Source organism: Rhinoraja longicauda, chromosome 34, assembly GCF_053455715.1.
Source record: "Rhinoraja longicauda isolate Sanriku21f chromosome 34, sRhiLon1.1, whole genome shotgun sequence".
NCBI classification, from domain to species: domain Eukaryota; kingdom Metazoa; phylum Chordata; class Chondrichthyes; order Rajiformes; family Arhynchobatidae; genus Rhinoraja; species Rhinoraja longicauda.
In genome coordinates this window covers 13435723-13507811 of record NC_135986.1, presented here as the reverse complement: position 1 = coordinate 13507811, position 72089 = coordinate 13435723, and the positions used below count along the sequence as shown (strand labels likewise).

The 72089-nt window shown below is 47.3% G+C and overlaps 2 protein-coding genes across 4 annotated transcripts; one reads left to right on the top strand and one right to left on the bottom strand.

The window, feature by feature from the left end:
- The first annotated feature begins 19577 nt into the window (after window positions 1-19577).
- Window positions 19578-58322, top strand: LOC144609472 (histone H2B 1/2-like). Of its 3 annotated transcripts, XM_078427952.1 has the most exons (6): window positions 19578-19705; window positions 19798-19882; window positions 40118-40289; window positions 40973-41024; window positions 50988-51155; window positions 57913-58322. In XM_078427952.1, the coding sequence occupies exon 6, from the start codon at window positions 57926-57928 to the stop codon at window positions 58295-58297; it is 372 nt and encodes a 123-aa protein (XP_078284078.1). In that variant the 5' UTR covers window positions 19578-19705; window positions 19798-19882; window positions 40118-40289; window positions 40973-41024; window positions 50988-51155; window positions 57913-57925; the 3' UTR covers window positions 58298-58322. The 3 variants fall into 3 exon arrangements, with proteins under 3 accessions (XP_078284078.1, XP_078284079.1, XP_078284080.1); XM_078427953.1 differs by lacking the exon at window positions 40118-40289; XM_078427954.1 differs by lacking the exons at window positions 19578-19705; window positions 19798-19882; window positions 40118-40289; window positions 40973-41024; window positions 50988-51155 and adding an exon at window positions 56024-56148.
- Window positions 58323-59503: 1181 nt separating this feature from the next.
- Window positions 59504-59890, bottom strand: LOC144609649 (histone H2AX-like). Its single transcript, XM_078428150.1, has one exon. The coding sequence runs from the start codon at window positions 59888-59890 to the stop codon at window positions 59504-59506; it is 387 nt and encodes a 128-aa protein (XP_078284276.1).
- Window positions 59891-72089: the final 12199 nt, after the last annotated feature.

Genomic DNA, 72089 nt, shown 5'->3' with positions numbered 1-72089 from the left:
ACTATCAACGCTCCTGCATCTAAGTCCAGTGTCTAGAACCGTAGGGGGTGAGTGGGTCGAACCACTCACTGGGAACCAGTGTGCGCGGCCTGGTCAAGGGATCAGAGCAAGGCACGGGGACCTTAGGTCGGGCGAAAGCTCGGCGCAGAAACCCCTTACACCACCCCCTCCCATCGGGAACCTCAGCAGGGGTTCCACTGGGTCTCCCCCTTCCCCCTCTACCCAGGCGGTCCTAGCTACTCCCTACTTCGGTCCTCATGCCCCCCTCTGCTCTGTTAACCAACCAATCAGCCACCATACATCGCCTCCACCTCCGCCTGCTCCCCTGCCTTCATCCGACCCCAACCCGCACACTTGCCGGGTGTTCACCATCCCCTCTGACCTCCCCCTTTCCGGTATCGAAAGGTCTATCCTCAGCAGAGGCCTCACCTTTGTTCCCCTCCGCCCCCACATCAACGAGATCCGGGTCCGCCATGATGTGGAGCTCATCTTCCGTCGCCTCTGCCTCCGAGCCTTTTTCCATGGGAAGGAGTCCTCACCCGCCACTGATGACCCCTTCTCCTGTCTCCAGCGGACCCCTCCTCTTGGACCCCCCCCCCGGTTGGCCATGTACCCTCACTAGAACTTTTCATCTCCAACTGCCGGCGGGACATTAACTGCCTCAAATTCTCCACTCCCCTGACTCACTCTAACCACTCCCCTCCTGAACATTCAGCCCTCCACTCACTCTGCAACAACCCTGACTTAGTCATCAAACCCGCTGGCAAGGGAGGTGCGGTGGTAGTCTGGCATGCTGAACTCTGCGAGACGACAGCTGTCGGACACCTCCTCCTACTTACCCTTGGACAATGACCCCACCAACGAGCATCAGACCTTAATCATCAACACCATCACTGACCTCGCCAATTCCGACGCTCTACCCTCTAATGCCTCCAACCTTATCGTTCCCCAGCCCCGCACGACCCGATTTTACCTTCTACCTAAAATCCATAAACAGAACTGTCCTGGCAGACCTATTGTTTCTGCATGTTCATGTCCCACCAAACTTATTTTCACCTATCTAGACTCCATCCGCTCCCCCCGGTCAAATCCCTCCCCACCTACGTCCATGACACCTCACATGCTCTCCGTCTCCTCGATACCTTCTGGTTTCCAGGCCCCCACTCCCTCATCTTTACCATGGATGTCCATTCACTCTACACCTCCATCCCCCACAAGGATGGTCTTGAAGCCCTCCGTTTCTTCCTCACCGTAGAACCAGCCAATCCCCATCTACTAACACTCTCCTCCGCCTAGCAGAGCTGGTTCTTACCCTTAACAACTTTTCCTTTCACTCCTCCCACCTCCTCCAAACTAGAGGCGTAGCTATGGGCACTCGCATGGGCGCTAGCTATACCTGCCTCTTTGTCTGGTACGTTGAACAATCCCTGTTCCAGACGTACACCGGCCCCATCCCCGAACTCTACCTCCGCTACATTGACGACTGCATTAGTGCTACCTCTTGTACCCATGCAGAACTCACTGACTTCATACATTTCACCACCAATTTCCATCCTGCTCTTAAATATACTTGGACTATCTCCGACATCTCCCAATCATTTCTGGACCTCACCATCTCCATCACAGGAGACAGACTAGTGACTGACATCTACTACAAACCCACCGATTCCCACAGCTATCTGGACTACACCTCTTCCCACCCTGACTCGTGCAAAAAGCTTTTCCCCCTACTCCCAATTCCTCCGTCTACACCACATCTGCGCCCGGGATGTGATGTCCTCATTCTTCAGGAAATGGGACTTCCCCTCTCCCACTGAAGATGAGGTTCTCACATGGGCATCCTTTATATCCCGCAGCTCTGCTCTTGCTCCCCCTCCCCCCATTCGTAACAAGGATAGAATCCCCCTTGTCCTCACCTTCCACCCCATCAGCCAGCGTATCCAACAAATCAACCTCCAACATTTCCGACACCTCCAACAAGACACCACTACTGGCCACATCTTCCCATCTCCACCCCTTTCTGCGTTCCACAGAGACCGTTCCCTCCGTAACTCCCTGGTCCACTCGTCCTTTCCTACCCAAACCACCCCCTGCCCGGGCACTTTCCCCTACAACCGCAACACCTGTTACTTTACCTCCCCCCTCAACTCCATCCAAGGACCCAAACAGTCTTTCCAGGTGAGACAGAGGTTCACCTGCACCTCCTCCAACCTCACCTATTGTATCCTCTGCTCTAGATGTCAACTTCTCTACATCGGCGAGACCAAACGCAGGCTCGGCGATTGTTTCGCTCAATCCGCCTTAACCAACCTGATCTCCCGGTGGCTGAGCACTTCAACTCCCCTTCCTATTCCCAGTCTGACCTTTCTGTCATGGGCCTCCTCCTGAGCCATAGTGAGGCCCATCGGAAATTGCAGGAACAGCACCTTATATTTCGCTTGGGCAGCTTGCAGCCCAACGGTATGAACATTGACTTCTCCAACTTTAGATAGTTCCTCTTTTCCCCCCCTCCCCCCCACCCCCTTCTCAGTTCTCCCACTGTCTTCCTGTCCCCACCTATATCCTTTCTTTGTCCCGCCCCCTTGACACCAGTCTGTAGAAGGGTCTGACTGGAAACGTCACCCATTCCCTCTCTCCTCGATGCTGCCTGACCGGCTAAGTTACTCCAGCATTTTTTGATACCTTCGAATTGTACCAGCATCTGCAGTTATTTTCCTACACTACTTGCCGCTCCACTGCGATTTCTCCTCAAGGTATGTATACTTTGAAGAAGTTCTCCTCCTCTCTTCGACGAGAGTTTAGCAACATGCTCTCTCGCTGCTCCCCCTCTGTGATTTCTCCTGCCTCCTACTCTACGACCACTTTTTGACCCAGACTCGCTACCACAGCCACATCTGCTTTCTTGGGACTTGCCTGCGTCTCCATCTTCTGCCTCGGGGTTTCCAGCTCCGGTTGCAGACCTCCCAATTCGGACCCAATCCTGACTACAAGCTCCGACGATCTATCTGCTGCTTTTCCCTACAATTCTCCTTCCGTGCCCTGTGTTGTACACTGGCTGCGATGCTGCGGCACCAGCAGGTCCTCGCTCTGACTCTCCCGCAGCTCCGGGCCTCACTCACCCACACCTGCAACGCGCCCCAACTATACTTCATCCTAGGCCGGATCCGCGCCCTAAACACACGATTCCTCGCCTACCTGTACTCCACCAAGACTCGCAAACTCGCTCGCCTCCAGACCGCTGCCTCCACCGACACTCCTCGGCAGCAACTCAACCGCCCGCAGGCCCGGAGCTCCACTGCTGGTCCGCGCCGCCTGCCCGCACACCACGAGGCCGAGTCCCGCGACGCCATTGCTGCCACGAGAAGCAGCACCGATCCTCACCACCTCCCCGGCCGATCCCAAGCCCGGACCACCGAAGCTGGCGCCGCCGTCGTCCAACACCTCCCCGGGGCCGCCACTGCTGACATCCGAGGCATACCTGAGGCTACAACCGCCGCCACCACCTCCCCGGGGATACCATCGCCGCCACTGCCGACTTCCGAGGCCTACCTGAGGCTACAACTGCTGCCGCCGCCGCCGACCTCCACCGCCTCCCCGAGGACGCCGCCCTCTCAGACCTCTTCACCGCCACTGCCACCAAAGTCCAAGGCCTCTTCGCCGCCTACGTCCATGATGCTACAAACGCCGTTGTCGCCAACCCTCGCTTCCTCCCCGGCCATCCGCTGACGGGGCCGACCGCTGCTTACCCGGGCTCCAGTTCCCCGCGGGCATCCACCAGCGACTGTGCCGACCCGCGCCGCTCCACCGCCCAGCAGCAGACCGCAGCCGTCGCTGTACATGGCTCACAGACTCAGCAGCAGGTCGCAGCCGTGCCCGGCTCACAGACTCAGCGCTGGGCCCACAGTTCCCACGAGGCAGAGTCCCACAGCGCGTGGTCTGACTCCGCTGGGTCCTACTGCCCACCCCCTCCTACAGGGAACCTCAGTTGGGGTTCCACTGGGTCTCCCCCTTCCCCCTCTACCCAGGTGGCCCTCGCTACTCCCCACATCAGTCCTCATGCCCCATTCTGCTCTGTTAACCTACCACCCCTCCACCATACATCGCCTCAACCTTCGCCTATCCCCCTGCCTTTATCCGACCCTAACCCCCACCCTTGCCAGTTGTTCACCATCCCCTCTGACTCACTCTAACCACTCCCCTCCTGAACATTCAGCCCTCCACTCACTCTGCAACAACCCTGACTTAGTCATCAAACCCGCTGACAAGGGACGTGCTGTGGTAGTCTGGCGTGCTGACCACTACCGGACCGAGGCCAGACGACAACTCTCGGACCCCTCCTCCAACTTATCCTTGGACCATGACCACACCGACGAGCACCAGACCTTAATCATCAACACCATCAATGACATCACCAATTCCGGTGCTCTACCCTCTAATGCCTCCACCCTTATTGTTCCCCAGCCCCGCACGGCCCGATTTTACCTTCTACCTAAAATCCATAAACAGAACTGTCCTGGCAGACCCATTGTTTCTGCCTGTTCATGTCCCACCAAACTTGTTAGCACCTACCTCGACTCCATCCCCCAGGTCAAATCCTTCCCCACTTACGTCCAAGACACCTCACATGCTCTCCGTCTCCTCGATAACTTCCGGTTTCCAGGGCCCCACTCCCTCATCTTTACCATGGGTGTCCAGTCATTCTACACTTCCATCCCCCACAAGGATGGTCTTGAAGCCCTCCGTTTCTTCCTCGACCGTAGAACCAGCCAATCCCCATCTACTAACACTCTCCCCCGCCTAGCAGAGCTGGGTCTTACCCTTAACAACTTCTCCTTTCATTCCTCCCACTTCCTCCAAACCAGAGGCATAGCTATGGGTACTCGCATAGGCCCTATCTATGCCTGCCGCATTGTCGGGTAAGTCGAACAATCCCTGTTCGAGACGTACACCGGCCCCATCCCCGAACTCTGCATTGACGACTGCATTGGTGCTACATCTTGTACCCATGCAGACCTCAGTGACTTCATACATTTCACCACCAATTTCCATCCTGCTCTTAAATATACTTGGACTATCTCCGACATCTCCCTACCGTTTCTGGACCTCACCATCCCCATCACAGGAGATAGACTAGTGACTGACATCTACTACAAACCCACTGACTCCCACAGCTATCTGGACTACATCTCTTCCCACCCTGACTCCTGCAAAAAGCTTATCCCTATTCCTCCGTCTACTCCCCATCTGCGCCCGGGATGAGGTGTCCCACACTGGGGCATCAGAGATGTCCTCATTCTTCAGGAAACGGGGGCTTCCCATCTCCCATTATAGATGAGGCTCTCACTAGGGCATCCTCTATATCCCGCAGCTCTGCTCTTGCTCCCCCTCCCCCCATTCGTAACAAGGACAGAATCCCCTTTGTCCTCACCTTCCACCCCATCAACCAGGGTATCCAGAGATGTCCTCATTCTTCCAGAAACAGGACCTTCCCCTCTCCCATTATAGATGAGGCTCGCACTAGGGCATCCTCTATATCCCGCAGCTCCGCTCTTGCTCCCCCTCCCCCCATTCGTAACAAGGACAGAATCCCCTTTGTCCTCACCTTCCACCCCATCAGCCAGCATATCCAACAAATCATCCTCCAACATTTCCGTCACGTCCAACGGGACCTCACTCCTGGCCACATCTTCCCATCTCCTCCCCTTTCTGCGTTCCGCAGAGACCATTCCCTCCATAACTCCCTGGTCCACTCGTCCCTTCCTACCCAAACCAACCCCTACCCGGGCACTTTCCCCTGCAACTGCAGGAGATGCAACACCTGTTCCTTTACCTCCCCCCTCAACTCCCTCTAAGGGCCCAAACAGTCTTTCCAGGTGAGACAGAGGTTTACCTGCACCTCCTCCAACCTCATCTATTGTATCCGCTGCTCTAGATGTCAACTTCTCTACATCGGCGAGACCAAACGCAGGCTCGGCGATCGTTTCGCTCAACACCTTCGCTCAGTCCGCCTTAACCAACCTGATCTCCCGGTGGCTGAGCACTTCAATTCCCCCTCCCACTCCCAGTCTAACCTTTCTGTCATGGGCCTCCTCCAGTGCCATAGTGAGGTCCACCGGAAATTGGAGGAACAGCACCTTATATTTTGCTTGGGCAGCTTGCTTCCCAACGGAATGAACTTCTCCAACTTTAGATAGTTCCTCTGTCTCTCTCTTTTCCCCACCTCCCCCCTCCCAGTTCTCCCACTGTCTACCTGTCCCCACCTATATCCTTTCTTTGTCCCGCCCCCTCACATCAGTCTGAAGAAGGGTCTCGACCCGAAACGTCACCCATTAAGTCTCTCCTAGATGCTGCCTGACCTGCTGAGTTGCTCCAGCATTTTTTGATTCCTTCGATTTGTACCAGCATCTGCAGTTATTTTCCTACAGTCTGTGCAACTGGATGCTCGACTTCCACATCAACAGACCATAATCCTTGATCAGTATGAATTGGCAACAACACTTCCGTCTTGATAGCCATCAGGCAGGAGCACCCCAAGGCTGTGTGCTCAGTCCCCTACTCCACTCACACTATTCCTATGACTGTGTGGCCAGACACAGTTCCAATGCCATCTTTAAATTCCCCAATGACACCACCGTTGTAACGAGTAATGAGGAGTGAAAATATAGTGGGAGGGGGGATTGTGATTGGTTGATGCGAAGTAACAGGATCCATGATCTTGTATTCACCGGTGAGTTGGTGGTGGAGAGGGTCAATGGTTTCAGTTTCTTGGGCATGCACATCTCTGATGATCTATTCTGGGCCAGCACATTGATAGAATCATTATGAAAGCCATCCATGTCTCTATTTTCTGAAAAGATAGAAGAGATTTTGTGTGTGAAGGAATACTCTCTTAAACCTCTCCATGTGCATGGTAGAGAGCATATTGAACAATTACATCATGGATAGACATAAAAAGCTGGAGTAACTCAGTAGATGAGGTTGGAGGAGGTGGAAGTGAACCTGAAAGGGCTATCATGGTCCCTGGACCGAGTCAAGGGAAGAGGTGTAGGGACAGGTGTTGCTTCTCCTGGAGTTGCAGGGGAAAGTACCTGGGGATGGGATGGTTTGGGTGGGAAGGGAAGTGGTAACCAGGGTGTTGCGGAGGGAACAGTCTCTGCGGAAGGCAGAAAGGGGTGGAGAAGGGAAGATGTGACTTGTGTTGGGATCCCGTTGAAGGTGGCGAAAATGTTGGAGGATTATGTGTTGTATGCGTCAGCTGACAGGGTGAAAGGTAAGTACTATGATGGAGCTATGGGGTACCGAGGAGACACGAGTGAGAGCCTCATCTACGATGGGAGAGGGGAACTCCCGTTCCCTAAAGAATGAGGACATCTCGGATGTCCTGGTATGGAATACCTCATCTTGGGCGCAGATGCGACAGAGATAGAGGAATTGGGATTAGGAGAGAGAGTCCCTGCAGGAAGCAGGGTGGGAAGAAGTGTAGTTGTGATAGTTGTGGGAGTCAGTGGGTTTGTAATAGACATCAGTCAATAGTCTATCTCCTGTTATGGAGACTGTGAGATCAAGAAAGGGGAGGCAGGTGTCGGAGATGGTCCAAGTGAATTTGAGTGCAGGATGGGATTTGGTGGTGAAGTTAATTGAGTCCATGAGTTAGAATGGATGCTCGGTCTATCGCACGTCATGACCTCCCCACCATCAAAGTGATCTGCAGGAGGAACTGCCTCAAAACGGCAGCCAGTATTTCAAAGGCCCACACCAGCCGAGCCCCAACAAGGTCCCTGGATATCCAGACCACCGTGTGTCTGCTGGGGATCTGTCCAAGCACGCTGTGTCTGAAGGGACAAAGGTGGTGACCAAGCACACCAGCTCCAAGTAAAGATCCACACAGAGCTGACAAAATAAGCTGAAAATCCAACAGATATTTTAAGAGTCTCCCACAGTCCCACAGTGTTGTACTAATATTTTGACACAGCGTTGATGCAATTGTTTTGATACTTCCTTTTGGCTGATAACATATAACATATATAACATATAACAACTACAGCATGGAAACAGGCCTGTCCGGCCCTACCAGTCCACGCCGACCATTCTCCCTGACCTAGTCTCATCTACCTGCACTCAGACCATAACCCTCCAATCCCCTCCTATCCATATACCTATCCAATTTACTCTTAAATAATAAAATCGAGCCAGCCTCCACCACTTCCACCGGAAGCCCATTCCATACAGCCACAACCCTCTGAGTAAAGAAGTTCCCCCTCATGTTACCCCTAAACCTTTGTCCCTCAATTCTGAAGCTATGTCCCCTTGTTGGAATCTTCCCCACTCTCAAAGGGAAAAGCCTACCCACGTCAACTCTGTCCGTCCCTCTCAAAATTTAAAAAACCTCTATCAAGTCCCCCCTCAACCTTCTACGCTCCAAAGAATAAAGACCCAACCTGTTCAACCTCTCTCTGTAGCCTAAGTGCTGAAACCCAGGCAACATTCTAGTAAATCTCCTCTGTACCCTCTCCATTTTGTCGACATCCTTCCTATAATTTGGCGACCAGAACTGCACACCATACTCCAGATTCGGCCTCACCAATGCCCTGTACAATTTCAACATTACATCCCAACTTCTATACTCGATGCTCTGATTTATAAAGGCAAGCATACCAAACGCCTTCTTCACCACCCTATCCACATGAGATTCCACCTTCAGGGAACAATGCACAGTTATTCCCAGATCCCTCTGTTCCACTGCATTCCTCAATTCCCTACCATTTACCCTGTACGTCCTATTTTGATTTGTCCTACCAAAATGCAGCACCTCACACTTATCAGCATTAAACTCCATCTGCCATCTTTCAGCCCACCCTTCCAAAAGGCCCAAGTCTCCCTGTAGACTTTGAAAATCTACCTCACTATTAACTACTCCACCTATCTTAGTATCATCTGCATATTTACTAATCCAATTTGCCACACCATCATCCAGATCATTAATGTAAATGACAAACAACAGTGGACCCAACACAGATCCTTGGGGCACTCCACTAGACACTGGCCTCCAACCTGACATACAATTGTCAACCGTTACCCTCTGGTATCTCCCATTCAGCCATTGTTGAATCCATCTTGCAACCTCACTATTAATACCCAACGATTTAACCTTCTTAATCAACCTTCCATGTGGAACCTTGTCAAATGCCTTACTGAAGTCCATATAGACAACATCCACAGCCTTGCCCTTATCAATTTCCCTGGTAACCTCTTCAAAAAATTCAAGAAGATTAGTCAAACATGACCTTCCAGGCACAAATCCATGTTGACTGTTTCTAATCAGGCCTTGATTATCCAAATAATTATATATATTGTCCCTAAGTATCTTTTCCATTAATTTTCCCACCACAGACGTCAAACTAATAGGTCTATAATTGCTAGGTTTACTTTTAGAACCTTTTTTAAACAAAGGCACAACATGCGCAATGCGCCAATCTTCCGGCACCATCCCTGTTTCTAATGACGTTTGAAATATTTCCGTCATAGCCCCTGCTATTTCTGCACTAACTTCCCTCAATGTCCTAGGGAATATCCTATCAGGACCTGGAGACTTATCCACTTTTATATTCTTCAAAAGTGTCCGTACCTCCTCTTCTTTAATCCTCCTAATTTCCATCACTACTCTACTTGTTTCGCTTACCTCACATAATTCAATATCCTTCTCCTCGGTAAATACCGAAGAAAAGAAATTGTTTAATATCTCCCCCATTTCTTCCGGCTCAGCACATAGCTGTCCACTCTGACTCTCTAATGGACCAATTTTATCCCTCACTATCCTTTTGCTATTGACATATCTGTAGAACCCCTTGGGGTTTACTTTTACATTACTTGCCAAAGCAGCCTCATATCTTTTTTTCGCTTTTCTAATTTCCTTTTTAAGATTCCTTTTACATTCTTTATATTCCTCAAGAACCTCATTTACTCCCTGCCGCTTATATTTATTGTATATCTCCCTCTTTTTCCGAACCAAGTGTCCAATTTCCCTGGAAAACCACGGCTCTTTCAAATTATTATTCTTTCCTTTCCACCGAACAGGGACATAAAGACTCTGTACTCTCAAAATTTCACCTTTAAATATCCTCCATTTCTCTATTATATCCTTTTCATAAAACAACAATTTCCATTTCACTCCTTTTAAATCCTTTCTCATCTCCTCAAAATTAGCCTTTCTCCAATCCAAAATCTCAACCCTTGGTCCAGATTCTTATTCTTTATGTTGATCGTGATAAGCTGAATCAAAGCCCGGAATAAACCTGGTACGTGTTGGTGTACATCCCTTCTCACTGCATGGACACTTTATGCTCCCCTTCCCCATTTGTTTATCTAGGACTTATCTGGAGACCAAGCACAGAATAAGCGATCGTTTCGCTGAACACCTTCATTCAGTCCGCCTCGGCCTATGTGATGCTTCGGTTGCCAAACACTTTAACTCTACTTCCCATTCACATACTGACCTATCTGTCTTGGATCTCCTCCATTGTCAGGGGAGACCAAATGTAAATTGGAGGGACAGCATCTCATATTTAGCTTGGGCTGCGAACAACCCAGTACTATGATGATTTCTCTAACTTCAAGTAACCCTTGCATCCCATCTCTCTCTGTCCCTCATTGTGCTTGTTTCACTGTCATCCTGTTGAGTTCAGGAAGCAAAGAGTAGGAATTAACTGATCCTTTTCAGAATGCCAGGCAGTGACTAGTGGGGTGCCGCAAGGCTCAGTGCTGGGACCCCAGTTATTCACAATATATATTAACGATTTTGACCAAGGAATTAAATGTAACATCTCCAAGTTTGCGGATGACATAAAGCTGGGTGGCAGTGTGAGCTGCGAGGAAGATGCTATGAGGCTGCTGGGTGACTTGGATAGGTTGGGTTAGTGGGCAGATGCAGTATAATGTGGATAAATGTGAGGTTATCCACTTTGGTGGCAAGAACAAGAACGCAGATTATTATCTGAATGGTGTCAGATTAGGAAAGGTGGGGTGCAACAGGACCTGGATGTCCTTGTACATCAGTCACTAAAAGTAAGCATGCAGGTATGGCACGCAGTGAAGAAAGCAAATGGCATGTTGGCATTCAAAGTGAGAGGATTTGAGTATAGGTGCAAGGAGGTCCTACTGTAGTTGTACAGGACCCTGGTGAGACCGCACCTGGTGTATTGTGTGCAGTTTTGGTCTCCTCCTTTGAGGAACGACATTCCTGCTATTGAGGGAGTGCAGCATAGGTTCACCGGGTTAATTCGCAGGATGGCGGTACTGACATATGATGAAAGAATGGATGGACTGGTCAGATGCAGAAAATTGCATCTTCTCCCCGAAAACCTGCGTGGGTTTTCTCGGAAATTTCAAATCTCTGGATTTTCCATAATATATTCTGCCAGAGCTATCTGCTACCCTCTTTTTGCCCTCCTAATTTCTTAAGTATGCTCCTTACATCCAAAAACTCCTTCGGGGATACACTTGATCACAGGTGCCTACACCTGTCCAATGCCACCTCCTTTTTCCTGATAAGAGTCTGAATTTTCCTTGCCATCCAAGCGTCCTTATTGCAACCTGCCTTGCCCTTCACCCGAACAGGAACATGCATTCTCTGAACTCTTGACATCACATTTTTAAATGCATCCCACATTCCAGATGTTCTTTGGCCCACAAGCCTACCTCAATCAATGTTAGCAGGTTCCTGTCTAATACCATTGATGTAGGCCTTGCACCAATCCAGAATGTTAACTTGTGGGCACACACTCTTTATCCATAACCATTTCAAAGCTAATAAAACTGGTGTCACTAATCCCAAAAGGCTCACCCACTGACAGTCACTTACTGTTCCCAATTTCTGAAGAGTAGATCCATCTTTGCCCTCTACATATTGCCAGAAGAAACCATTCAGAACACATCTGACTTATTCCACTCCATCAAATCCCTTGGCACTATGACAGTCTGCCTACATCGGGAAAGTTATAATCCCCTAGCATGGCAACCTGATTAGTCTTACAGCTGCCTGCAATCTCCTGGCATATTTGTTCTTCTAAATCCTGTTAACTATTTGTAGGCCTCCGGTCAACTCCCAACATCAACACATTCACAGCACAGACGGTTGGCCCAATCCACAGTTCCCTGGGCAGGTTTTCCTGTCATAGAGTGATTCAGTGTGGAAACAGACCCTTCAGCCCAACTTGCCAACAATGTCCCAGTTGTCTGTGCTGAAGATTCTCAGGGTTACTAGTAGTTTCCCAGCTTAGTAACTGTTAAACTCTCTGATGTTGGGGCTCTTCACAGTCTTTCATCCCTGGATTCAGTTTCACTTCATCTCTTTCTTACATGAGCAACCCTTCCTTTTTAAAGAACATACTCCAGTTGGAGCACCCACAATGCATTGTGTATCTGAAGCATCATCTTTCTCACACCTCACTTTCGGCTGAAAGGTGTAGCTATGGGGACTCACATGGGCCCCAGCTCCCACCCTGTCTCATGCAAAGATGTTACCCCCCCCCCCCCCCCCCCCCCCACTTCAATTTCTCTGTCTCCACCAGTCGCTCCCAAAATGAGGCTTTCCATTCTTGGACATCTGAGATCCTCTCTTTCTTTCGTAAACATGGTTTCCTCCTACCCGCTGCCACAGATGGATCCCTCACCATCATATCCTCTGTTTCCTGTACTTATGGTCTCATTCCCACAACCCCACAGAAGGAACAATGATAGAGCTCCTCAAATCCTCACCTTTTCACCCCACGAGCCTCCGCATCCACCACATCATTCTCCGACATTTCCACCACCTTCAACGTGATCCCACCACCAGGCACAGCTTTCCATCCCCACCACTTTCTGCCATCTGAAGATAGACACAAAAAGCTGGAGGAACTCAGTGGGACAAGCAGCATTTCTGGAGAGAAGGAATGGGAGACGTTTTGAGTCAAGACCCTTCTTCAGTAACTCCTTGTTTCACTCATCCTAACCCACCCAAACCACTCCCTCCACAGCTACTTTCACTGCAACTCCTGGAGATATAACACCTGTCCCCATACCTCCTCCCTCACATCCATCCATGGACCCCAGTAGTCTTTCCAGGTGAGGGAGAGGTTCGCATGCACCTCTGTTAACATAATGTACTGTATATTGGCACACCCGATGTGGCCTCCTTTACTTCAGCGAGCCCAAGCATAGTCTCAATGACGTTTCGCCAAATGCTTGCGCTTGGTCCATCATGACCTGCTGGATCTCCCAGCCTCTGGCCTTTGTAACTCCCCTTCCCATAAAGACCATTCTATCTTGGGCCAGTTGCATTGCCAGAGTGAAGCCAAACTGCAGGAACAGCACCTCAGTGGATAGCTTACCACCTAATGGTATGAAAATTGAATTCTTCAATTGTAGGTATCACAAAATGCTGGAGTAACTCAGGTCAGGCAGCATGTAGGAGAGAGGGAATGGGTGACGTTTCAGGTCTCGACCCTTCTTCAGACTGAATCAGTCTGAAGAAGGGTCTCGACCCGAAACATCACCCATTCCCTCTCTCCTACATGCTGCCTGACCCGCTGAGTTACTCCAGCATTTTGTGATACCTTCGATTTGTACTAGTGTAGCGACCATAGAGAGCAGCCCTAGGTGTCGAACCCTCAGATTGGCCAGCAAGGTCACATGTGGGTGCGACCGTAAGGATTGGTCCAGGGAGTGAGACCACTGATTGGACAGTGTCGTCACGTGCGGTTTTGGCGCCGAAAAGAGTCAGTTGTAAGACTCCTTCGAAGTGAACAGTTAGTTTTAATGGTTGTCTGTAATCTCGTTAAAAAAACTTTGTGATCGAATATTGCTGTCGCAATAAACTTCTTCAACAAAGAACGAGCCTTCAGACTCGCCATATTGGTGAACCCGACGTGATCCAGCTGATCACCTACCATGAGTGAACAAGACGCCTCGTTTTTGGCTTCTATGCCCGGCACACCGGAGCTAAGCGCGGTCAGCATTCACCTTCCGTCGTTTTGGGCACATCAACCACAATCTTGGTTTGTCCATACCGAAGCCCAGTTTCACATAAGAAACATCTCAGCAGATGCGACAAAGTACTACTACCTCGTCAGCGCTCTACCGCCGGAGACGACCGCACGGGTGATGCGATTCATCGTCAACAGAAGACAAGTACGAGGCCATGAAGACACTGTTGTTACGAACCTTCGGATTCAGTAGGCATGACCGAGCTAAGAGGCTTATGCACCTACCGGATCTCGGAGATCGACTGCCGCCTGTACTCATGGCCGAAATGTTAGCGCTGGCAGGTGAACACACGGATTGCCTCATGTTCGAGCAGGCATTCCGAGAGAAGCTTCCCGAAGATGTCAAACTCATGCTCACGGATTGTTCTTTTAAGGACCCCGTGGCATGTGCAGAAAAAGCCGATGCGCTCATGGCGTCCAAATCGAAACGAAGCAGTTCGATCAACAAGGTCTCGGCATCAGCGGCCGCGCCACAGCGGCACCAAGATGGCGCCGCGTCTCCCGCCATTTCTCCAAAAGCCCGCCAAAAGGATCCGCACAAGTGCGGCTGGTGCTATTACCATCTACGATGGGGTGGAGAATCCCACAACTGCCGCTCACCTTGTACCTTCTCAGGAAATGCCTCGGCCGATTGTACATAGAGGCGGTTGCGATTGGCCAGAACCGACGCCTCTACGTCCGTGATTCACGGACAGAATTTTTGGTTGACACGGGAGCCATAGTCAGTATCGTACCGCCGACCGGCCTCGAGACCAGAGCGGGTAAGACAGGTCCTACCCTCATCGCGATTAACGGCAGCCCCATCCGCACGTATGGTACACGGACAATGTCCCTGGCTTTAGGCATCCGCACGTACGAATGGCCATTCATTATCGCGGACGTCAGCCAGGCAATCCTAGGCGCAGATTTCCTCTGGGCCTTTTCACTAGTCCCCGATATCTGTGGTAACGACCTTCGACCCTCCGCCAGCAGCGATGAGCCCGGCGCTCCTCCGGCCGCCACCCCACCCAGCCCGACTGTCCAGGCCGTCGTCGCGGCCCCCGACCCGTATGCTGAGGTCCTGGTGGAGTTTCCAGAGCTGCTCATTCAACGCTTCGACGCCCCTTCGGCCAGGCACGGCGTGGTCCAGTACATCCGCACCGAGGGCCCCCCGTTTTCGCTCGGGCCCGGAGGTTACCGCCCGACAAGCTGGTGGTGGCGCGGGCAGAATTCAGGAAGATGGAAGAAATGGGCATTGTCCGTCAGTCCGACAGCCCGTGGGCCTCGCCTTTGCATATGGTCTCCAAAGCATCTGAGGGGTGGAGACCATGCGGTGATTACCGGCGCCTCAATGCCGTCACCACGGCTGACCGCTACCCCATACCGCACCTCCAGGACTTCTCGTCTGGACTGGAAGGTGCCGTGGTGTTCTCCAAGATCGATTTGGTGCGGGGCTACCACCAGATCCCGGTGCGTCCGGAGGACATACCAAAAACTGCCATGATCACTCCGTTTGGGTTGTTCGAATGGTTGCGTATGCCTTTCGGTTTACAAAATGCGGCACAGGCCTTCCAGCGACTCATGGACCGTGTTGGTCGGGATTTGCCTTTTGTGTTCATTTATTTAGATGATATCCTGGTCTCCAGCCCCTCGGAGCAGGAACACCTGGCCCACTTGCGGACTGTATTCCAGCGGCTCCAAGATCACGGGCTCATCATCCAACCCTCCAAGTGTCAATTTGGCCTCCCTTCTCTCGATTTCTTAGGGCACAGAATCACCCCTGCCAGCGCCACCCCTTTGCCCGAGAAGGTGGAGGCAATCCGTGCATTCCCGCGGCCCACCACAGTGAAGGGTCTGCAAGAGTTCGTGGGCATGGTGAACTTCTACCATAGGTTCGTCCAGGCAGCAGCGCGGGTCATGCGCCTGCTCTTCCAGTGCCTCGCGGGTAAACCTGCAGAGTTGGTATGGTCCTCGGCCGCGGAGTCGACCTTTACAGCAGCTAAGGCGGCTTTGGCAGACGCCACCATGCTGGTCCACCCGAGCGCTGCCCCCACAGCCCTGACGGTTGATGCATCTGACGTGGCGGTGGGAGGGGTTTTGGAACAGCAGGTCGGCGGCCTTTTGCGGCCCTTGGCGTTTTTCAGCCATCAGCTGAGTCCGGCTGAACTGAAATATAGCGCTTTTGACAGAGAGCTTCTGGCTCTCTACTTAGCTGTCTGTCACTTTAGGTATTTCCTAGAAGGCCGCCCGTTTGTGACCTTTACGGACCATAAACCATTAACTTTTGCTTTTTCCAAATTGTCCGACCCATGGTCGGCCCGCCAGCAGCGGCACCTGACTGCCATCTCTGAGTTTACCACCGATGTCCGTCATGTCGCGGGTAAGCTTAATGCCATTGCTGACACCCTGTCTCGGCCTGCTGTTTCCCCCATTTCAGCGGTAGACTGCGAGGTGGATCCCCAGGAGCTTGCGGAGGCACAGCTCCTGGCGGACACCGCCTCGGCATACCAGTCCGCCACTTCAGGGTTGAAGTTGGCTCAGGTGGCCTGCGGGCCGGCAGGCACAAAAGTCTGGTGTGATGTTTCCCTTCCCCGTCACAGGCCGGTGGTGCCGCCCTCCCTTCAGCGCCGGGTGTTTGATGCCATTCACGGGCTGGCGCACCCGTCCATCCGCTTCACCTCTGCCTTAGTAGCCGCTTGGTTTATGTGGCATGGACTGCGAAAGCAGGTAGCTGCTTGGGCCCGTTCCTGCGTTCCCTGCCAGACCGCTAAAGTCCAACGCCATGTCCAGCCCCCGTACAAGAGTTTGCGGTCCCAGCAGTCCGTTTTTTCCATATTCACGTGGATTTAGTCGGACCTTTGCCTTCCTCCCGGGCCTACACACATCTGCTCACGGTGGTGGATCGGTTCACCCGGTGGCCGGAGGCTTTCCCATTGTCTGATACCTCCGCCGCCTCTTGTGCCAGGGCCCTGGCCCTCCATTGGGTGGCCCGTTTCGGGGTTCCGTCTGTTATTACCACCGACAGGGGGCCACAGTTCACCTCTAGCCTCTGAGCTGTACGGCTCCCGGTTGCAACACACCACGGCGTACCACCCTCAGGCTAATGGGCTCGTGGAGAGGTTCCACAGACAACTCAAGGCGGCCCGCAGTGCGAGGCTGAAGGCCCGGACTGGGTAGACCAACTTCCCTAGGTCCTTTTGGGCATCCGGACCACTCCTAAGCAGGATCTCGGTGCTTCGTCCGCGGAACTAGTATATGGCTCGCCACTTCGAGTACCCGGAGATTTGCTTCCGGAGTCCTCTGGTCAGCTGCCTCCAGTTCCGTCGGTTTTAGCAGCTCTCCGGGCACGGGTGGGTTCCCTGGTTCCGGTTCCGACTTCGCGTCATGGGTGTCTCATGGTGCATGAACCGCCTGCCTTGAAGGACTGTGAGTTTGTATTTCTGCGTAGGGATGCCCATCGTTCCCCGTTGTAGAGGGTCTATGAAGGGCCGTTCCGGGTTTGGCGTAAAGGGACGGCCACCTTCACCTTAGACGTGGGCAGTAGGAGTGAGCTCGTCTCGGTGTCCCGGCTTAAACCTGCGCACTTGGATCCGGACAGTCCTGTCCTGGTCGGCCAACCGCCTCGGCGGGGCCGTCCTCCTGCAATTCCACCCGGTTCGGGACCCGCCACTCCTGCAGTTCCACCCGGTCCAGGATCCCCCGCTCCTGTGGTTCCAGCTGCCCCTCTCCTTACTCGTTCTGGTCGCGAAATCCGGCTCCCTGCTAGGTTCCGTACCTCGGGTTCTGGGGGGGGGGGGTCATGTAGCGACCATAGAGAGCCGCCCTAGGTGTCGAACCCTCAGATTGGCCAGCAAGGTCACGTGTGGGTGCGACCGTAAGGATTGGTCCAGGGAGTGAGACCACTGATTGGACAGCGTCGTCACGTGCGGTTTTGGCGCCGAAAAGAGTCAGCTGTAAGACTCCTTCGAAGTGAACAGTTAGTTTTAATGGTTGTCTGTAATCTCGTTAAGAAAACTTTGTGATCGAATATTGCTGTCGCAATAAACTTCTTCAACAAAGAACGAGCCTTCAGACTCGCCATACTAGCATCTGCAGTTATTTTCCCACACCTCTCCAATTGTAGGTAATTGACCTATAAACAACCCCAAACACCACCCCTCCTACTTTTTCACCCCCCTCCCGGCTCGTCCCTATGCCCCACATGGACTCACACCCCATTCCTCCCCTTCCACCCGTAGGCATAACAATTTGTACCTCTTCTATCCTTATCTCACACTTTTTGTTTTTCATCTCTGGCCTTTGTCCAACCATTCACCTGTCCAACCATCCGCCCCTCACCAGTATCCACCTATCAATTGTGTACGAAGGAACTGCAGATGCTGGTTTAAACCAAAGATAGACACAAAATGCTGGAGTAATTCAGCAGGACAGGCAGCATCTCTGGAGAGAAGGAATGGGTGACGTTTCGGGTCTCGACATTTCAGTACAGTTAGGTCCTGTCGCACAGAACCTCTTCCAGTTACTCCCCACCAATGATGTCATGTTCATTGGCCTTTAGATCCCTGGCTGGCACTTGTGTACCTCGGCAAACCAAGTGTAGACTCGCCAAGCGTTTCACTGAATTTTTGCACTCGCTCCACCAAGGCCTACTACCTGTTCCCATTGCTAACCATTTTTAACTCTCTTTCCTTCCAAGATACTAGAGGAACAAGATAGACCACTCGACCCAAAAACCGTAGGAAGTCACGGCGCCATTTTAGTAGGCAGAGACTTGCAGAAACATTTTAAAAGAAAAATAACAAAAATCTGTGAATTGATAGATGAGATATATTCTGCATTTTAAAGGTATCATCACACATAATGTTCCCACAAAACATTGCTTGCATTGCGAGAGGCATAAGGGACGGCGGGGTTTGCCTACTAAAATGGCGGCTGTTCCGATCCGTTCCGTGCTACACTTCAGTGTAGGCGATTGAAACGGAGTGCTCCATCTTGTTCCTCTAGTATCTTTGCGTTCCTTCCCATACTGACCTTCCTATTCTGGGTCTGAAGAAGGGTCTCGACCCGAAACGTCACCCATTCCCTCTCTCCGAGATACTGCCTGACCTGCTGAGTTACCCATTTTGTGATCACTTCCTATTCTGGCCCTCTTCCATGACCAAAGTGTGCCAACCATCTGTCTCTCAAAACTCCCCTGGCGTGTGTCCACGCTTTGTGCTGCCTCTGTCTCCCAACTTTCTCTCTCTTCCTACAATCAAACTGCTAGAGGGTACCAGACCGAAAACATCACCTGGTCATGTTCTCCACAGATGCTGCCTGAACTGCTGAGTTGCTCCAGCACTTTGTGTCCTTTTTAATCTTGGCAGGAAGGAATACGATCTCATTACCTGCCAGCCACTCTCATTTGCATTCCATATTTATTTTTATTATTTTATGTAATTTTCCGTCAGTGCTAGGGGATTGACAGCTCCCTCTGCCCCTGGCTGCGGCCGTCCTTGTCACGTGAAGTGGGGGAACCTCACGGAGCGACGTGCGCCTGACGTCACAGAGGTCTCGCGCGTCAGTGACGTCGTTGCCTCGGCAACCGGCCGGTCCCGGCGCGGAGAGGCCCACGGAGGGGGAGCGGCCTGGGCCCGGGGATGGAGGTGAGGCTTCCTTCCCCCCGGCGGGGAGATGTTGGTGTGGCCGGAGGTATCGGCCAGGAGGTGAGGGGGTGAGGTCGCAAGACTGACTTGGAGAGATGGGGAAGGTGGCGATTGTATTAACTGAGCTGGTCCTTGCTCTTTGTCGTTCCCAGGTGGATCTGGGACCTGACTGGTTGAATCTTGTGCGTCTGACTGCTCCTCCACTGTGACATCTTCCTGCCTGCTGGGCAGTGAACAGTGAGTTTGTGTTCGTACCTTATCCACTGGTTCCTTGCATCAGTTTTAGCATTCTCATCTTCGTGGTCCAATTCTTCCTTGGTTCTGACTCACTCACTCTCTGTGTAACTCCCTCTGGTGCTGTGTCCATCCTCCATCTGTGTCCTCTTTAGCATCATTGCATTCCTTCCCATTTCAGACTGGAGGCTTCTGCCCAGTATGTTACTGGTTCCTCTGTTCTCTGTCATACATATGAGTCATTTTGTGAGAATGTACATGATATCGTTGGTAAGCTTGCAGGTGACACCACAATGATGGTACAGTGTACAGGGTAAAAGGTTGTTCATGTTGACAACAGGATTTAGATCAATTGAGAAAGTGGACAAGGAAATGACAGGTGGAATTTAACTCAGATAAGTGCAACTTGATGGATGTTTGGTAGTGTATCAGGGCAGATTTACAGTCAATGGATGGGTCTTGCAGAAGTGTTGCTGAGTAGATTGGCCTTGGGATACCAGTACACAGTCAAGTCCAGTCAAGTTAATTTGTCACATACAAGATGTGCAGTGAAATGAAAGGTCACCCACAGTCGAGCAATAGAGCAATAAAAATAAACAATTTCACACACAATCACAACCAACACAAAAAAAATTAAATAAACATCCATCACAATGAGTCTCCTCCAGTCACCTCCTCACTGTGATGGAAGGCCAGAATGTATTTTCTCTTCCCCTGCCGTCTTCTCCCGCGGTCAGGCTGTTGAAGTTGCCACATTCCAGGCCGCGCCGGACGGTGAAAAAGGCCAATAATAATAATAATAATAATGTATTTTATTTATATAGCGCTTTTCATATACTCAAAGACGTTTTACGGAGATTTAGAGAACATAGGGAAATGAATAAATAGATAAATAAGTAAATAAATAAACGAACAGAGAAAGGAGACAGAAGGTGAGGTGACCTTCAGTGGTTGAAGGCAGTACTGAACAGGTGAGACTTCAGCGATGTTTTGAATGTGGTGAGTGTGGAGGAGTCTCTAACGTTTTGGGGTAGAGAGTTCCATAGGGTGGGAGCAGCGATGGAGAAAGCCCTGTCCCCCCAGGATCTGAGTTTGGTCCGGATGTGGGGGGATAGGAGATTGGCAGCAGCAGAGCGGAGGGTGCAGGTGGGAGTGTGCCTGTGGAGGAGGTCGGTCAGGTAGGATGGGGCCAGGTTATGGAGGGCTTTGTAGGTTATGAGGAGGATTTTGTACTGGATTCTCTGGGGGATGGGGAGCCAGTGGAGTTTATAAAGGACGGGGGTGATATGGTCACGGATCGGGGTGTGGGTGAGTAGACGGGCAGCGGAGTTTTGAATGTGCATTCTTGCCTTCATCAGCTGAGTCTTTGAGTACAAGAGATGGACATCAGTTGCACAAACTGTTGATTAGAGAGTATTGAGAGTATTGCCTGGAGTTCTGGTTGACACACCACATGAAAGATTTGCTTAAGCCAGATAGTGTGCGGAAATTATTGCAAGAACTTTGCCTCGATTCGGTGGGCCTGCAGGTGAGATTGGGTAGCTGCTCTGTCAGGAGTGAGGAGGCTAGAGATGACATGTTAGGGGTGCATAACATTCTGAGTGGCATAGATGGGGGACAGCTAGAATCCGTTACCCATGGTAGGAGTGCTTAACTGGAGAGCATAGGTTTGAGGTGAGAGGGAACATAATTTAAGGTGAATTGAGGTGTAAGTGCTTCACACAGGGTCATTGATATCTGTAATGAGTTGCAAGAGGAGGTGGTGGGACAGAAACAAGATTGAAGACATACCTGGGCAGGTACTTGAATAAGCAGAGCACAAAGGGATATGGAATAATGCATGCAGGTGGGATTAGTATAGGGCATGATGATGGTGGTGTGGGGGGGATGGAGAGAATATACTCAGTGGCCCGAGGGCCTGATTCTACACTGTACAACTGTGTGACTGACACTCCACCACTGCCTGCACTGGCTTTGGCTGCCTGAGTCCTCAGCTCTGAGTATGCCTCACTGAACCAATTGTTCTTTCAGATGTTATTTGGACCGTCTATTAAAGAAAACTTTAAAACACACTACAGATAGGACAAGGCCATCAAGACTTTATTTAGGAGCGTCAAATGCAATGGCCATGTGATACAAAGATTCATGTCATCCTTACATATAGAACCATGACAGATTTCACAGACTCTTCAGCATTCCCCTGATATCAGATTGCTCTGACAACAGCTGTAAATCATGCACCTCCGACAAACACATCTCCGCTTGGATCTTCCTCAACCTCTCCCCATGGCAGCTCAACAAATGTCCTGTTACTCTTCTGACCTCATTTTACTTATGTTATTTTTACGATTGCCATTTGGCCTTTTCCAGCTTGATCAAGCTGTCAACCATCTCTCCCAGTGTTACCCACGGTGTTTCACCAATTTACATGCAGATGGTGTACATATGAATTTCAGCAAAACATTCAACAAGGTACCACATGGTAGGTTGCTCTGGAAGGTTAGATCATATGGGATCCAAGAAGAGATAGCTGAATGGATAGAAAATTGGCTTCATGGAGGGAAGCAGAGGGTGATGATGGAAGGCTGCTTCTTGGACTGGAGGCCTGCGACCAGTGGTGTGCCTCGGCTTGGTGCTGCGTCCATTACTGTTTGTCGCCTATATCAATGATTTGGATGAGAATATACGTGGCAAGATTAGCAAATTTGCAGGTGGTACAGAACTGGGTGCTATTGCAGATAGTGAAGATGGTTGTCAAAAACTGCAGGAGTGTCTTGATCGGTTGATCAAGTGGGCTGAGAAATGATTGATGGAATTTAAAACAGATATGTGAGGTGTTGCATTTTGGAAAGTCGAACATGGTAGGACAAACACAATGAATGGTAGGTCTCTGGGAAGTGTTATCGAACAGAGGGATCTAGGAGTGTAGGTTCATAGTTTCTAAAAAGTGGCATCACAGGTAGGTAAGGTAGTCAAAAAGGCTTTTGACATATTTGCCTTCATCAGTCAGTATTGAGTACATTGTCTCTTCTTTCTCCTATCCCTGACTCTCAATATGAAGTAGGGTCTCGACCCAAAACGGTCACCAATTCCTTTTCTCCAGAAATGCTGCCTGATCCGCTGACTTACTCCAGTTTTTTGTGTCTACCTGTTGAGCATAGAGGTTGGGAGGTCATGTTGCAGTTTTACAATACATTGGTTAGACCGCATTTAGAGTATTGTGTTCAGTTCTGGGCACTTTGTTACAGGAAAGATGTTGTCATTGGAAAGGGTACAGAGAAGGTTTACAGAAGTCAGAATGAAGAGGAGAAGAATTACAGAAGTCATGTTGCTAGGACTCAAGGGTCTGAACTATAGGCAGACGGTTCAGGCTGGGACTCTATTCCCTGGAGCACAGGAGGATGAGGGGTGATCTTCTAGAGGTGTATAAAATCTTAAGAAGAATTGCTTGGATAGACACACAGATTCTCTTGCCCATAACAGGGAAATCGAGAACCAGTCTGAAGAAGGGTCTCGACCCGAAACGTCACCCATTCCTTCTCTCCTGAGATGCTGCCTGACCTGCTGAGTTACTCCAGCATTTTGTGAATAAATACCTTCAATGAGAACCAGTGGACATAGCTTTAAGGTGAAGGGGGAAGGAAGTAATAGGGAATAATTTTTTCACAGAAAGGGTGGTGGGAGTATGGAACGAGCTGCCAGAGGAGATAGTTGAAACAGGGATTATTGCAATGTTTTCGAAATTATTGGAGAAGTGGATGGATAGGACAGGTTTGTAGGGATATAGGCCAAACGCAGGCAGGTTTGGACTCATGTAGATGGGACATGTTGGTTGATGTGGGGAAGTTGGGCTGAAGGGCCTGTTTCCACACTGTATTACTCTATTATCAGCACGTTTCGTAAATACCGGCTTCCACCACCCCCTCTGGCAGTGCATTCCAGATATTAACCATTGCCTAGATGAAAAAATAAATGATTCCTCATATCCCCTGAAACTTCTTTCTTTTCTCCTTAAACATGTGCCTATGACACCTCTTCCTGGGGGGAAGGTTTCTTATTATCTACCTGATCAGTGCCTCTCATAATCTTGTACATCTCTATCTGGTTAGCTTCAGTCTCTCCTGCACCATGAAAACATACACAGCCTGTCCTGCCTCCCTTCATAACTGAAACATTCCACCCCAGGCAACATTGTGGTGAATCTCCTCTCCAATGTAATCACATCTTTCCTACATGGCCGGCAGGGTGGCGCAATGGTAGAGTCGCTGACTTGCAATGCCAGAGATCTAGCTTTGATCCTGACTACGGGTGCTGTCTTTAAGAAGTTTGTACGTTCATCCCATGACCTGCACTGGGTTTTCTCTGGAAAAAAAACATTGTTTCCCTCTTCAAATACCTAGAGTGATCTGACCCCCACAACCCTATGGTGTAGTAAACTCCAGACATTCTCTTAACCTACAGAGTAGTGCAGGGGGTGTTCATGTCTTTCAGTACAACAAAGGAACCTGTGACAGAGTAGTGCTGGGTTGTTGGACTCTGTGACCTTTCATTATGGAGCCTTATGGCATGAGCTCGGTGCTTGTCAAACAGTGTTTGACAACGTCTGGTCCCCACAACTCAATGGGATAGAAAACTCCAAAGATTCACCTCCCCTGCACCATGCTGAGGTACTCCCAGTCTGAACATAGATCAGCAGAGGAACCTTCTGCCCACAATGTCTGTGGCAAACATGATGCCAAATTAAACAGATCTGCTCTGCCTGCACAAGATCCACATTGCTCCATCCTGCATATTTATGTGTCTATCTTAAAGCCTCTTAAATCCCACTATACTGTCTACCTCCACCACCAAGTCTGGCAGCACATGATCACTCTGGGTAAAGAAATTGCCCCACACTGAGGGGTGACTCGACAGAACTTTATAAAATTCTGAGAAGGCAGGGTATAGTCAGATCCGTTTCCTACGGAGGACATGTCAGATGAGAGGAAATAGCTTTAAAGTGAGGGGGACATGATAAAAAAAGATGCCCCAGAGAAAAACATCAGAGTTGATGTCTTTGACGACTGTGGTTGGTTTCTACTTGTCCATCTCCCTGTACAGCATGGAGCTCTACAGGGCAGTCTCAGTCAGTCCACAGTTGCTTTGTACAGGTCTGTGTCTCTCCAGAGTTGGGGGTGGCTGGTGCAAAGCTCTCTGTGCACACTGGGCTGAGTGTGGGCTGTACTGGGCTGTGACTTCACAATGTAGTGCAGTGTGTTCATGTCTTTCTGTACAACACAGGTGTTGGTGCTGGATACCTGTGGCTCCACACAGCAATTCTGGGCTCTTTGTCCTTGCATCACGATGCCTTATTGCTTCAGCTCTGTGCCTGTCATACAGTGATGTGTATTTTACAAGCTTGCGCCCTTAGAGTACATGGAGTGTATTATTGTCTCTTGCCAGTTCACTCGAGGTGTCATAGACTCATTAAATCATACAGCATTGAAACAGGCCCTTTGGCTCAACTTGCCCATGCTGACTAAGATGCCCCATCTACACGTGTCTTCATCTTGCACTAAACATTACACCCTTTATCCTGTATCCGTACACTGATGGTTTGATTGTAATCATGTCTACTCTTTTCGTTGACTGGATAGCGTGCAGCAAAAAGCTTTTCACTGCTACATGTGACCATAATAAACCATATAACCATATAACAATTACAGCACGGAAACAGGCCCGTTCGGCCCTACCAGTCCACGCCGACCACTTTCTCTGACCTAGTCTCATCTACCTGCTCTCAGACCATAACCCTCCAATCCCCTCCTATCCATATACCTATCCAATTTACTCTTAAATAATAAAATCGAGCCTGCCTCCACCACATCCACCGGAAGCTCATTCCACACAGCCACCACCTTCTGAGTAAAGAAGTTACCCCTCATGTTACCCCTAAACTTTTCTCCCTTAATTCTGAAGTTATGTCCCCTTGTTAGAATCTTACCCACTCTCAAAGGGAAAAGCCTACCCACGTCAACTCTGTCCGTCCCTCTTAAAATTAAATAAACCTCTATCAAGTCCCCCCTCAACCTTCTACGCTCCAAAGAATAAAGACCCAACCTGTTCAACCTCTCTCTGTAGCTTAAGTGCTGAAACCCAGGCAACATTCTAGTAAATCTCCTCTGTACCCTGTCCATTTTGTCGACATCCTTCCTATAATTTGGCGACCAGAACTACACACCATACTCCAGATTCGGCCTCACCAATGCCCTGTACAATCTCAACATTACATCCCAACTTCTATATTCGATGCTCTGATTTATAAAGGCAAGCATACCAAACGCCTTCTTCACCACCCTATCCACATGAGATTCCACCTTCAGGGAACAATGCACAGTTATTCCCAGATCCCTCTGTTCCACTGCATTCCTCAATTCCCTACCATTTACCCTGTACGTCCTATTTTGATTTGTCCTACCAAAATGCAGCACCTCACACTTATCAGCATTAAACTCCATCTGCCATCTTTCAGCCCACACCCTTCCAAAAGGCCCAAGTCTCTCTGTAGACTTTGAAAATCTACTTCATTATTAACTACACCACCTATCTTAGTATCATCTGCATACTTACTAATCCAATTTGCCACACCATCATCCAGATCATTAATGTAAATGACAAACAACAGTGGACCCAACACAGATCCTTGGGGTACTCCACTAGACACTGGCCTCCAACCTGACATACAGTTGTCAACCTTTACCGTCTGGTATCTCCCATTCAGCCATTGTTGAATCCATCTTGCAACCTCACTATTAATACCCAACGATTTAACCTTCTTAATCAACCTTCCATGTGGAACCTTGTTAAATGCCTTCCTGAAGTCCATATAGACAACATCCACAGCCTTGCCCTTATCAATTTATTTCCCTGGTAACCTCTTCAAAAAATTCAAGAAGATTAGTCAAACATGACCTTCCAGGCACAAATCCATGTTGACTGTTTCTAATCAGGCCTTGTTTATCCACGTGCTTATATATATTGTCCCTAAGTATCTTTTCCATTAATTTTCCCACCACAGACGTCAAACTAACAGGTCTATAAATGCTAGGTTTACTTTTAGAACCTTTTTAAACAAAGGCACAACATGCGCAATGCGCCAATCTTCCGGCCCCATCCCCGTTTCTAATGATGTTTGAAATATTTCCGTCATAGCCCCTGCTATTTCTGCACTAACTTCCCTCAATGTCCTAGGGAATATCCTATCAGGACCTGGAGACTTATCCACTTTTATATTTTTCAAAAGTGTCCGTACCTCCTCTTCTTTGATTCTCATAATTTCCATCACTACTCTACTTGTTTCGCTTACCTCACATAATTCAATATCCTTCTCCTCGGTGAATACCGAAGAAAAGAAATTGTTTAATATCTCCCCCTATCCTTTTGCTATTGACATATCTGTAGAACCCCTTAGGGTTTACTTTTACATTACTTGCCAAAGCAACCTCATATCTCTTTTTTGCTTTTCTAATTTCCTTCTTTTTGATAAATATTTTTATTAAACATAAATACATATTAATAAAATTTACTTATTACACACATTCGTGATATTATTAATATTAACAATTATGTCCTACATATTTCTATACTTTTTTTTTAAGAGAGGAAAAGATAGAGAAAAATAAAATAAAAATAAGAGATCCAAATTGGAGAAATGAATGGAGTATTAAAAAAGTTATCTATCATTGGAGATATATCCATGATTTATTATTCATAATTCTTCCTCCATTCCATTATTCAGGCCACGGTCATGTCCTCGAACCAAGCCATTCTGACCCTTTAAATATACAATAAATGGAGACCATATTCCTCTGAAAAGATTCAACCTGTCCACTAGTACAAGTCTCAATCTTTCCAGATGAAGTGTCTCCGACATTCCTGTAATCCACATTTTAATTGTGGGGGATGTAGGACCTTTCCAGAATTTCAGTATTAATTTTTTCCCAATTATTAAACTATAATCAATAAAAATTCTTTGATTCGTTGTTAATAATTGATCTGTTTCTAATATTCCCAGTATTATTAAGTTTGAGTCAGGGATCAGCTTCCTATTAACAACATTCGAAATTATTTTAAATATTTCTGTCCAGAATTTAGTGATTTTTTCACAGTTTGTGAATATGTGCGTTAAATTAGCTTCCAATTGCTGACATTTGTCACAAATGGCAGATATATTTGGAAAAATACTATGTAATTTAACTTTTGAATAATGTAGTCTATGTAATATTTTAAATTGTATAAGAGAGTGTCTAGCATTTAGCGAACAGTGATGTATGTGTTGTAAACTTTCATCCCATATATCAGGTCTAATAATTTGACCTAATTCATTTTCCCATGATTGTTTATATATTTCTGTACTTGGAGCGTCGTTTTCCAGTAGAATATTATAAATATATGATATCAATTTTTCTGTATTTGGGTGTTTATTCAAACATTCATCTAAAATCTCTGTCTTTCTATTTCTAATTTCATGTGTATTTGCTTTTACATAATCTCTAATTTGTAAATATCTAAAGTAATCTTTTGAATGTAATCCATAAATTTGTTGTAATTCTTGAAATGAAAGGAAAATTTTTTCCCTACAGAGATCTCCCATCTTATTAATTCCACAGTTTTTCCATTGTAAAAAACCTTTATCTATCATTGAAGGTTTAAATGTGATGTTATTTACAATAGTAAGAGCTAGTGGTATACATTCCAATTTTAATGTTTTCTTTATTTGTTTCCAAATACGTATTCCACTATCTATTATAAGGTTTTCACTATAGGTTTTCTTACTTATTTTATTATTGGCGAATAAAATCGAACTAATTTCAAAGGGCGAACAATCTTCTTTTTCCATTATTAACCAGGTTGGTTGTTTATCTGTCTCTACTAACCAAAAGTTAATATTTTTAATATTGACTGCCCAATAATAAAACGTAAAGTTTGGTAGAGCTAGACCTCCATTTATTTTTGGTTTACATAAGTGTTCTTTTTTAATTCTATGGCTCTTATAATCCCAGATAAAGTTAGTGACTATGGAATCAATTTTTTTAAAAAATTTTTTAGGAAGATATATCGGAATCATTTGGAAAAGATATAATAATTGTGGAAGAAAAATCATTTTTATTGCATTAATTCTACCTATCATTGAGATTGGTAATGTTTTCCAATATAAAATATTTTTATTTAATTTATTCAATAAGAGCGGAAAATTAGATTTAAATAAAGAATCAAATCTTTTTGTTACATAAATTCCAAGATATTTTATTTTTTCGTTTGCTATCTTAAAAGGAAATTGTTGTAATATATGTAGATTATTTACCCTTATCGGCATAAGTTCACTTTTGTTCCAATTAATACTATATCCTGAATATGATCCAAATTCAGTTATTAATTTTAGTAAATTTGGAATACTAATTTCCGGGTTTGTGATATAAAGTAATACATCATCCGCATATAAAGAAATTTTATTTTCAGTATTTGTGGTGTCATATCCATATATTTCAGGATGTATTCTCACCCGTTGAGCTAAAGGTTCTAATGCAAGTGCAAACAATAGTGGGGATAAAGGACAACCCTGTCTGCAGCCTCGAAATAGATTAAATTTATTTGATAGTATTTGATTTGTTATTATTCTAGCTGTTGGATTGGTATATAATAATTTAACCCAAGTGATAAACTTCTCTCCCAAATTAAAAAATTCCATAACCGAAAACAAATAAGACCATTCCACTTGGTCAAAGGCTTTCTCCGCATCTAACGAAATAATTACTAAGTCTTTATTAATACCTCTTTTCGAATATATAATATTATATAATCGTCTGAGGTTATATGAGGAATATCGTTTTGGTATAAATCCTGTTTGATCGGGGTGAATTAGTTTATTAATAACTGTGCTTAATCTTTGTACTAATATTTTCGTTAGTATCTTTTGATCAGTATTTAAAAGAGCTATAGCTCTATATGATCCTGGGTCCTCCAGATCTTTGTCTATTTTAGGTATAAGTGTTATAATAGATTCATTTAACGTTTCTGGTAGTTTCTGACAAATATAGATATTTTCATAAAGTATCTTCAGACGTGGTGTGATCAGATCATAAAATGTTTTATAAAATTCCGAACCGATACCATCTGGTCCCGGTGTTTTACCATTTTTTAATGATCTGATAGACTCTTCAACTTTTTTTACTGAAATTTCCGCATTTAGTGATTCTCTATTTTGTAAATCCAACCCCTTCAGATTACATTTTTTTTTAAATGCTTCTATTCCTATCCTATTTTCTGTCGTTTTAGCTGAATATAGATTTTTATAATATTGCAGAAATCTCTCATTAATATCTTTAGGTTGTACTAAAGGTTCGCCAGTATGTGATTTAATCCTGTGGGACATAAAGACTCTGTACTCTCAAAATTTCACCTTTAAATTTCCTCCATTTCTCTATTATATCCTTTTCATAAAACAAAATGTCCCATTTCACTCCTTTTAAATTCTTTCTCATCTCCTCAAAATTAGCCTTTCTCCAATCCAAAATCTCAACCCTTGGTCCAGATTTGACCTTCTCCATAATTATATTGAAACTAATGGCATTGTGATCACTAGACCCAAAGTGCTCCTCAACACATACCTCCGTCACCTGTCCCGTCTCATTTCCTAACAGGAGGTCCAACACGGCCCCTTCTCTGGTAGGTACCTCTACGTATTGCTGCAAAAAACTAACCTGCTATGGCGAGTCCGGAAACTTGTCATCATATCATATCACAAGTCCGTGCCGCCCAGTGATCCCCGTACATTAACACTATCCTACACCCACTAGGGACAATTTTTACATTTACCCAGCCAATTAACCTACATACCTGTACGTCTTTGGAGTGTGGGAGGAAACCGAAGATCTCGGAGAAAACCCACGCAGGTCACGGGGAGAACGTACAAACTCCTTACAGTGCAGCACCCGTAGTCAGGATCGAACCTGAGTCTCCGGCGCTGCATTCGCTGTAAAGCAGCAACTCTACCGCTGCGCTACCGTGCCGCCATCCTTTGTGGAAGAAGTTTATTGCGACAGCAATATTCGTATACAAAGGTTTAACAACAAGATAACGGACAACCATCAAAAACTCACTGTCTTCTTCGAAGACGTCTCCGAACTAACTCTTTTCGGGCGCCAAAAGCGCACATGACAACGCTGTCCAATCAGCGATGTCGCTCTCTGGACCAATCCCTACGGTCGCGCTCACACGTGACCTTGCTGGCCAATCTGAGGGTTCGACGACCAGGACCATTCCCTATGGTCGCTACATGACCCCCCCCAGAACCCGAGGTACGAAACCTAGCAGGGAGCCGGATTTCGCGACCATAACGAGTAAGGAGAGGGGGCGCCTGAACCACAGGAGCCGGAGATTCCGGACTTGGAGGAACAGCCGGAGCGGGGGGTCCTGGACTGAGCGGAACTGACGGAGGCCGGCCTCTCCTAGGGGGTTGGCCGACCAGGACTGGTTGATCCGGATCCAAGTGTGCAGGTTTAAGCCGGGACACCGAGACGAGCTCACTCCTGCCGCCCACGTCTAAGGTGAAGGTAGCCGTCCCCTTACGCAAAACCCGGAACGGCCCTTCATAGACCCTCTGCAACGGGGCACGATGGGAATCCTTTCGCAAAAACACAAACTCACAGTCCTTCAGGGAAGGCGGTTCATGTACCATGGGACACCCATGACGTGAAGTCGGAACTGGGGCCAGGGAACCCACTCGTGCCCGGAGCGATGCTAAGACTGATGGGACTGGAGGCAGCTGGTCTGAGGGGTCCGGAAACAAATCCCCGGGTACTCGAAGTGGCGAGCCATACACTAGCTCCGCGGACGAAGCACCGAGATCTTGCTTAGGAGCAGTCCGGATGCCCAGAAGGACCCAGGGGAGTTGGTCTACCCAGTCCGGGCCTTCAAGCCTTGCACTGAGGGACGCCTTGAGTTGACGGTGGAACCTCTTCATAAGCCCATTTGCCTGGGAGTGGTATGCTGTAGTGTGTTGTAACCGGGAACCGTACAGCTCGGCTAGCGTGGTCCAGAGGGACGAAGTGAACTGTGGCCCCCTGTCGGTGGTAATAACTGCCGGAACCCCGAAACGTGCTACCCAATGGAGGGCCAAAGTTCTGGCACAAGAGGCTGCCAATGGGAAAGCCTCTGGCCACCGGGTGAACCGATCCACCACCGTGAGGAGATGGGTGTAGCCCCGGGAGGAAGGCAAGGGCCCGACTAAATCCACGTGAATGTGGAAAAAACGAACTGCTGGGACCTCAAACTCCTGTACGGGGGGCTGGACATGGCGCTGGACTTTAGCGGTCTGGCAGGGAACGCAGGAACGTGCCCAACCCGCTACCTGTTTACGTAGGCCATGCCAGACAAACCGAGCTGCTACTAAAGCAGAGGTGGAGCGGATGGACGGGTGCGCCAGCCCGTGAATGGCATCGAAAACCCGGCGCTGAAGGGAGGGCGGCACTACCGGCCTGGGACGGGGAAGGGAAACATCACACCAGACTTTTGTGCCTTCCGACCCGCAGGCTACCTGAGCCAACTTCAACCCCGAAGTGGTGGACTGGTATGCCGAGGCGGTATCCGCCAGAAGCTGTGCCTCCGCAAGCTCCTGGGGATCCACCTCGCAGTCCACCGCCGAAATGGGGGAACAAGCAGGTCTAGACAGGGCGTCAGCAACGGCATTAAGCTTACCCGCGACATGAAGGACATCGGTGGTAAATTCGGAGATGGCAGTCAGGTGCCGCTGCTGGCGGGCCGACCATGGGTCGGACAATTTGAAAAATGCAAATGTTAATGGTTTATGGTCCGTAAAGGCCACAAATGGGCGGCCCTCAAGGAAATACCTGAAATGACGAACAGCTAAATAGAGGGCTAGAAGCTCTCGGTCAAATGCGCTATACTTCAGCTCAGCCGAATTTAGTTGCCGGCTGAAAAACGCCAAGGGCTGCCAACGGCCACCGACCTGCTGTTCCAAAACCCCACCCACCGCCACGTCAGACGCGTCAACCGTCAGGGCCGTGGGGGCGGAGGGGCTCGGGTGGACCAACATGGTGGCGTCTGCCAAGGCTGCCTTAGCTGCTGTAAAAGCCGACTCTGCGGCCGGGGACCATATCAACTCTACCGGTTTACCCGCAAGGCACTGGAAGAGCGGGCGCATGACCCGCGCAGCTGTCGGAACGAACCTATGGTAGAAGTTAACCATACCTACGAACTCCTGCAGCCCTTTCACTGTGGTGGGCCTGGGAAATGCCCGGATAGCCTCCACCTTCTCGGGCAAAGGGGTGGCGCCGGCAGGGGTGATTCTGTGCCCTAAAAAATCAAGAGAAGGGAGGCCGAATTGACACTTGGAGGGTTGGATAATTAGCCCGTGGTCTTGGAGCCGCTGGAACACAGTCCGCAAGTGGACCTGATGTTCCTGCACTGAGGGGCTGGTGACCAGGATGTCGTCTAAATAAATAAACAAAAAGGGTAAACCCCGACCCACACGGTCCATCAGTCGTTGGAAAGCCTGTGCCGCGTTCTTTAAACCGAAAGGCATGCGCAACCATTCGAACAACCCGAACGGAGTAATCGTGGCAGTTTTCTGTATGTCCTCCGGCCGCACCGGAATCTGGTGGTATCCTCGCACCAAATCGATTTTGGAGAACACCACCGCCCCTTCCAGCCCAGACGAAAAGTCCTGCAGGTGCGGTATGGGGTAGCGATCAGCCGTGGTGACAGCATTTAGACGCCGATAATCGCCACATGGTCTCCACCCCCCAGATGCCTTGGAGACCATATGCAACGGCGAGGCCCATGGGCTGTCGGACTGACGGACAATGCCCATTTCCTCCATCTTCCTAAATTCCGCCCGTGCCACCACCAGTTTGTCTGGCGGTAGTCTCCTGGCCCGAGCGAAAACGGGAGGGCCGTCGGTGCGAATGTGGTGGACCACGTCGTGCTTGGCTGAAGGGGTGTCAAAACGCTGGATGAGCAGCTCTGGAAACTCCGCCAGGACCTCAGCATACGAGTCAGGGGCCGCGACGACGGCCTGGACAGTAGGGCTGGGCGGGGAGGCGATTGTCGGAGCGACTGGCTCCTCGCTGGCGGAGGGTCGGAAGTCGTTACCGCGGACATCGGGGACCAGTGAAAAGGCCCAGAGAAAATCTGCGCCTAGGATCGCTTGTCTGACGTCTGCTATAATGAATGGCCATTCATACGTGCGGAGGCCTAACACAAGGGACATCTTCCGTGTACTGAACGTGCGGATGGGGCTGCCATTAACCGCGATGAGGGTAGGACCTGCCTTACCCGATCTGGTCTCAAGGTCGGTCGGCGGCACTATACTGACAATGGCTCCCGTGTCCACTAAAAATTCTGTGTCCGTGAATCGATCTCGGACGTAGAGGCGTCTGTTCTGGCCAATGGCAACTGCCCCTATGTACGATCGGCCGAGGCATTTCCCGCGAAAGTACAAGGTGAGCGGCAGTTGCGGGATTCTCTACCCCATCGTAGATGATAATAGCCCCAGCCGCGCTTGTGCGGATCTTTTTGGCGGGCTTTTGGAGGACTGGCGGGAGACGCGGCGCCATCTTGATGTCGCTGTGGCGTGGTAACTGATGTCGAGACCTTGTTGATCGAACCACTCCCCTTCGATTTGGCTGCTATGAGCGCATCAGCTTTTTCTGCATATGCTTCTGGGTCCTTAAAAGAACAATCCGTCAGCAGCAGTCGGACATCCTCGGGAAGCTTCTCTCGGAATGCCTGCTCGAACATGAGGCAATCCGTATGTTCACCGGCCAGCATCATCATCTCGGCCATGAGAACGGACGGCCGTCGATCTCCGAGATCCGGTAGGTGCAGAAGTTTTTTGGCGCGATCATGCCTATGGAACCCGAAGGTTCGTAGTAACAGTGCCTTCATGGCCTCGTACTTGTTTTCCGCAGGAGGATTTACGATGAACCGCATCACTCGTGTGGTCGTCTCCGGCGATAGAGCGCTGACGAGGTAGTAATACTTCGTCGCGTCTGTGGATATGTTTCTCAAATGAAACTGGGCTTCGGTGTGGACAAACCAAGATTGTGGTTGATGTGTCCAAAACGACGGAAGGTGAACGCTTACTGCGCTTAACTCCGGTGTGCCATGCGCAGCATCCAACAACGGGGCGTCGTGTTCGTCCATGGTTGGTGATCGCCCAGATCACGTCGGGGTCACCAATATGGCGAGTCCGGAAACTTGTCCTTTGTGGAAGAAGTTTATTGCGACAGCAATATTCGTATACAAAGGTTTAACAACAAGATAACGGACAACCATCAAAAACTCACTGTCTTCTTCGAAGACGTCTCCGAACTAACTCTTTTCGGGCGCCAAAAGCGCACATGACAACGCTGTCCAATCAGCGATGTCGCTCTCTGGACCACTCCCTACGGTCGCGCTCACACGTGACCTTGCTGGCCAATCTGAGGGTTCGACGACCAGGACCATTCTCTATGGTCGCTACACTGCACCCATTTTACAAACTCCAAACCATCCAGCCCTTTAACAGAATGTGATTCCCAGTCTATGTACGGAAAATTGAAATCACCCACAATCACTACTCTGTGCTTACTACTAATATCTGCTATCTCCTTACATATTTGCTCTTCCAATTCTCGTTCCCTATTTGGCGGTCTATAATACACCCCTATAAGTGTTGCTAAGCCTTTCTCATTTCTGAGTTCCACCCAAACAGCCTCCCTAATCGAGCCTTCTAGTCTGTCCTGCTAAAACACTGCTGTGATATCCTCCCTGACAAGCAATGCAACACCCCCACCTCTTGCCCCTCCGATTCTATCACATCTAAAACAATGAAATCCTGGAATATTTCATTGCCAATCGCAACCCTCCTGCAACCATGTTTCACTGATCGCCACAACATCATACTTCCAGATGTCAATCCAGGCTCTAAGCTCATCCACCTTTCTTACAATGCTCCTAGCATTAAAATATACACATTTAAGGGACCCATCATTTCTTATTCTCAGTTTATTTCTTTTCACTTCTTTCCCTCCTACATATTGGGTCTGAGTGTTTCCCTTTACTGCCTCCTGCCTCACACACTGCCTATTAGCTATCTGTGTTTGAGTCCCTCCCCCCAACCGTACTAGTTTAAAGTCTCCACAATTACCTTAGCAAATCTCCCCGCCAGGATATTGGTTCCCCTCAGGTTCAGATGCAACCCGTCCTTTTTGACAGGTCATACCTCCCCCAGAAGAGGTCCCAATGATCCAGAAACTTGAATCCCTGCTCCCTGCACCAGTCCCTCAGCCACGTATTTATCCTCCACCTCACTCCATTCCTATTCTCACTATCGCGTGGCACAGGCAGTAAGCCTGAGATTATCACTTTGGAAGTCCTTTTTTTTAAACTCTCTTCCTAGCCCCCTAAATTCTCCTTTCAGGACCTCCTCCCTTATCCTACCTATATTGTTGGTACCTATATGTACCACGACCTCTGGCTCCTCTCCCTCCCCTTTCAGGATATCTTGGACACGTTCAGATACATCCCGGACACTGGCACCAGGGAGGCAAACTACCATCCGGGTCTCCCGACTGCGTCCACAGAATCGCCTATCTGACCCCCTCACTATAGAGTCCCCTATCACTATCGCTCTCTTCTTCCTTTCCCTACCCTTCTGAGCAACAGGGCCGGACTCCGTGCCAGAGGCCCGGGCGACGTCGCTGCCCCCAGGTAGGCTGTACTCCCCAACAGTACCTAAACGAGTATTTATTGCCAACGGGTACATCCACTGGGGTACTCTAGTCCCTGCCTCTGCTCCTTGCCCCCCCTAACCGTGACCCACTTGTCTACCTCCCGTGGTCTTGGAGTGACCACCTCTCTATAACTCCTCTCTGTAACCTCCTCACTATCCCCGACCAGACGGAGGTCATCAATCTGCCGCTCCAGGTTCCTAATATGGTCCCTTAGGAGCCCCATCTCATCGCATCTGGCGCAGATGTGGATGTCTGGAAGACTATCAGACTCCCAGATTCCCCACATCCGACACCCAGAACAATAAACTGCCCGAGCACTCATACTCCCCCTTAACTGGGAACGTTGCAGAGTGGTCTGCTCCAACCGCTCCAACCGCTCCTGGGCCTCTGTAAGAACAAAGGCCCGTGCTCGGTTTCCAAAAACTACCGCCCGGACGCTACTCCAACCGCTCCAACCGCCCACCCAAAAGAACTGAGTGATATCCTGGGAGAGGCGAAAAACCGGATAAAAAACCCAGGCCAATTTGGGAAAAAAAAATCCGGGAAATTCCTCTCCGACCCCAAGCTAGGCGATCGAAACTTGTCCGGGAGATCACACAGGTCTTCCTCCTTACTATCCCCACACAATACTACGGTCTCTGCTCTCTCTCACACACACGCACACTGATTGCTGCTATTGCTGCTGATTGCTGCTTCTCCTGCTGATTGCTGCTATGCTGCTGATTGCTGCTATGCTGCTGATTGCTGCTACTCTAAACTAATAAACAAAACTAGTTTCATCTGCTCCCGTTTAGCCCATGTCCCTCAACACCTTTCCAATCCATGTACGTGTCCAAATGCCTTTTAAATATTGTTATAGTGCCTGCCATAACTACCTCCTCTGGCAGCTCGCACTATATACCCACCACCCGCTGTGTGGAAAATGTTGCCCCTCTGGTTCTGATTACTACTTTCCACTCTCAGCTTAAACCTATGTCCCCAGGTTCTTGATTCCCCTACTCTCGGGAATGTGCATTTACCCTGTCCATTCCCCTCATTATCTTATACATTTCTATACGATCATCCCTCAGTTTCCTGTGCTCTGTGGAATAAAGATCCTAGCCTACCTAACCTTTCCCAATAGCTCAGGCCTTCATGTCCTGGAAACATGCTCATAAATCCTCTGGGCACTCTTTCCAGCTTAATAACATTCCTCCTATTACAGGATAACCAAAATTGAACACAATTCCTCAAATGCATCCTCGCCAATGTTCTGCACAACTCATCACAGGCCCTCCATTCCCATTAAACATCCTCTATTCAGTCAGCTTGCTCCCTGTCGATCCCAAGCAATCTATCTTCCACAGCAGCCCACCATGCAGAGTGTGAGTCATACAGCGAGTGCCAGTTATCTGTCATTATGTACAAAGCAAGTGTGTCCCATTGGTACACACTTAGTACAGTCTGCACAGGGATTTCAGCCCCGGCAGAGCCTCCCCAGTTTTGGTTGTTCACAGTTCTATAAGCTTTGAGTTATAAGCAGGAGTACGATGGGCTGGGACTTTTCTCACTGTGGTTTAGGAGGTTGAGGGGTGAAACTACAGGACATTCCTCACGAAGAGTGCACTGGCCCTTTGGAATTATCCACCGTCAGTGTGGAGGCTCTGTCAACAGATGAAGTGAATCGAGGCTGGATGGGATTGTGAGCAGCGAGGAGGATGTGAAGAGAATTCAGCGGTAGGGAGATATAGACAGGATGACAGAGTGATCAATGGAATATCATTTGGAACAATGCAGAGATCCACTTTGATGGACAAGGCTGGCTGTTTATTATAAACTGGGAGAGTTCGGATACCTTGGATGCGATACCTTGTACACCGATCATTGAGAGGCAGCATGGAGGTGCAGCAAGTGAACAGGAAGGTGGATGGTATGTTGGCCTTTACTGCAGGAGGGTTGAGGGAGGTGCAGCGATACTTCACTGCAGGATTGTGGAGAATTGTGGATGGATGTCTGCACATTGGGGGAATTGAGGGAGACAGGGACGGTGCAGTTAAATGGTGCTGAGGTAGAAGATCAGCCGTGGTCTTGATGAATGACAGGGCCGGCTTGATGGGGCCTCATCCTGTTCTTGATCGTTTCCTGAGAACAACGTCCTCCGCCAATGGGGAATTCTACAATGAAACAGGAGGACAATAGACAATAGGTGTAGTAGGAGGCCATTCGGCCCTTCGAGCCAGTACCAACATTCAATGTGATCATGGCTCATCATTCACAATTAGTACCCCGTTCCTGCCCTCTCCCCAAACCCCCTGACTCCGCTATCTTTAAGAGCTCTATCCAGCTCTCTCTTGAAAGCATCCAGAGAATTCGCCTCCACTGCCTTCTGAGGCAGAGAATTCCACAGATTTACAACTCTCTGACTGAAAAAGTTTATCCTCATCTCCATTCTAAATGGTCTACCCCTTATTCTTAAACTGTGGCCCCAAGTTCTGGACTCCTCCAACATTGGGAACATGTTTCCTGCCTCTAATGTGTCCAATCCCTTAATAATCTTATCCATAATCTTATCCCCTCTCATCCTTCTAAATTCCAGCCTATACAAGCCGAGTCGCTCCAGTCTTTCAACATACGACAGTCCGGCCATTCCTGGGAATTAACCTACGCTGCACGCCCTCAATAGCAAGAATATCCTTCCTCAAATTTGGAGACCAAAACTGCACACAGTACTCCAGGTGTGGTACAACTTCAGAAGGACCTCTTTGCTCCTATACCCAACTCCTCTTGTTATGAAGGCCAACATTCCATTGGCTTTCTTCACTGCCTGCTGTACCTGCAATCTTCCTTTCAGTGACTGATGCACTAGGGCACCCAGATCTCGTTGTATGTCCCCTTTTCCTAATTTGACACCATTGAGATAATAATCTCCATTGCTATTCTTACCACCAATGTGGATAACCTCACATTTATCCACATTAAACTGCATCTGCCACGCATTTGCCCACTCACACAACCTGTCCAAGTCACCCTGCAAACTCATAGCATCTTCCTCACAGTTCACACTGCCACCCAGCTTTGTGTCATCTGCAAATTTGCTAATGTTACCTTTAATAGGAGAATTAGGAATAAATACAGAAGGTCAGGCAGCATCTCCGGGAAGAAATGGAGTTTCAGATCCAGGTCTCATCTCTGTTTCTCTCTCCAAAGACATAGTGGATTCCAGCTGGGTCTGTCATTATCTCAGATGTTCCTGCAGTTGCAGGTTTTTTTTAATTTTCATCTTTAAATTGGAGCCTGAAGTTAGGGACTGAACAATAGACAATAGATGCAGGAGTAGGCCATTTGGCCCTTTGAGCCAGTACCACCATTCAATGTGATTATGGCTGATTATTCACAATCGGTACCCATGGAAGTGGAATATCTGCACCAGTTGGGGTTTAGAAGAATGAGAAGTGATCTCAACGGCTTCTCTTGTTGTTTGCAGACTGATTTGGAGAGATGGAGATGTTGATTTGTATCTAACGAGCTGGTCCTTGCTGTCTGCCATTCCCATGAGGATCTGGGACCTGACTGGTGGAGTTTTGTGGACCTGACTGACCCTCCACTGTGGACATTGGGATCTTCTCTTCCTGCCTGCAGGGCAGTGAATACTGAGTGTTAGTGCCTTACTGCTCCGGCTTCCTACCTCAGTTTTAACATTCTTATCTTTGTGTTCAAATTCCTCTTTAATTTTTTTATTTTTTATTTTATTTAAATTTTAACAAAGCACATACATGTTACAACTCATAGTACCCAATGATACCTACATTATAAATTCAATTATACATGTATTGTTCTGTATTGTCTCCTCACCCACAACCCCCCTCCCCACCACCCCCCAGTTAGAAAAAAGAGGAAAGAGAGGAAGAAGAAAGAAAGAAAAAAAGAAAGAAAGAAGGAAACCTGGAGTCAAGAAGGAAACACTTCTGGCTAATTTCTTATTAATTTCTTATTAAGGGTATCAAAACAATCCTGAATTTATATATTTCCAATTCTTAGTCCTATTTTAAAATGAATGGGTTCCAAACTTTCAAAAAGAAATCATATCTAAACAGATTTCAGTAGCTTTTTCTAATGGGATACAACTACGCATTTCTGCATACCATCTTTCAATTCTTATTTCATTGTGATCTTTCCAAGTGACCGCTACACATTTTTTTGCTATTGCTATTTTGAGAAATCTTTCCTGATATTTATCTAAAATTAACCTTGGTAATATTCCTTTAATATCTCCCAATAAAAACAACCTTGAATCCAATGGTATGGTCTTATTCATCAATTGTTCCAAATTTTTTTTTAGGTCTTTCCAAAAAGGAGTTACCTTCGGACATGCCCATGTGGAGTGTAAAAAGGTACCCACATCTTGGTTGCATCTAAAACAAATTTCAGATAAGTTTGGTTTTAAATTGTTTAATTTTTTCGGAGTTAAATATAATTCATGTAAAAAATTATATTGTACTAAACTATATCTCACATTGATAGTATTTTTCATACTGTCTAAACACAATCTTTCCCAACTTGGTTCATCAATGTTAATATTCAGATCTGTTTCCCATCTTTGTCTTGATTTTTGAATTCCTATCTCTGGACTAGATTTTTGTAATAATTTATACATTGAAGATATAATTTTTTTAGTTCCCCTGCCCTGAATCAAGGATTCAATTCCTTTAATTTGAAATAGAAACATTGAATTACCTAACTTTTCCCTTAAAAAAGATTGTAATTGATAATAGAAAAAAAGACTATTCCCTGGAATTTGATATTTATTTCTCAATTGAGAAAATGTCAAAAAATGATTTCCTTCATAGCAATCTCCTATATGTTTAATACCCTTCTGTTCCCAGACTTGTAATATTTGATTATTCCAAGCAAACGGCAGTAATCTATTTTTTACTAATGGAGTTTTAGCTGTTAAAAAAAATCTTTTATCATTAGCTTTAACTGTTTTCAACAATGTATTTGTAATGGCAGTTTCTATACCATCTCGAAATCCCACTTCGATAGCCATTACTTCTCGGGGATGAAATGTAGTTATAGCTTACGCACACGTCGCACCCTGATATGACAAAACGAATCTTCCAAACTCCTTTTCTTCATTAATTGGTTTTATTAAAGTAGCACAAATCATAGAGTAATAAATCAGTTCCCGTACTTTATCAACTGTTTCTTCTTCAAACAATATCTAGAAATTCTTGCAGTTATTACCGTATGGTTCTTACAAATATAGATGATACAAGCGTATGGTACGAGCGCGTGGTAAAGAACTGTATGCTCACCATCCTCCGAGTCTAAACTGACCCACAACCTCTGTCGACACACACTAGCCTCCTCCCATCTAGACACTCCCAATTAAACATTAAGTCACACCCACAAGCAGGCAAAAAAAAGACATAAACTAGAAATATTGAAACATAGCCATAACACAATGACAATAACTGGACTAAGCATAAATGGCTCCTACATACCGGCCCCTAATTGTTCTGCGTATATAACAAAGCAATTACTAATAGATATCAAAGGAGCTATAAAAGCTTAATATTCATCCAATAACAAAACAATACGCATTACATATACATCAGCGTACAAATTTCTTTCGCAATTCTTCAATCTTCTCCTTCACCTTCCAGAAGCAGGCATATCTTGGTTATTGGTCTTACCAAAATATTGTCCTTAGTTTGAAGTCGTGCCGTACGCACAAAACCTTTAACGTCCGGCATAATCTCCAGTATCCTGCCCATCAACCAAGAACCTCGTGGTGCAGTAGAATCAACCACCAAAACGATATCACCTGGAATAAAATTTCTTCTCACTCTCAACCATCGTTGACATTCCTGAATTAAAGGTAAATATTCTCGTGTCCACCTTGACTTTCCACTTGTCAGGATCCGTTTCCAAACTACTCATAGCAGTCCGAATTTTCTTTCTCTTACGAGACCACTGCAAAAGCATTGTTCTTAATTTAAGAAACCAAGCCACCACAGTCTTCAATCTATTCCATGATGAAAAGTAAGTAATTAGATAGTTTGTGGAATCTAGCGGATCCTTACTAATGACGTTCACTACAATAACATATAACATATAACAACTACAGCATGGAAACAGGCCTGTCCGGCCCTACCAGTCCACGCCGACCATTCTCCCTGACCTAGTCTCATCTACCTGCACTCAGACCATAACCCTCCAATCCCCTCCTATCCATATACCTATCCAATTTACTCTTAAATAATAAAATCGAGCCAGCCTCCACCACTTCCACCGGAAGTCCATTCCATACAGCCACAACCCTCTGAGTAAAGAAATTCCCCCTCATGTTACCCCTAAACCTTTGTCCCTCAATTCTGAAGCTATGTCCCCTTGTTGGAATCTTCCCCACTCTCAAAGGGAAAAGCCTACCCACGTCAACTCTGTCCGTCCCTCTCAAAATTTAAAAAACCTCTATCAAGTCCCCCCTCAACCTTCTACGCTCCAAAGAATAAAGACCCAACCTGTTCAACCTCTCTCTGTAGCCTAAGTGCTGAAACCCAGGCAACATTCTAGTAAATCTCCTCTGTACCCTCTCCATTTTGTCGACATCCTTCCTATAATTTGGCGACCAGAACTGCACACCATACTCCAGATTCGGCCTCACCAATGCCCTGTACAATTTCAACATTACATCCCAACTTCTATACTCGATGCTCTGATTTATAAAGGCAAGCATACCAAACGCCTTCTTCACCACCCTATCCACATGAGATTCCACCTTCAGGGAACAATGCACAGTTATTCCCAGATCCCTCTGTTCCACTGCATTCCTCAATTCCCTACCATTTACCCTGTACGTCCTATTTTGATTTGTCCTACCAAAATGCAGCACCTCACACTTATCAGCATTAAACTCCATCTGCCATCTTTCAGCCCACCCTTCCAAAAGGCCCAAGTCTCTCTGTAGACTTTGAAAATCTACCTCACTATCAACTACTCCACCTATCTTAGTATCATCTGCATATTTACTAATCCAATTTGCCACACCATCATCCAGATCATTAATGTAAATGACAAACAACAGTGGACCCAACACAGATCCTTGGGGCACTCCACTAGACACTGGCCTCCAACCTGACATACAATTGTCAACCGTTACCCTCTGGTATCTCCCATTCAGCCATTGCTGAATCCATCTTGCAACCTCACTATTAATACCCAACGATTTAACCTTCTTAATCAATGTCTTGTTTGACCTCCGGATCATTGGTAAGGATTTCAGTTTCCAGCTTAAACTTTGGCCATTCACCGTCTGGTCTACAGAGAAACTCTGGCCCGCTGATCCATCTCTTATTACTTAAGAAGCGGTCCGCTGTTAATCCTCTAGACGCCTCATCCACAGGATTCTCCTTGGTATTAATAAACTTCCACTGTGATACCTTAGTAGCATCCCTTATTAAAGAGACCCTGTTTGCTACAAAGGTTAGGAAACGTTTGTTTTCATTATTAATGTACTTAAGCACTGTCATGCTATCAGTCCAAAATGTAGACTCCACCAGCTCAAGCTGTAGCTCCTTATGCAGTAATATGTCAATTCTAACGGCTAAAACTGTGGCTGCAAGCTCCATCCTGGGAATCGTCATTTGCTTCAATGGTGTCACTCTGGCCTTTCCCATTAAGAACGCAGTATGTACTTCACTGTCATCATTTTCCAACCTCAAATACGAAACAGTACCATAACCACTTTCACTCGCGTCAGAAAAGTGTTGCAGCTGTGCAAATCTGATTCGATCTCTGAACTCCGAGATCTTGTTGAGATCTTTTAACCACTCTGTCCATCGCTGAGATGATTTGCGTTATACTCTCATCCCATCCAAGTTTCTTCTTACAGAGATCCTGCAAAATTAACTTGGCTGGTAGTGTAAATGGTGCAAGAAATCCCAAAGGGTCGTAAACAGAACCAATCACAGACAGGATGCCCCGTCTTGTACATGGTCGATCCTGCATCGAGATTCTGAACTTGAACGCATCTGTTTCAACGCACCAGTGCAATCCCAGTGCTCTTTCCATGGGCAGATCGTCCTTATCCAAGTCCAACTCCTGAGTCTCCTTAGCTCTGTCCTCCGGTGGAATAGTTTCCAGTACAGCACGGCTGTTGCTGATCCATTTCGTTAGCCTGAACCCTCCCTTATTGCAAAGGGAAGTCAAGTGTTTGACAATTTGAATCCCTTCTTCTTCCGTCGTCATAGATTTTAAACAATCGTCCACATAGAAATTGCTCTTTAATGTGTTTGTCACATCTTCTGAAAAGTAAGCTTTATTATCCTCAGCGGTTTTCCTCAATGCGAAGTTTGCACAACTCGGCGATGGCACTGCTCCGAAGAGATGTACCTTCATCCTATATTCAACGAGATCTTGTTGTGCATCACCATCTGGCCACCATAGGAATCGCAAGTAGTCAACATGTTTTTCCGAGACCTTGACCTGATAAAACATTGCTTTGATATCTGCCATCAAGGCTACCGGCTCTTGTCTGAATTTGATGAGAACTCCGATGAGTGAGTTCGTTAAGTCTGGGCCTTGTAACAGCTGACCGTTAAGTATTTTACCCTTGAAAACCGCAGCACAGTCGAAGACCACTCTTAATGTTCCCTTCTTTGAATGATACACCCCATGATGTGGGATATACCAAAATTCTCCATCTATTCAGCTGGTCTCCCGGCACTCTTTCTGCATAACCATTATTAATCATTTCCGAGAGGAAAGATGAATATTCAACATGAAATTGAGTATTCTTACCAAACTTGCGTTTCAGATTGTGAATACGTTGTTCTGCAATGCATCGGTTATTCGGCAGACTAAGACCTTCTTGTTTAAAGGGTAGATCCAGGCAATAGTGACCTTCTATCATCGTTACTGAGCGACCCATAATTTCCAAAAATTTCACTTCTTCTCTGGACATTTCTTCTGATTCCTTGCCGGCTCTTTCATTGAAGTCGTGATTATATTGCTTAGTCAACAACTCCTCTAGGTTTACGATAGATATCCGGTTGACAGCAGCAGCAGTATAATTATTCCCTTTTCTGCCTTTATTATTCTTTCTCGGGGGGCCACAGATAACCCATCCGAGTATGGTTTTCACAGCAAACGGACCACCTTCCTGACTGGTAATAACCCTTCTAGGTTCCAATGCTTCAAAAGCATTCGTTCCGATAAGTAGGTCAATACTTGAGTTTATTTTGGGTAATTTTACATCCTTCAAGTAAGGCCACTTTTCCAAGTCCTCTTGCTTAGGTATGTTCGAATGAGAGACGGGTATAGTCTCTTGTGTAAACCCATCAGATATCTGTATAAAGGTGTCTTCCTCCAGACTAGCTATCTCCATGCTTGTGATATAATAACTATCGTAGTATTTCGGACCATTTATGGTGTTCAAGAGAAGCTTAACCTTTTCTCCTGTAATATCCAGTTTTCTCATCAAGCTTTCTGTGCATAAGGTAGCGGAACTTCCACTGTCCAAAAAGGCATATGTTTGCAACACTGTATTCCCTTCACTGCTTCTTACCTGTACTGGCAGGATGGTGAAAGTACAGGCTTCTACCCCGGCCCCAATATGTGCAGTTAACTGAGGGGGGGCAACAACGTCACTCGTGGCCGGCTTCTCCGTTTTTTCCACTTGCTCCGGCATCGCGTCCGTATTCCTCGGTTCGGTGTGAAACAATTCAGGATGATCTTGTTTACATATGTTACAAATTATCTTATTCCTGCAGTCCTTGACCATGTGCCCTTTCTTCAGACATCCATAGCAGATTCCTTTCTCCTTCAAGAAGTCAATCCTTTTTTTATAATCCCGTTTCTTGAATTTCCGATACCATCTTATAGTATGGCCAACTTCATTACATGAAAGGCAAAACCCTTGCGGTTTAACGGTAGATACCTCTTCTTTCACTCCGCCCTTCTTTTCTACAGGTATTACGGTGGCAGCAAAACTGGTTTCTTTAGGTCCTGGTCTTCCCTTGCCTTTAGTAAATGTAGAGCCTTTAACAGTTGCTGATTTAGGATCTTGAATATTCCCATAGCGTAGGTTTGACATTAACCGTACTTCTCTTTCCATGAAATTCACCAGGTCAGGAAGCATGGCCTCTCTATCGTCAACCTCCTGTATCAGGCCTGCTTTGTCTCTCCATTTCTCTCTGAGCCTATAGGGCAGTTTCAGGACGATAGCCTTCATATTACTAACAACGTTCATCTCTTCCATGTGGTGCCATTTCTCATGGAATCACAACAACTACTGAGAAACATTGCAAACTCATGCAACGCCTTCACATCCTCCGCCTTAATAACTGTCCAAGCAAAGGCCTTTTTCATGTATGCGTCAGCAATCTTCTGTTTGTCACCAAAATGCTCTCCAAGCAATCTTCTTGCCTTTCGATAGCCTGCATCCGCAGGCAAATATCGGCAACTCCTAACAAGCTTCTTCGCATATCCACTCGTGTATTGCTCCAGAAATCGCAGACGATCTCTGAAACTCGTGGTTTTCATTTCCACTCCTTCTTCGAACGCCGCTATGAAAGTCTCATATTGTAAGGGATCACCATCATAATCAGGAATTTCCATTGGGGGTAAGGTAGCAGAAAGATTTTGTTGGACCATGAGCTCGCTGAGTCTCGTTTGGTTCCTTACTAATTCGTAGAACTCATTTTGAGGTCCCTGGCTTGGTTCAGGGCGATCCTGGTAAACTCTGTCATGAGCCCCATAGTCAGTTGTCTGTCTCTGTCTGGGTGAAGGTAGCTGACGAGTATTGGGTCGGCTCATCCCGAGCCGTAACAGGCATCCCAAAGGTAGGTTGCTTCGGTCTAGCACCCGGTTGCTTTGTTAAAGTTTTGTCGACCCTCCACTTACTCAGTGCCAGTTCAGCGTCACGAGACCAGGCTGGCCCTGGCTGTGGGTTGGCCTCAGCCTTTGGTTCCAACTTAGTAGCTCCTTCTTGGATTAAGGAACCCTTCTTCTGGGAAACTCTCGAGCTGGCTTTAGACCTTCGGCCTTCCAGTACGTCCTTCCTTGCCTCTGCAGCTGCCAGCTTTGTGGCTATTTCCAGCCATTCCTTCTCTCTCTTCAGCTGTTCTGCTTGTCTTTCGGTCTCTCTCTTCATCTGTTATTCTTGTCTCTTCAGCTGTTCTTCTTGTCTCCCAGCCTCTCTCTTCAGCTGCTCTTCTTGTACCTCAATCTCATATTTTTTCTCTAAGGCGGCCGCTTCTAGCGAGAGAGCAGCCATCTCAGCTTCAGCTTCAATTTGAGCGGAGACCCTTATAGCTGAACTGGCTACAGAACTGGATTTATGTCTACATCTTCGCGTTGAGACGTTTGAGACACTATCCTGAGGTATAATCTCTTCTTCCACCTCTACACCTTGTTGCAGCGCACCTTCCACTGTAGAGTGTGATGTTCGAGCCATGGCTTCAGACATCCATTTCTCCACGTCAGTCACGAAACCATCAAAAATCTTTTCCTTCTCTTGGAACCACTGAGTGTGCCATTCGAGTTGTTCTTCTGGTAATTGCAAACACAATATCGAGTGTTGTTTTTCTCCAACCTCTTGGCGAAGGTTAAGCAGGTGATCCATATTAGATCGTACAGTGTTCGCATTCCCATCTGATCCCATCAGTTCCTTCTGACATTCAATCGATTTGATGACCTTCCTCCACAGCTTGTCTCTCTCCTTCTGGCATTTTTCCAGACAGGCCGCCAGACCCTTTTCCGACAGTTGAATGTCTCTTTTTTCATATCTTCTTGCCTTTTGCTCCACATTTCCCTCCGGTGGCAATTCTTTGTACTTACCTGACGGAAGATCCATGATAATTGGTGCTTATCACTATGTTCCAGCAACACCAGAAGAATTCAAAACAGAATGAGCATTTTTGCAAAACACCTCATTAATTTCAAGGCTGAAAGTCTTCGGCAAGCACCTATGGTAAACAATTGCTGGCTGAGCACTTTACATTTCAGAAGTTCATGACATCATTAATTTCAAGGTCACGCTCAGCGAGTTGGGCTTCCTTATCTTGTCGTAGCAAAACAAGCTTCTTGTATCAAATAGAACTTCTGCAGAAATTTCCCACAGGCTTTTAAGTTTTTTTTTTTTTTTTAAACTTCTTAACTTCAAATTACGACTAAACAGTTGTCTACTCACGGCACCCGGTCAATAAAGTCTTCAACCTTCCGATGATCCAGGTGTAGACCGTGTCAATTTGCCTTCGACCGGCAGGTTCTTTGTTCCAGGATTTCAGCTCCAATCTCTGGCAGAGATTCAGCTTCCTCTTCAATTCCACTGTAGAATTGGATTTTGCTTGTGGAACAAGTCTTTCTTAAATTCCTTTTACTTTAGTCCATTCAGAGCAAGTTCTGTACTCTAATCCTTCAGAGCAAGTTCTTTACTCTAATGTAATGGCAGTTTCTATACCATCTCGAAATCCCACTTCGACAGCCATTACTGCACACGTCGCACCCTGATATGACAAAATGAATCTTCCAAACTCCTTTTCTTCATTAATTGGTTTTATTAAAGTAGCACAAATCATAGAGTAATAAATCAGTTCCCGTACTTTATCAACTGTTTCTTCTTCAAACAATATCTAGAAATTCTTGCAGTTATTACCGTATGGTTCTTACAAATATAGATGATACAAGCGTATGGTACGAGCGCGTGGTAAAGAACTGTATGCTCACCATCCTCCGAGTCTAAACTGACCCACAACCTCTGTCGACACACACTAGCCTCCTCCCATCTAGACACTCCCAATTACGCATTAAGTCACACCCACAAGCAGGCAAAAAAAAGACATAAACTAGAAATATTAAAACATAGCCATAACACAATGACAATAACTGGACTAAGCATAAATGGCTCCTACAATATTAATTAACTGTTTTAGCAAAGGTGACTCTTTATCCTTAACTAATAGCTTCGCTTCCCATTGATAGATAAATTCTTCTGGGCATAGTTATTTTATTTTATCCATTTCAATTTTAACCCATGATGTTTTTCTACCCTCTTGATAATAGGATGAAATAAAACTCATTTGTGCTGCCAGATAGTAATTTTTAAAATTTGGTAATTGCAATCCACCTAATTCAAATTTCCATGTTAATTTTTCCATAGACACTCTTGGCATTTTACCTTTCCAAAGAAAATTTCTCACTATTTTATTCAATTCTTGAAAAAATTTATTTTGTAAAAGTATAGGCAGTGTTTGAAATAAATACTGTATCCTCGGAAAAAATATTCATCTTAATACAGTTCACTCTCCCTAGCAATGTAATTGGAAGATTCATCCATTTCTTCAGGTCCTCATCTATTTTTTTAATTAGTGGTTTATAATTTAGTTTATACAGATTATTTAACTTATTATCTACTTTAACCCCTAGGTACTTAATGCCTTCTTTTTGCCATTTAAACTGACTTTCTCTTTTACATTGATCATAATTGCCCAGTCCGGCCATTCCGGGAATTAACCTACGCTGCACGCCCTCAATAGCAAGAATATCCTTCCTCAAATTTGGAGACCAAAACTGCACACAGTACTCCAGGTGTGGTCTAACTAGGGCCCTGTACAACTGCAGAAGGACCTCTTTGCTCCTATACCCAACTCCTCTTGTTATGAACGCCAACATTCCATTGGCTTTCTTCACTGCCTGCTGTACCTGCAATCTTCCTTTCAGTGACTGATGCACTAGGACACCCAGATCTCGTTGTATGTCCCCTTTTCCTAATTTGACACCATTCAGATAATAATCTCCATTGCAATTCTTACCACCAAAGTGGATAACCCCACATTTATCCACATTAAACTGCATCTGCCACGCATTTGCCCACTCACACAACCTGTCCAAGTCACCCTGCAATCTCATAGCATCTTCCTCACAGTTCACACTGCCACCCAGCTTTGTGTCATCTGCAAATTTGCTAATGTTACCTTTAATAGGAGAATTAGGAATAAATACAGAAGGTCAGGCAGCATCTCCGGGGAGAGATGGAGTTTCAGATCCAGGTCTCATCTCTGTTTCTCTCTCCAAAGACAGAGTGGATTCCAGCTGGATCTGTCATTATCTCAGATGTTACTGCAGATGCAGGGTTTTTTTATTTTCATCTTTAAATTGGAGCCTGAAGTTAGGGACTGAACAATAGACAATAAGTGCAGGAGTAGGCCATTTGGCCCTTTGAGCCACTACCACCATTCAATGTGATCATGGCTGATCATTCACAATCAGTACCCACGGATGTGGAATCTCTGCACCAGTTGGGGTTTAGAAGAATGAGAAGTGATCTCAACGGCTTCTCTTGTTGTTTGCAGACTGATTTGGAGAGATGGAGATGATGTTGATTTGTATCTAACGAGCTGGTCCTTGCTGTCTGCCATTCCCATGAGGATCTGGACCTGACTGGTGGAGTTTTGTGAACCTGACTGACCCTCCACTGTGGACATTGGGATCTTCTCTTCCTGCCTGCAGGGCAGTGAATAGTGAGTGTTAGTGCCTTACTGCTCCGGCCTCCTACCTCAGTTTTAACATTCTCATCTTTGTGTTCAAATTCCTCTTTAGACCTCACCCCCCTCACTCTCTCTGTCACCTCCTCCAGTTCTATGACTCTCTGACATCTCTGCTCTCCTCCATCAGTGGCCCTTTACACATCCTCACATCCCTTCACTCCACCAGTCCTGCTTCGAATACAGCTGTTCATTTCCAACCTCATCTCCATCCTCTGCTGCAGACGCAGACCCCGCATCAGTGCTGAATATACCCACTCTCTCCCGGGTTCCCCTCTTTTATACGCTAACAAATGCTCTGGGATTGTCCTTCCAGTGTTGGGAGTGGCTGGTGCATTTTGGGTGAGTGTGGTCTTTACTGGACTTCACAGTGTGATGCAGGTGGTGTTCATGTCTTTATCTGTCCAACAAAGGTTAGTGCTCGGAATCTGTGGCCTCACAGATTTGCTGGAGTCTGTGTTCTTACATTACAGTAAAGTACTGTGTGCTTTGCAATGCAGTGCCAGCTGTTATAATGGTTTGTACCATAACAGTGTAGTCCATCTATTGTAGAGGTCTGGACCCTTTCAGTGCATTGCCAGGCGTTGTGATGGTCTGTGACTTTGCAGTGCAGTGTCGGCTGTTGTGAAGGTTTGCGCCCTTCCAGTACAGTACTGGCCGTTGTAAAGGTTTGTGCCCTTAGAGCACAGTGCTGTTGATGTTTCTAGGTCGATTACAATGATTTAATTGAAAGATACCACATGGAAACGGGCGCTCTGTCCAACCACACACAGCTATCATCAATCTTCACAATATTTTTCTATTGCAACACCTTCTCATCCACTCGCTGCACACAATCTAAGGGACAATTTACAGAGGCCAATAACAACCAACAAACGAGCATGTTTTTGTGACGAGGGAGGAGGCCGGGGCACCCGGAGGAAACCCACGCCATCACAGAGGGAACATGCCAACTTGACACAGAACAGACAGCAGCTGAGGGCGGGATCTATCTTGTGTCACTGGCGCCACTGTGCTGCCCATCCCTTGCAGGCCATCAGTATTGTGTTGTGTTCAATCTCTGCCTTTGTATTGAAGAGCTGGGTGTTGTACTGGTCTGTGCCTCACTGGCCAGTGTTGTGCTCTGGCAGCTCAGTGTGCTTGGAATACAGTGCCAGTGTTTGTGCCGAGTGAATCCTTGTTGCACAAACTGACCACAAATCCCTGCACAACAGTAATACTTACTTATTTCTAAACCTTAACCCTCTTGCAGTAAATGCCAATGCGCCATTTCCCTCTCACACCACTTGCTGCTCCTGCCCTGTGTAATGAGTACACAAGAATACCTTGTTCCCTCTACTTTGCCCTCAGCCAAGGTGCAACCTTATACTCTGCCCTCTCCTCCAGGTGATTAATATAGACAGTTAATAAGTGAAGGCACAGTCCTACACAAATGGGTTTGCTAATGTTAAATTAAATTATATAATATGATTGCCACTTGTTATAACATGTGACATGTACTGCCACTTTCAGGATATATGTGCCCCATGATCTCATGGACTCTCCCTGAGGCCTGACCATTTACTTGGTACGTTTCACCCTATTACACCTTCCAAAATGCATCACATCAGAGGTGTTAGGATTAAATTCCATCTGCTATTCCTCTGTCTGACCTTCCATCTGATCTATATTCTGTTGTTGCCTCTGATAATCCTCCTCACTCTCTACAAAACCGCACATTCTTATATAATCCGTAAACGTACAAATTACACCTGCATTCCCGTCCAATTCTTTACATCATAAACATCAAGGGTCCCAACACCAGTCCCTGTTAGCTGTCTCTCTGTCTAGTGCATGATGGGACATTTCATTCCCTTGTTCCATGACCTGGGCTGGGCCTGTGGATGAGTGGCCTCACTCTGTATCACGCAGTCTCTGATCTCTTCCGTCACCATCTCTCTATCTGACCCCAGGTTCAACCTTCGGTCTTTGTACCTGAGTCTCTGACTGGGACAGATGAAACCCGTATTAAATCCAGAACACATGTGCGTTCATTGGAACAGAATAAGGCCATTCAGCCCATCAAGTCCACTCTGCATGACTGAATCATGACTGATCTGTCTTTTCCTCTCAATAGTCGTTTAGCAATATTCGTTTATTTGTCACATACACATAAATGTGTAGTGAAATGAAAAATTACCTGCAGTTCAACAATAAGACCAATAAGAATAATCAATAAAAATACAATAACACATACAATCATAAACTAACACCAAACAAAAGAAACATCCATCACAGTGAGTCTCCTCCAGTCCCTCCTCACTGTGATGGAAGGCCACAATGTCTTTTTCTCTTCCCCTGCCGTCTTCTCCCGCGGTCAATAGACAATAGACAATAGACAATAGGTGCAGGAGTAGGCCATTCAGCCCTTCGAGCCAGCACCGCCATTCAATGCGATCATGGCTGATCACTATCAATCAGTACCCCGTTCCTGCCTTCTCCCCATACCCCCTCACTCCGCTATCCTTAAGAGCTCTATCCAGCTCTCTCTTGAAAGCATCCAACGAACTGGCCTCCACTGCCCTCTGAGGCAGAGAATTCCACACCTTCACCACCCTCTGACTGAAAAAGTTCTTCCTCATCTCCGTTCTAAATGGCCTACCCCTTATTCTCAAACTGTGGCCCCTTGTTCTGGACTCCCCCAACATTGGGAACATGTTATCTGCCTCTAATGTGTCCAATCCCCTAATTATCTTATATGTTTCAATAAGATCCCCCCTCATCCTTCTAAATTCCAGTTTATACAAGCCCAATCGCTCCAGCCTTTCAACATACGACAGTCCCGCCATTCCGGGAATTAATCTAGTGAACCTACGCTGCACGCCCTCCATAGCAAGAATATCCTTCCTCAAATTTGGAGACCAAAACTGCACACAGTACTCCAGGTGCGGTCTCACCAGGGCCCGGTACAACTGTAGAAGGACCTCTTTGCTCCTATACTCAACTCCTCTTGTTACGAAGGCCAACATTCCATTGGCTTTCTTCACTGCCTGCTGAACCTGCATGCTTCCTTTCATTGACTGATGCACTAGGACACCCAGATCTCGTTGAACTCCCCCTCCTCCTAACTTGACACCATTCAGATAATAATCTGCCTTTCTATTCTTACTTCCAAAGTGAATAACCTCACACTTATCTACATTAAACTGCATCTGCCATGTATCCGCCCACTCACACAACCTGTCCAGGTCACCCTGCAGCCTTATTGCATCTTCCTCACAATTCACACTACCCCCCAACTTAGTATCATCTGCAAATTTGCTAATGGTACTTTTAATCCCTTCGTCTAAGTCATTAATGTATATCGTAAATAGCTGGGGTCCCAGCACCGAACCTTGCGGTACCCCACTGGTCACTGCCTGCCATTCCGAAAGGGACCCATTTATCCCCACTCTTTGCTTTCTGTCTGTTAACCAATTTTCTATCCATGTCAGTACCCTACCCCCAATACCATGTGCCCTAATTTTGCCCACTAATCTCCTATGTGGGACCTTGTCGAAGGCTTTCTGAAAGTCGAGGTACACCACATCCACTGACTCTCCCTTGTCAATTTTCCTAGTTACATCCTCAAAAAATTCCAGTAGATTTGTCAAGCATGATTTCCCCTTCGTAAATCCATGCTGACTCGGAACGATCCCGTTACTGCTATCCAAATGCTCAGCAATTTCGTCTTTTATAATTGACTCCAGCATTTTCCCCACCACTGATGTCAGACTAACTGGTCTATAATTACCCGTTTTCTCTCTCCCTCCTTTCTTAAAAAGTGGGATAACATTTGCTATTCTCCAATCCACAGGAACTGATCCTGAATCTATAGAACATTGAAAAATGATCTCCAATGCTTCCACTATTTCTAGAGCCACCTCCTTAAGTACTCTGGGATGCAGACCATCAGGCCCTGGGGATTTATCAGCCTTCAGTCCCATCAGTCTACCCAAAACCATTTCCTGCCTAACGTGGATTTCCTTCAGTTCCTCCATCACCCTAGGTTCTCCAGCCCCTAGAACATTTGGGAGATTGTGTGTATCTTCCTCAGTGAAGACAGATCCAAAGTAACGGTTTAACTCGTCTGCCATTTCTTTGTTCCCCATAATAAATTCCCCTGCTTCTGTCTTCAAGGGACCCACATTTGCCTTGACTATTTTTTTCCTCTTCACGTACCTAAAAAAACTTTTGCTATCCTCCTTTATATTATTGGCTAGTTTACCCTCGTACCTCATCTTTTCTCCTCGTATTGCCTTTTTAGTTAACTTTTGTTGCTCTTTAAAAGAGTCCCAATCCTCTGTCTTCCCACTCTTCTTTGCTATGTTATACTTCCTCTCCTTAATTTTTATGCTGTCCCTGACTTCCCTTGTCAGCCACAGGTGTCTCTTACTCCCCTTAGAGTCTTTCCACCTCTTTGGAATAAATTGATCCTGCAACCTCTGCATTATTCCCAGGAATACCTGCCATTGCTGTTCTACCGTCTTCCCTGCTAGGGCCTCCTTCCAATCAATTTTGGCCAGCTCCCGCCTCATGCCTCTGTAATCCCCTTTGCTATACTGTAATACCGACACTTCCGATTTTCCCTTCTGCCTTTCCATTTGCAGAGTAAAACTTATCATGTTGGAGTTATCAGGCTGTTGGAGTTGCCACGTCGGGGCGGTCGGGGCTCCCGACATTGAAGTCCCCGCCAGGCGAAGAAAATCCCGCGGCCTATCCCAGGCCGCGCCGGGCAGAGACGGTCCGCGGCGGACCGACCCAAGCCCCCTGATTCGGGGCAGGCGAAGTCGCTGCCGCACCCGCTGCCGGAGTCCCGATGTCGGCCCCCACCCAGGGGCCTGCGGGCTTCCGACGTCCAGGCGGCCCACGCCTCCAGAGACGTCCGGTGCCTCCAGAGACGAGTCGCAGCCGCTCCCGCAGCATTCGAAGGCAGCCAGCGCCGCAGGTGGTGAGTCCGGGCCGCGGGCTCTGTGAACCAGAGCACGGGTGGTCCCAGCCGGAGGCCGCCAGCTCCGGGTGCATGGCCGGTGGTAGGCCGCAGCGGGAACGGAGACATGACACAGAAACAAAGGTCGGGTCTCAGCTCGGGAGAGACAATGTTACAGTTCCCATCCACCCCCACCCCCCCCCTACATAACACACAACCGCAAACATTACATCATATTTAAACTACAATTCAGACAAAAACAACAAAAAACACAAAAGACAAACGGACTGCAGGCAAGCCGCAGCTGCGAGGGCAGCGCTGGCTTCTCAGTCCCATTCTCCTTCCTTCTCAGCCCCATTCTCCTTCCTTTACCCCAAAACCCCTGACACCCAAACAAATCTAGAATCTGTCAATCTCCACCTTAAAAATATCCATTGACTTGACCTCCACAAGTGGAGGCATGCATTCCAGATTCACTCTCCTCTGACAAAATAAATTCCTTCTCATTCCCTTTCTTAAAGTAGTGTAAGAAAATAACTGCAGATGCTGGTACAAATTCACAAAATGCTGGAGTAACTCAGCAGGTCAGGAAGCATCTCGGGAGAGAAGGAATGGGTGACGTTTCGGGTCGAGACCCTTCTTCAGACGGATGTCAGGGGGGCGGGACAAAGGAAGGATATAGGTGGAGACAGGAAGTTAGAGGGAGAACTGGGAAGGGGGAGGGGAAGAGACCAACAGAGGAACTAACTAAAGTTGGAGAAGTCAATGTTCATACCGCTGGGATGCAAGCTGCCCAAGCGAAATATGAGGTGCTGTTCCTCCAATTTCCGGTAGGTCTCACTATGGCACTGGAGGAGGCCCATGACAGAAAGGTCAGACTGGGAGTGGGATGGGGAGTTGAAGTGCTCGGCCACCGGGAGATAAGGTTGGTTAAGGCGGACTGAGTGAAGGTGTTGAGCGAAACGATCGCCGAGCCTGCGTATGGTTTCGCCGATGTAAAGAAGTTGACATCTAGAGCAGGGGATACCATAGATGAGGTTGGAGGAGGTGCTGGTGAACCTTTCTTAAAGTACGTCCTTTTATTCTGAGGCTATGATATCTTGTCCAAGTCCACGTTCACTCTATCCAGACCTTTCACTATTCTGTAAGTTTCAATGAGGTCCCCCATCCCCCCATCCTTCCACTCACATGGTAGATATCCCTCCAAACCTGTCCTATCCATGTACCTGTCTAATTATTTCTTAAACGTTGGGATAGTCCCAGCCTCATCTACCTCATCTGACAGCTTGTTCCATCCATCCACCACCCTTTGTGTGAAAACGTTACCCCTCAGATTCCTATTAAATCTTCTCCCCTTCACCTTGAACATACGACCTCCATGAGAATTGTATGTGTGGTGACGGCTGTCCTTTTGTGGAACTGAGACCGTGACTGTGAATCCGGCAGTTTGTCGAGGAACTGGCCTGTGGGAAAAGCCCATCTGCCGTCCTTCCCCAGCCTGGCCCCTGCGTGTCCAAGGAGAGAAGCGATGATTCTCAGCAGCGGCTCCGCCCAACTCCGCCTCCCCCGCCCTGTCAGTGTCACCAGACACGGGGCTGTGGGCGCGCTCTGTGATTGGTGGCAGCGAGGCGCTGTGATTGGTCGTTTCAGTGGTCCAATCAAACAGTTGAATCAAACTGACCAATGACAGTGCTCGCCTTCCCCATTCCCTCATTAGCATAGGGCGGTGGGGCAGCCTATTTAAACCGCGCTCAGAGCTTGTGCTATACATTCGTGTGTCTGTAGCCGAGAGAAAAAAATGCCTGACCCACCGAAAGCGGCCAAGAAGGGCGCCAAGAAAGCCGTGTCCAAACCTGCAGGCAAGGCGGGCAAGAAACGCAGGAAGTCGAGGAAGGAAAGTTACTCCATCTACATCTACAAAGTGATGAAGCAGGTTCACCCCGACACCGGCATCTCCTCCAAGGCCATGAGCATCATGAACTCGTTCGTCAACGATATTTTCGAGCGCATCGCGGGCGAGGCTTCCCGCCTGGCTCATTACAACAAGCGGGCGACTATCAGCTCCCGGGAGATCCAGACAGCTGTGCGCCTGCTGCTGCCCGGGGAGCTGGCCAAGCACGCCGTGTCGGAAGGGACAAAGGCGGTGACCAAGTACACCAGTTCCAAGTAAAGATCCTCCGTGCTGACAAACCGAAAACCCAACGGCTCTTTTAAGAGCCACCCACAATCTCATTGAAAGAGTTGTACTATTTCGGCATCGAATTGGTGCAAAATTGTATGGGGGCTTTTGTTTAGTCCGCTACACTATTGAAAATTATGTTTATGTTGATCGACCTACGGCCAAATAGTTTTAAGAATAAGGGGTTAGCTCATTTAGGACGGAGATGAGGAAAAACTGTCGCCCAGAGTCGTGGATCTGAAATTCTCTGCCACAGAAAACAGTGGAGGCCAATTAAAAAAAATGGATGTTTTCAAGAGAGTTAGATTTAGCTCTTGGGGGTGAGGGAAAAGCCAGATCAGGGTACTATTTTTGGATGATCATGTTGACTGGCGGTGTTGGGTCGAATGGCTTCCTCCAGCACCTATTTTCTGTGTTTAAGTTTCCAAAATCCCGCTTTTACTGAGATCAGGACAGATTCACAGAGTCACTTTTGACGCCGTAGTCTCGCGTCCGTCCGCAGTGATCAATGACCTACCATTACTTAATACTGTTTCCACAGTCTGAAGCTGGGTCTCGACCCGAAACTTCACCATTCCTTCTCCAGGATGCTGCCTGACCTCAGTTACTCCAGCATTTTGTGATACCACTGTTTACACAGAAACGCGACCGCTGTTATGTTCAGTGAAACGCATTTGTTAATGTAAATGCGAGATTAAATTCGCAGAATCTCTCATGTCGGAGAATTATTTCACACTCCGTTTCTAGTGTAAATGGACCGGGAACAAGTGACGGGCGAAATGATGAATCCGAGATCTGAGATTATAATATATTTCATTTTGGAGATTTTTATTGAATAAAAAATGTTGGCGGACTTTTCAAACTTCAGCTTAAATTGGGGATTGACCGTTGGTTTCGGCGCTTCTCTTGTTGCCGCCTGTTCATTGGTGCACGAAGCCACTAAGAGGGCGGGGGAGGGGGGGTTCTGGTTAAACAAGTCTGATGAGAAAATAAGAGAAAAGGATTCGGGTTTGAGAAGGAGCTCTTGGTGCGCGGATATAGTCGTTACTGCGGGATTTAGACCAAGACGGGCAGGCGGAGATTCGTCTGTGGTCGATACTCAGAACGGTTGTTGTGAAGCGGTACTCGGCTCTTAGACAGACACTGTGGGTGGCTCTGGAAAGAGCCTTTGGATCGTTACATTAATGTTTCGCCAAATTACTTGGTCTTGGTGGCCGCGCTGGTTTGTTTGGGCAACAACACGGCCTGGATATTGGGCAGCACCCTGCCCTGAGCGATGGTCACCCTTCCCAGCAGCTTGTTGAGCTCCTCGTCGTTGCGGACGGCCAGCTGTAGATGTCTGGGAATGATGCGGGACTTCTTGTTGTCCCGGGCCGCGTTACCAGCCAGTTCCAGGATTTCAGCCGTCAGATACTCGAGCACAGCAGCCATGTATACCGGGGCTCCAGCACCCACCCGCTCAGCATAGTGACCCTTTATCAGAAGCCTGTGAACACGGCCCACCGGGAACTGCAGCCCGGCCCGGGACGAGCGAGATTTGGGCTTGGTCCGAGCTTTACCACCTGTTTTCCCTCGCCCAGACATTTCGACTAATTACTGCACAGTCTTGGGAAATTGGGACCGGCAAGAAAATGAAGTGTTCATGGAGGAGCCTTTTGGGACCAGTGACCACTATTCGATCAGATTTACGATAGTTATGGACTGAAAGGGCTCACAAGTAAAAAAGCTAAATTGGGGCAAAGGCCAAATTTGAGGGTATGAGAGAAGGTCTCACTCAAGTTGTCTGGAGGGAAAGGAACATCAGCCTAGTGTGAGAAAATAACTGCAGATGCTGGTACAAATCGAAGGTATTTATTCACAAAATGCTGGAGTAACTCAGCAGGTCAGGAAGCATCTCGGGAGAGAAGGAATGGGTGACGTTTCGGGTCGAGACCCTTCTTCAGACTGATGTCAGGGGGGCGGGACAAAGGAAGGATATAGGTGGAGACAGGAAGATAGAGGGAGAACTGGGAAGGGGAGGGGAAGAGAGTGACAGAGGAACTATCTAAAGTTGGAGAAGTCGATGTTCATACCACTGGGCTGCAAGCTGCCCAAGCGAAATATGAGGTGCTGTTCCTCCAATTTCCAGTGGCCTCACTATGGCACTGGAGGTGGCTCCTCTGTGCCTTTCTTCCCCTCCCCCTTCCCAGTTCTCCCTCTATCTTCCTGTCTCCACCTATATCCTTCCTTTGCCCCGCCCCCTGACATCAGTCTGAAGAAGGGTCTCAGCCTAGTGTGATGTTTTTAAAAGTGTGCTTACATAGCTCAGGATGTGCACATCCCTGTTAGAGTGAAGGACAATGCAAGTAAAAGTAAGGAAGCTTGGATGATGTTTGGAAATTGAGGCATTGGTCAAGAATAAGAAGGCCACAAGAGACACGAAGCTGGGATCAAGTATATCCCTGGTAGAGTTTCAGGAATTAAGGATCAAACTAAATAAGAAAATCAGAAGGGCAACAAGGGGCATGAAGGACAATCCCGAGAGATTTTATAAATACATGTGGGGAAAAAGGGTAACTAGAGAGAGTGGTATCACTCGGGAATCAAAGTGGTCAACTGTGTGGAGCCACAGGCAAGGTCCCCAATGTGTACTTCTACTCTGTTTTTACCGAGGAGAAAGACAGGAGGACGGAGGAACTTGGGGCAATCAAGTTTCTTGAGAGCAGTCAATATTATGGCGGAAAAGGTGCTGAAGGTAATATTAAGTATGAAGGTAGACAAATCTCCTGGGCCTGATCAGATATACCCAAGAGCATCATGGGAAATTAGAGAAGTAATTATGGGAACCCTGGTTGAAATCTCCGAATTGCCATTAAATACAGGAGAGGTGCCGGAAGATTGGAGGGTGCTAAATGTTGAGCCTCTATTCAAGAAAGGCTGCAGGGAAAATGCTGGGAACAATAGGCTAGTGAGCTAAACATCTGTAGATGGAAACTTACTAGAGAGTATTCTGAGGGATAGTATAAACATTCAGATGGATGGGCTGATGAGGGATGGTCAGCATGGTTTTGTAGGTGGGAGGTCATGTCTCACAAATCTGATTTTTGAAGATGTGACCAAAAAGGTTGATGAGGGCAGAGGTAGATGTTGTATATATGGACCTCAGCAAAGCATTCCACAAGGTTCCACGTTGTAGGGTGCTCTGGAAGGATAGATTGCAGGGGATCCAAGGAGAGATTGCTGAATGGATAGAATATTGGCTTCATGGAAGGATGCGGAGGATGATGTTGGACGATTGCCTCTACGACTGGAGGCCTGTGACGAGTGGTGTGCCTCGGGGTTTGGTGCAGGTTTGGTTTGTCATCTATATCAGTGATTTGGATGAGAACATATATGGCAAGATAAGCAAGTTTGCAGATGAAATGAAAGGTGGGTGGTATTGCAGATAAGTACTTTATTCGTCCCACAACGGGGAAATTTGCAGGGTTACAGCAGCAAAGTGGATAGCAAAAATAAATAAGCATTCATTAAAAAAATTAAAATAGTGGTAATTATCTTTATTTACTGGTCTGCTGGGAGCAGTGCTGATTGTGCAGTCTAACGACAGCAAGAAGGAAGAACCTTCGATATCTCTCCTTCACACACTTGGGATAGTGAAGATGGTTCTGAAAATGCGCAGCACGATCTTGAACTTTTGGCTAGGTGGGCTGAGGAATGGTTGATGGAGAGAATTTAATACAGAGAAATGAGATGTTACATTCAGGAAGACTAACATGGGCAGGACCTAAGTGAGTTGTAGGGCTCTGGCGAGTGTTATAGAGCAGAGGGATCAGGAATTGCAGGTAAATAGTTCTTTAAAATTTGAGTCACAGGTGGTTGAAAGGGCATTTGGCACATTGGCTTTCATCAGCCAGATTATTGAGTATTTATGTTGGGAGATTATATTGCATTTATACAAGATGTTGGTGAGGCTTCATTTGGAGCATTGTTTTCAGTTCTGGGCACCATGTTAGACAATAGACAATAGGTGCAGGAGTAGGCCATTCGGCCCTTCGAGCCAGCACCGCCATTCAATGTGATCATGGCTGATCATTCCCCATTCCTGCTTTCTCCCCATACCCCCTGACTCCGCTATCCTTAAGAGCTCTATCTAGCTATCTCTTGAATGTATTCAGAGAATTGTCCTCCACTGCCCTCTGAGGCAGAGAATTCCACAGATGCACAACTCTCTGACTAAAAAAGTTTTTCCTCATCTCTGTTCTAAATGGCCTACCCCTTATTCTTAAACTGTGGCCCCTGGTTCTGGAAAGATGTTATAGGAAAGATGTTGTCAAGCTGGAAAGGGAGCAGAGAAGATATACGAGAATGTTGCCAGGAGTCTGAGGGCCGGAGCTATAGGGCAAGGTTGAGTAGGCTGGGACTATTCCTTGGATCACAGGATGATCTTATAGAGGTGCATAAAATCATGTGAGTAATAGTTCAGGTAGATGCACAGTCTCTTACCCAGAATAGATGAATCAAGGGCCAGAAGACAGAGGGTTAAAGTGAAGGGGATAAGATTTAGTAGGAATCTGAGGGGTACCTTTTTCACAGATAGTGTGTTTGGTATGTGGAACAATCTGCCAGAAAAGGTGGTTGAGGCAGGAAATATCACAACTTTTAAAAAACAGACATGTACACGGATAAGACAGGTTTGGAGGGATCTGGGCCAAACGCAGGCAGGTGGCATTAGTGGAGCTGGGGCATGCTGGCAAGTGTGGGGAAGTTCACAAGGTCAGAAGTGATAGGAGTAGAATTAGGCAATTCAGCCTATCAAGTCTTCTCTGCCATTCAATCATGGCTGACCTGTCTCTCCCTCCTAACCCCATCCTCCAGCCTCAGGACTAATCAAGAATCAATTTTTCAATGAGGTCCCCCCTCATTTTTCTAAACTCCAGCGAGTACAGGCCCAGTCCGACAAATGCTCATCATAGGTTAATATACTTATTCCTGGGATCATTCTTGTAAACCTCCTCTGGACCCTCTCCGGAGCCAGCACATCCTTCCTCAGATATAGTGAACAAAATTGCTCACCATATTCCAAACGCGACCTTAACAGCGCCTGATAGAGCCTCAGCATTACATCCCTGTTTTTGTATACTGGCTCTCTTGAAAAAAATACCAGCATTGAGTTTCCTTTCTTTACTACCGATTCAAGTCCCCCCTCAACCTTCTACGCTCCAAAGAATAAAGACCCAACCTGTTCAACCTCTCTCTGTAGCTTAAGTGCTGAAACCCAGGCAACATTCTAGTAAATCTCCTCTGTACCCTGTCCATTTTGTCGACATCCTTCCTATAATTTGGCGACCAGAACTGCACACCATACTCCAGATTCGGCCTCACCAATGCCCTGTACAATCTCAACATTACATCCCAACTTCTATATTCGATGCTCTGATTTATAAAGGCAAGCATACCAAACGCCTTCTTCACCACCCTATCCACATGAGATTCCACCTTCAGGGAACAATGCACAGTTATTCCCAGATCCCTCTGTTCCACTGCATTCCTCAATTCCCTACCATTTACCCTGTACGTCCTATTTTGATTTGTCCTACCAAAATGCAGCACCTCACACTTATCAGCATTAAACTCCATCTGCCTTCTTTCAGCCCACCCTTCCAAAAGGCCCAAGTCTCTCTGTAGATTTTGAAAATCTACTTCATTATTAACTACACCACCTATCTTAGTATCATCTGCATACTTACTAATCCAATTTGTCACACCATCATCTAGATCATTAATGTAAATGACAAACAACAGTGGACCCAACACAGATCCTTGGGGTACTCCACTAGACACTGGCCTACAACCTGACATACAGTTGTCAACCTTTACCCTCTGGTATCTCCCATTCAGCCATTGTTGAATCCATCTTGCAACCTCACTATTAATACCCAACGATTTAACCTTCTTAATCAACCTTCCATGTGGAACCTTGTCAAATGCCTTACTGAAGTCCATATAGACAACATCCACAGCCTTGCCCTTTTCAATTTCCCTGGTAACCTCTTCAAAAAATTCAAGAAGATTAGTCAAACATGACCTTCCAGGCACAAATCCATGTTGACTGTTTCTAATCAGGCCTTGTTTATCCACGTGCTTATATATATTGTCCCTAAGTATCTTTTCCCTTAATTTTCCCACCACAGACGTCAAACTAACAGGTCTATAATTGCTATGTTTACTTTTAGAACCTTTTTAAACAAAGGCACAACATGCGCAATGCGCCAATCTTCCGGCACCATCCCCGTTTCTAATGATGTTTGAAATATTTCCGTCATAGCCCCTGCTATTTCTGCACTAACTTCCCTCAATGTCCTAGGGAATAACCTATCAGGACCTAGAGACTTATCCACTTTTATATTTTTCAAAAGTGTCCGTACCTCCTCTTCTTTGATCCTCAAATTTCCATCACTATTCTACTTGTTTCGCTTACCTCACATAATTCAATATCCTTCTCCTCGGTGAATACCGAAGAAAAGAAATTGTTTAATATCTCCGCCATTTCTTCCGGCTCAGCACATAGCTGTCCACTCTGACTCTCTAATGGACCAATTTTATCCCTCGCTATCCTTTTGCTATTGACATATCTGTAGAACCCCTTAGGGTTTACTTTTACATTACTTGCCAAAGCAACCTCATATCTCTTTTTTGCTTTTCTAATTTCCTTCTTAAGATTCCTTTTACATTCTTTATATTCCTCAAGAACCTCATTTACTCCTTGCCGCTTATATTTATTGTATATCTCCCTCTTTTTCCGAACCAAGTGTCCAATTTCCCTGGAAAACCACGGCTCTTTCAAATTATTATTCTTTCTTTTCCACCGAACAGGGACATAAAGACAGTACTCTCAAAATTTCACCTTTAAATATCCTCCATTTCTCTATTATATCCTTTTCATAAAACAAAATGTCCCATTTCACTCCTTTTCATTCCTTTCTCATCTCCTCAAAATTAGCCTTTCTCCAATCCAAAATCTCAACCCTTGGTCCAGATTTGACCTTCTCCATAATTATATTGAAACTAATGGCATTGTGATCACTAGACCCAAAGTGCTCCTCAACACATACCTCCGTCACCTGACCCGTCTCATTTCCTAACAGGAGGTCCAACACTGCCCCTTCTCTGGTCGGTACCTCTACGTATTGCTGCAAAAAACTATCCTGCACACATTTTACAAACTCCAAACCATCCAGCCCTTTAACAGAATGTAATTCCCAGTCTATGTACGGAAAATTGAAATCACCCACAATCACTACTCTGTGCTTACTACTAATATCTGCTATCTCCTTACATATTTGCTCTTCCAATTCTCGTTCCCTATTTGGCGGTCTATAATACACCCCTATAAGTGTTGCTAAGCCTTTCTCATTTCTGAGTTCCACCCAAACAGCCTCCCTAATCGAGCCTTCTAGTCTGTCCTGCCAAAGCACTGCTGTGATATCCTCCCTGACAAGCAATGCAACACCCCCACCTCTTGCCCCTCCGATTCTATCACATCTAAAACAATGAAATCCTGGAATATTTAATTGCCAATTGCAACCCTCCTGCAACCATGTTTCACTGATCGCCACAACATCATACTTCCAGATGTCAATCCAGGCTCTAAGCTCATCCACCTTTCTTACAATGCTTCTAGCATTAAAATATACACATTTAAGGGACCCATCATTTCTTATTCTCAGTTTATTTCTTTTCACTTCTTTCCCTCCTACATATTGGGTCTGAGTGTTTCCCCTTACTGCCTCCTGCCTCACACACTGACTATTAGCTATCTGTGTTTGAGTCCCTCCCCCCAACCGTACTAGTTTAAAGTCTCCACAATTATCTTAGCAAATCTCCCCGCCAGGATATTGGTTCCCCTCAGGTTCAGATGCAACCCGTCCTTTTTGTACAGGTCATACCTCCCCCAGAAGAGGTCCCAATGATCCAGAAACTTGAATCCCTGCTCCCTGCACCAGTCCCTCAGCCACGTATTTATCCTCCACCTCACTCCATTCCTATTCTCACTATCGCGTGGCACAGGCAGTAAGCATGAGATTATCACTTTGGAAGTCCTTTTTTTTAACTCTCTTCCTAGCCCCCTAAATTCCCCTTTCAGGACCTCCTCCCTTATCCTACCTATATTGTTGGTACCTATATGTACCACGACCTCTGGCTCCTCTCCCTCCCCTTTCAGGATATCTTGGACACGTTCAGATACATCTGGCTGGCACCAGGGAGGCAAACTACCATCCGGGTCTCCCGACTGCGTCCACAGAATCGCCTATCTGACCCCGTCACTATAGAGTCCCCTATCACTATCGCTCTCTTCTTCCTTTCCCTACCCTTCTGAGCAACAGGGCCGGACTCCGTGCCAGAGGCCCGGGCGCCATCGCTGCTCCCAGGTAGGCTGTACTCCCCAACAGTACCTAAACAGGAGTATTTATTGCCAAGGGGTACATCCACTGGGGTACTCTCTAGTCCCTGCCTCTGCTCCTTGCCCCCCCTATCCGTGACCCACTTGTCTACCTCCCGTGGTCTTGGAGTGACCACCTCTCTATAACTCCTCTTTATAACCTCCTCACTCTCCCTGACCAGACGGAGGTCATCAATCTGCCGCTCCAGGTTCCTAATATGGTCCCTTAGGAGCCCCATCTCGTCGCACCTGGCGCAGATGTGGATGTCTGGAAGACTATCAGACTCCCAGATTCCCCACATCCGACACCCAGAACAATAAACTGCCCTAGCACTCATACTCCCCCTTAACTGGGAACGTTGCAGAGTGGTCTGCTCCAACCGCTCCTGGGCCTCTGTAAGAACAAAGCCCCGTGCTCGGTTTCCAAAAACTACCGCCCGGACGCTACTCCAACCGCTCCAACCGCCCACCCAAAAGAGCTGAATGATCTCCTGGGAGAGGCGAAAAACCCAGGCCAATTTGGGAGAAAAAAAATCTGGGAAATTCCTCTCCGACCCCAAGCTAGGCGATCGAAACTTGTCCGGGAGATCACACAGGTCTTCCTCCTTACTATCCCCACACAATACTACGGTCTCTGCTCTCTCTCACACACACGCACACTGATTGCTGCTGCTGCTGATTGCTGCTACTGCTGCTGATTGCTGCCACTGCCGCTGATTGCTGCCACTGCCGCTGATTGCTGCCCCTGCCGCTGATTGCTGCCTCTGCCGCTGATTGCTGCTAATGCTGCTGATTGCTGCTACTGTTGTTCAAATAGTCGCAGAGTCATAGAATCATACAGGTCAGAAACAGGCCCATCAGCCCAACTTGCTCACACCGACCAACATGTGCCATCTACACTAGTCCCACCTGCCAGCGTTTGGCCCATATCCCTCTAAACCTATCTTGTGCAAAATGGCGGCGCTGCCCTAGCAGCTGCGGCTTACCTGCGGTCGGTCCATTTGTCTTTGTGTGTTTTTTGTTGTTTTTGTCTTAATTGTAGTGTTTAGATATGTAGTGTTTTTTTTAATGGTTGTGTGCTATTTGTGTGGGGGGGGGGGGGGGACTGTAAATTTGTAAAATTGTCTCTTCCCAGAGGAGACACGACCTATTATTTTCTGGGCCGTGTCTCCGTTCACGCTGTGGCCCACCAATGGCCAAACACCTGGAGTTGGCGGCCTCCACCTGGGACCACCTGGGCTCTGGTTCGCAGAGCCCGCAGACCGGACTTACCATCGGCGGAGCTGGCTGCCTTCGGAGGCTGCGGGAGCGGCTGCGTCTTGCCTTCGGATGCTTCGGCCGCGGGCCATGTGGATGTCGGAAGCTCGCAGCCCCCTGGGTGGGGGCCGACATCGGGAGCTCCGGCAGGGGCCGACATCGGGAGCTCCGGCAGCAGCAGCATCTTCGCCCACCCCGGATCGCGGGGCTTGGGTCGGCCCACTGCGGACCTTTCACCGTCCGGCACGGCCTAGAACGTCAACAGACTGACCGCAGGAGAAAATGGCAGGGGAAGAGAAAAGACATTCTGTCCTTCCATCACAGTGAGGAGGTGACTGGAGGAGACTCACTGTGATGGATGTTTCTTTTTTTTTGTTTTGTGATTGTGTGTGTAATTGCTTATTTTATTGCCCTTATTGTTGGACTGTGGGTAACGGCATTTTGTCCAAAAGACTTGTTTTTTTGGATGACAATAAAAGTTATTCTGATTCTGATTATGGTTCCTGTCAAAAATGTTGCTTAAGCATTGCAATAAAAGCTGCCACATCTAACTCTCCCGGCAGCTCGTTCCATTCATCCACCACCTTTTGAGTGAAAACGTTATCCTTCAGGTTCCTGTTAAATCTTTATCCCCTCACCTTTATCCCCTCACCTTTATCTCCTCCGCTTCTCGATTCCCGTACACTGGGCAAGTGTACGTTTACAAAATCTGTTCCTCTCATGATTTTCTACACCTCGATAAGATCACTCCTCATCCTCCTGTGCTCCAAGGAATAGTCTTAGTCTGCTCAACCTCTCCCTATACCTCAAGCCTTCCCTTCCACCCAAACCCCCATCCCATCTACCTCGCCCTCCCTTCTCTCCCCATCCAGAGGAATATAAACAAAGAACTCAAGATGGGAATTAGGTGGTCCGGAAGGGACCATGAGATGTCACTGGCAAGTTGAATTACAGACTGACTCAAGGATAAAAGCGGGTATTCTGCTTGGAATTAGAAGTCAGTGTGCCTTCACCTCCCAATACAGGAAGCACCGAGCGAGACGGTACAAACACACTGTAATGGCAACTTTCCGACTTTTCCAGTGACTTCTTTTCCAATTGCCATTACTACATAGGGAGTCAGAGTGATCTTACGCAGACCCAACAGAACAGATCTTCCAGTTGTTTTTTCCAGTTTAATTAGTTGTTTATTGAAGTAGTTGTACAAACGAGGAGATGAACATACCAGGCTACACTTATTTCGCATACAAGTCGTTGCTGGCTGCTCTGTCCCTGGTCTGGTCCCAGGTCTCAGGTCTTTCCAGTCGATGGTCTGTTCCCAGGTCTGGTAAGAAATATATACTCTCCCTCCCTGTATCTGCCCATTTCTATACACCACCCTGTGCATCTAATGACCGCCCCCAGTGTCCAAAATACGGCAAGATATATCTAGACAAAATAATATAATATGCAACAGTAGCTAGTCTAAACATAAATTACAATAGACAATAGGTGCCGCAGTAGGCCCTTCGGCCCAATGTGATCATGGCTGATCATTCACAATCAGTATCCCATTCCTGCCCTCTCCCCATACCCCCTGACTGCGTTATCATTAAGAGCTCCATCTAACTCTCTCTTGAAAGCATCCAGAGAATTGTACTCCACTGCCTTCTGAAGCAGAAAATTCCACAGATTTACAACTCTCTGAGTGAAAACATTTTTCCTCATCTCCATTCTAAATGGCCTACCCCTTACTCTTAAACTGTGGCCCCTGGTTCTGGACTCCCCCAACATTGGGAACATGTTTCCTGCCTCGAGCGTGTCCAATCCCCTAATAATCTTATATGCTACAATAAGATCCCCTCTCATCCTTCTAAATTTCAGTGTATACGAGCCCAGTCGCTCCAGTCTTTCAACATACGACAGTCCTGCCATTCCGGGAATTAACCTAGTGAACCTACGCTGTACGCCCTCAATGGCAAGAATGTCCTTCCTCAAATTTGGAGACCAAAACTGCACACAGTACTCCAGGTGCTGTCTCACTAGGGCCCTGTACAACTGAAGAAGGACCTCTTTGCTCCTATACTCAACTTCTCTTGTCATGATGGCCAACATGCCATTAGCTTTCATCACTGCCTGCTGTACCTGCATGCTTACTTTCAGTGACTGATGAACAAGGACACCCAGATCTCTTTGTACTTCCCCATTTCCTAACTTGACACCATTCAGATAATAATCTGCCTACCTGTTCTTACCACCAAAGTGGATAACCTCACATTTATCCACATTAAACTGCATCTGCCATGCATATGCCCACTCACACAACCTGTCCAAGTCACCCTGCATCAAAGCATCCTCCTCACAGTTCACACTGCCACCCAGCTTTGTGTCATCTGCAAATTGCTAATGTTACTTTTAATCCCTTCATCCAAGTCATATTGTAAATAGCTGCGGTCCCAGTACCGAGCCTTGCGGTACCCCACTAGTCTCTACCTGCCATTCTGAAAGGGACCCGTTAATCCCTACTCTTTGTTTCCTGCCTGTCAACCAATTTTCTATCCATGTCAATACCCTACCCCCAATACCATGTGGTCTAATTTTGCCCACTAATCTCCTAAGTGGAACCTTATCAAAGGCTTTCTGAAAGTCCAGGTACACTACATCCAGGTACACTGGCTCCCCCTTGTTCATTTTCCTAGTTACATCCTCAAAAAATTCCAGAAGATTAGTCAAGCATGATTTCCCCTTCGTAAATCCATGCTGACTCAGAACTATCCTGTTACTGCTATCCAAATGTTCTGCATCCTCCCCACCACTGATGTGAAGCTAACTGGTCCATAATTTCCCATTTTCGCTCTCCTTCCTTTCTTAACAAGTGGGATAACATTAGCTACCCTCCAATCCACGGGGACTGATCCTGAATCTATAGAACATTGGAAAATGATCACCAACTAGGGGTGCGGCTCGGCCGCGGGGCCTTCCATCGCCCGGTGCGGCTCGGCCACTGGACTTAACATCGTCCGGTGCGGCCCGGCCGCTGGACTTAACATCGTCCGGTGCGGCTCGGCCGCTGGACTTAACAGTGCCCGGTGCGGCTCGGCCGCCGGGCCTAACATCGCCCGGTGCGGCTCGGCCGCTGGACTTAACAGTGCCCGGTGCGGCTCGGCCGCGGGGCCTAACATCGCCCGGTGCGGCTCGGCCGCGGGACTTTACATCGCCCGGTGCAGCTCGGCCGCGGGACTTTTCATCGCTGGTGCGGCTCGGCTGCTGGACTTAACATCGCCCGGTACGGCTTGGCCACGGGGCCTTCCATCGCCCGGTGCGGCTCGGCCGCTGGACTTAACATCGCCCGGCGCGGCTCGGCCGCAGGGCCTAACATCGCCCGGTGCGGCTCGGCCGCTGGACTTAACATCGCCCGGCGCGGCTCGGCCGCGGGGCCTAACATCGCTGGTGCGGCTCGGCCACCGGACTTAGCGGTGCCCGGTGCGGCTCGGCCGCGGGACTTAGCTACGCACGGCTCTGTCGCGGGGCCTTCCATCGCCCGGTTCGGCCGCGAGACGTCTCAGCGCCCGGTGCGACTCGGCCTCGGGGACTTCCATCCCCTTGCGGGGACTGTGCGGGTCGGTCGGGGACGAGCTGTCTGTCCGTGGGCGTGGGGAAGAGAGTGGAAGTTTTGTTGCCTCCATCACAGTGAGGGGGTGTTTGGAGTCACTGTGGTGGACGTTTGTGTTGGGGTCATGTGTCTTGTGTTCTTTTTTGTGTATGACTGCTATGTAATTTCGTTCGGTACCTTGGTACCGAATGACAAATAAAGCTCTGTTGTTGAACAATGCGTCCACGATTTCTAGAGCCACTTCCTTAAGTACCCAGGGATGCAGAGCATCAGGCCCTGGGAATTTATCAGCTTTCAGTCCCATCAGTTTACCCAACACTATTTCCTGCCACCTTTCCTTGAGTTCCTCCATCACCTTAGGACCTCTGTCCACTAGTACATCTGGGAGATTGTTTGTGTCTTCCTTAGTGAAGATAGATCCAAAGTACCTTTTCAACGTCTGCCGTTTCCTTGCTCCCCATAAAAAACTCACCTGCTTCTGTCTTCCAGGGACCCACATTTGTCTTAACTATTTT

What these genes read in the sequence shown, in the direction of transcription:
- LOC144609472 (XM_078427953.1), top strand. Translation starts at nt 57,926, where the DNA reads ATGCCTGACCCACCGAAAGCGGCCAAGAAGGGCGCCAAGAAAGCCGTG.
- LOC144609649 (XM_078428150.1), bottom strand. Translation starts at nt 59,890, where the DNA reads ATGTCTGGGCGAGGGAAAACAGGTGGTAAAGCTCGGACCAAGCCCAAA.